Source organism: Panthera leo, chromosome A3 (genome assembly GCF_018350215.1).
Source record: "Panthera leo isolate Ple1 chromosome A3, P.leo_Ple1_pat1.1, whole genome shotgun sequence".
In the NCBI taxonomy this organism is placed as follows: domain Eukaryota; kingdom Metazoa; phylum Chordata; class Mammalia; order Carnivora; family Felidae; genus Panthera; species Panthera leo.
In genome coordinates, this window is record NC_056681.1 from 28,178,485 (window position 1) to 28,245,147 (window position 66,663).

The 66,663-nt window shown below is 45.3% G+C and overlaps 3 protein-coding genes across 12 annotated transcripts; 2 read left to right on the plus strand and 1 right to left on the minus strand.

The window, feature by feature from the left end:
- Nucleotides 1-2,396: 2,396 nt before the first annotated feature.
- On the minus strand, nt 2,397-9,961 carry TMEM74B (transmembrane protein 74B). 9 transcript variants are annotated; one of them, XM_042931375.1, is made up of 3 exons: nt 9,904-9,961; nt 8,728-8,827; nt 2,397-3,907 (listed from the first exon to the last, which is right to left on the minus strand). In XM_042931375.1, the coding sequence occupies exon 3, from the start codon at nt 3,864-3,866 to the stop codon at nt 3,168-3,170; it is 699 nt and encodes a 232-aa protein (XP_042787309.1). In that variant the 5' UTR covers nt 3,867-3,907; nt 8,728-8,827; nt 9,904-9,961; the 3' UTR covers nt 2,397-3,167. The 9 variants fall into 9 exon arrangements, with proteins under 9 accessions (XP_042787309.1, XP_042787311.1, XP_042787312.1 ...); XM_042931377.1 differs by lacking the exon at nt 9,904-9,961 and adding an exon at nt 9,796-9,871; XM_042931378.1 differs by lacking the exon at nt 9,904-9,961 and having other exon boundaries at nt 8,728-9,067.
- Nucleotides 9,962-21,354: 11,393 nt separating this feature from the next.
- CA3H20orf202 (chromosome A3 C20orf202 homolog) lies at nt 21,355-25,360 on the plus strand. Its single transcript, XM_042930150.1, has 2 exons — nt 21,355-21,483; nt 25,127-25,360. Exons 1-2 carry the CDS (start codon nt 21,418-21,420, stop codon nt 25,358-25,360), a joined length of 300 nt encoding a protein of 99 aa, XP_042786084.1. The 5' UTR covers nt 21,355-21,417.
- Nucleotides 25,361-37,143: 11,783 nt separating this feature from the next.
- On the plus strand, nt 37,144-65,217 carry RAD21L1 (RAD21 cohesin complex component like 1). Of its 2 annotated transcripts, none has more exons than XM_042930151.1 (14): nt 37,144-37,250; nt 39,454-39,628; nt 41,237-41,366; nt 43,292-43,385; nt 45,625-45,731; nt 49,412-49,582; nt 51,005-51,100; nt 52,299-52,409; nt 53,966-54,192; nt 54,434-54,533; nt 55,381-55,505; nt 57,897-57,992; nt 60,297-60,374; nt 64,119-65,217. In XM_042930151.1, the coding sequence occupies exons 2-14, from the start codon at nt 39,485-39,487 to the stop codon at nt 64,305-64,307; spliced, it is 1,668 nt and encodes a 555-aa protein (XP_042786085.1). In that variant the 5' UTR covers nt 37,144-37,250; nt 39,454-39,484; the 3' UTR covers nt 64,308-65,217. The 2 variants fall into 2 exon arrangements, with proteins under 2 accessions (XP_042786085.1, XP_042786086.1); XM_042930152.1 differs by having other exon boundaries at nt 45,625-45,698.
- Nucleotides 65,218-66,663: the final 1,446 nt, after the last annotated feature.

The window sequence follows — 66,663 nt, forward strand, 5'->3', positions numbered from 1 at the left end:
ATGTATTAAGGTGAAATGCCTTCCTGGTAGAAGGAGCAGCAAGTGCAAAGGCCCTGAGGTGGGAGTGTGCCTTTCAGGCTTGAGGAACAGCACAAGGAGGCGAGTGTGGCTGGAGTGAGCAAAGAGGCAAGGTGTGAGAAATAAGGCCAGAGAGGCACAGGGGCCAGACTGCGATAGGATTTCATGGGCCACTGTGGGGAAGGGACACACATCTGGGGAGACCTGAATCTATGCAATTTCAGGGGCCATCCTTTAAAAAAAAAATTACATATAAAACGTTGACTCTGGGCCTCGGAAGGTGCCTGGGGCAAGTGAGGGGCCTGGACAGTACACCTGACCAGAGGGAGACTTTTGGCTTTTGCCCCAGAATGAGAGGGAAGCATAGGAGAGTTCTGAGCCGACGAATGACCTGACCCAATTAAATCTGTCTGGCCGCAGTGTGGAAGATGAACTGGGGGCAGAGGGCAGACAGGAGAGAAATCGGAATACCGATGAGCAATGTGGACCAGGTAATTGCGGCCAAGGGGCGGGCACGGGCAGATTCCAAACATAGAACCAACCAGATGTGCTCATGGGTAGGATGAGAGGTGTGAGAGGCTGCAGGCAGAAGGGCAGCCCCAAGGTCTTAGGCCTAATCTACTTACCCCCAACTGAGGTGGGGAAGGAGTGATCTTAGTGACTGCACCTTCTACCTCTCCCACTTCACAGATAACACAATACTCAGAGACGTGGAGTGGCTGGCCCAAGGTCACACAGCCAGTGAATGGCAGAGCCTGGATTCAGACCCAGGTCTTCCCAACTCCAAAGTGGATAACCAACACACTAGGGAAGCAAGGTTTGGGGACCCTGGTAGCATGTCAGGTGGGAAAGGCAGTTCCTAGAAGTGAGGCACATCCCAGGGACCACGGGGTTCCCTGGGACCACTTCACAGCTACCCCCCAACAAAGCCTGCAGAGAAGGTTCTCGGCACCCTGTGCCACGTGTCTCCCCGATTCCTTCCTAAACCTGTTTCTGACCCACCGGCTGGCAGATCTGAGCCTCACTCTTGGGGAAATGTTTTTGGCTCTCCGGTTTTCTTAATTCACTGACAAGGTAATGACGGCCTCGATCCATTTATACACATTTTCTAAAGGAGTTTCTGCATTAGGATGCAAAGTAGGCTTCTCTGGCTTGGAGAAAACCTGAGATTCCCAGGATATGATCTTCCAACAGATTTCGCCCCTAAATCAATTCACTGCATTTACACTGATAGGAACTGAGGGTCCCAGATGCATCCACTCAACAGGTGAGACTCAAATGAGCCCCCCACTGTCCCAGTAATCTATACGGCTTGGACCAGTATTTTTATTATTCTCACTATGGATTTGAAAGGCCTTAACCCATCCTTTGGGATGTCCAACTTGACTGTAGTTTACATAGAGCATTCACTTCTTCCTTGGAAGGAGGCAGGGCGGCAGGGGGGGGATGGGGGGGGAGTGGAAATTGACACATCAGGGAAGCCCTGACTTGTGAATCTTTCACCAGCTAGAGGCTTTGTTCTTTTCAAACCACACCCCTTTGACACCAGGAACAGAGCCCAGCGGGCCAAGCTGAACAGCCCTTGTCCCCTCCAGTCCTCCCCCAGCCCTCTGCTCCTGGCAAAACCTGCCAGCAGGAGCAGATATTTGATCTGTGGTAGAAGCTGTGCTGTTACATTTCCCAGATGTTCGGCTCCCGGGACTGAAGGCTCAGGTTACGGCTAATCAGGGCTGCTCTAGCCTACAGACCCCATTCCCACCACACCCTCCCACCCCCAAGAGACAGCTGGGATCCAGGGCCCACGTGGCCAACTGAGATGGAGTGGGTAGGACCTGCCTGGGGTCAGGGGGCTCATGGAAATGACCCCTTTAGAGTCTTCACGTCAATGACCTAGAAGGCGTGTCCTCTCAAAGCCCTCTAGGACCGGTCACACTGGGTGATGCCTCCCCCACCCCTGGGCCTCAAGCACCTGTATCTCCCCGCCCCCTAGAGCTCACTTCCTTTCCTCGTCAGTTTAGAGTCTGGAGGGACTCTGCAAACACCCCACAAGAAAAACGGAACAAACAGTGGTCACTGCAGCTAGAGCGAGGCCACCAGAACATGCCTGATTTCTCCCCCAATACATTGGGGCTCACTTTACCGCTAAGGGGAAGAAGGGAGGTTACAAATTCAGCACTAAAAAAAATTTTTTTTTTCTGCTCCCAGGATAAGGTCCGGGACCAGAGACGTAACATTGAGAAGTGGGAGGTGACAGAAGCCCACATCCTGTCCACGGAAATACAAAGGCCTCTCACCCTTTTTTGTATGAAAGACCGCTCTTGTCCAGGGGTGCACTGGACTTTGTAAAATGTGTGCAACGATGTGGTCGCTGCAGGTAATTCGATCCCAAGACCAAAATCGGGCTGTAGCAAACTTTGGACTTCAACCCAGCCTAACCAGGGGATTCGGGACCACGCGAGAGGCTAGATGTGGGACAGCGGCGGCCACCCAAGCCGGGCCAGAAAATGGCGGAGATTGGCGAGCAGCAGCCCCACACCCTCCTTTCCTGTATCTACTGGGCTCCCATTCCGAGGGCAGAACTGGAGGGGCCCCAGGGATCATGCAGCCCAACCCTCTCAATTCACAGTCAGGGGGACTGAGGCCTGGAGAGGGGATGGTCGCCTCGGTGTTGATTTCTCCTTTCCTCGGGAAGCCAGCTCCCAACAGATGGTCAGGGCTGAAAGGGGGGGGGGGTCCCTCCAAGGTCGCCCAGCACCTGCACTTGGCTGATGAGGACAGCAGAGCTCCAGGAATTCCCCAAGGCATGAGAAACAGTATGGACAGCCTTTCAAAGGGCTCTCGATCCTTGGAAATGCCAAGAAACCTCATCCTCCCAGGGCAGCGGTTTCCAAACTTTTGTATTTTTAGCAGCAGAAGCCATCCTCCAAACAAACCTTATGCAAAACCTCAAGCTGCAAACACATCGGGGCGGGGGGGGGGGGGGGTGGGGGGCTGCTCTCACATGTGCAGCCTGGGCCCGGCCCCGGACTCCCCCCACAGCACCCAAGACTGCTTCCGCAGGACCCTCCGTGGAGCTCAGTCTGCAACCCCAGGCTCTCGGGGGCCTTGTAGCCCTGAAGCTGAAGCAGCCAGACAGGGTGAGCTCTTACTTAAGACCCCTGGAGGGTGTGGCTGGTCTCTGAGACCTGGACGACTTCGTTCTCCACCAGAGCCTGGCCCCCGTCCCCATTGAGCTGTCTCATGCGCAGGTTAATGGAGCCATAGGTCTTCCTGGAGCCCCTGCCAGGGACGAAGGTGGGCCGGCGGTACAGCTCGCCCTTGCACAGGGAGACCATCAGCAGCACTGACAAGAGGATGCCACCCACTGTGAGCAGCCCCAGGCCCGCGATGATGCACTTGTCCAGGTGGGAGCCCAGGCGGGCATAGTACATCTCGAGTCGTTCCATCTCCCGCGCTGTCACCGTGTCAGGGTTGACGCGGGCCTCACGGGGGATGGCGTATGCAGTCACCACCAAGAGGATCCCACTCACCAGAAAAACCAGAGCAGAAACAAAGCCATAATCCACCGGGCGGCTCACGGGCTCCAGGCCTGGCCCCTCTTCTGAATGCAGGGATAGATCGTCCCGCTGGGATCGGGGTCGTGAGGGGACGCCCCCAGGGGGGCTGGGGGAGCTGCCCAGTCTGGTGTCCCCAGGGTTCTGGAAATGGGTCTCACGCTCCTCTGAGGAAAAGCAGGCATTCTCCACACCCTCCCTGGGTGGGCCCACCGGGCCCAGAGGGGCTGGTCTCCTTGGGATCTGGGGGCCATTGTGCAGTGTCTTCAGTTCCAGGCTGGGGGGAGATGCCATTGGGAAGGAGGGCCCCCGCTCATCCCTTGGCCCCTTGGCAGCTGGAAGAGAAAAGAAAAAGTCAGTTGAATTTAGCAGACCTCGACCAAGAGTCTGCTGGCACCACGAGCAATGTGAGGGCGGTCCAGGCACAGTCCCTGGGGGAACCTGCCAGACAGATGGGGGTGGGGTCTTAGACAGTGACCGAGTGGTGCCATCCAATCCAGCCTGGGACCTTGTCCCCCACTGGCTGGCAGGTGGCTTTGGGCAATTTACTTACCCTCTCTGGGCCTCAGTTTCCCTAGTAAGTGATAACATACCACTACTCCCTACTCAATGGGACAGAGTAGGGCTTGAGATAATCCCTGTAAACTTCTCAAAACAGTAAGTATGAGCAGCAAGCTATCACTATCATTCAGATGGTGGCGATCAGGCTCAAATCCCAGCTTCGCCCCTTGAACTCGGGCAAGCGATGTGACCTCTTCAGACTCAATGTTCTCATCTGTTAAATGGGAATAAGCAAAACGCCTCCCTCCGAGGTCGACGTGAGGATTTCGCAAAATAATGCAAGGCCCCAGCCAGTTCAACTAAGGGACACGGTTGTCATGAAATGAGAATGGCCGGGGGCAGGGGGGAGGGGTGGAGAGGAGGAAGATGACGTACAGACAAAGAGGAGAAAGTCAGAGAAGCTTCTAAGGCTTGGTGGCATTTGAGCCAGACCTCAGAGGGTGAGTGGGAAATCCCCCGGCAGTGAGAGGGGATGAGGGCATTCTAGAGAGGGTGCCTCAGAGGCCAGCTGGGACCAGCTCTCAGACCATTTTTGGCTCATAGAGGTTTTGCTTTTTTTCTTGTTTCTGGTCTGTTCATTTGTTTTTGAAGTAGTTGCCGGTATAGAAAAAGCAAAAGAGTTTACATTTTAAACTTTGGGTTCCTGGCTTCTCTTGCAATAATGGAAGAATCTGCCCCCCCACCCCAGGCCCTCGTTCCCCGACAGACACACTCAGCCGGAGTGGATGACGCATCCTCTCGGGCAGGTCCAGAGCCTGTCCCCCTCCAGGTCCTACCTCAGCCCCCTTCCCCATGCAGCAGACAGAACTCCTGATCCCACAGTGGAACTACTCTGTTCCCTGTACACACGGACACCCAGGGCCCCAGGCACACAGACCCGGGTCTCCACGCTGTATGGAGACCCCGCGGTATAGGGTGGCTCACACACCCTGGTGCATCTACACACACGTATACACATGATTCTAGATGTTTCTCTGCATTCCCATGCCTGAGTTTATTCTCCAGTGCTCTGTGGTTCTGTGTGTGTGTGTGTGTGTGTGTGTGTGTGTGTGTGTGTGAGAGAGAGAGAGAGAGAGAGAGAGAGAGAGAGAGAATATGAGCAAATGAAGTGAATAGAGTGAATGAATGAATGAAAAAGAGCCTCAGTGCAGGAAGGCACGTTTTTCGATCTTTCTGATCTTCCTTCCATTGTGGACTTTGCAGTAGATCCCTCCTCTTGGCACACACAGGGCCTTTCATCTGAGTACAAAGCCAGTTTCCGCTTACAACCCATTCCTACCACCACGTCCCTCTCTCCTGAGTTCCAATTTAATAAACCTTTACTGAGCACCTACACGCCCCAAAGCAGGCACTTCACTCAGGAGTGTCTCCTGCAACCTTCACCAGCCCCGTGAGCAGAAATTACTGTCTCCGTTTTGCAAACCACAGCCACGATCCCCTGGCAGGCATGTGGGGGCCAGAGGTTGAACATGGCTTCCCTAAGAATTATGATCACCCACAAACCTGGGAACCCCAACTCTCCTGTCCCAGTGGCACCATTCCGCCCTGCATCCCTGGCTTTTCCAGCCCCCACTCGTAGACTCTACTCTGCCCCAGTGTTTAAGGCCACAGTGAGCAGCTTGAGGGCAGGGATATGTCTGAATCCCACCTGGGTCCCGCCCAGCTCCCTGGCTTGGAACACAGCCAGCCCTCGAGAATGGCGCGGCAACCTGCCCAGGCAGACAATCCCTCCCCCAACCCCAACCCGGGGTAGCAGGGTACCTACTCAGAGCCAGGCTCTGCCCAGACTGCTCCCACTTTCCAGTAAACGGACAGAAGAGGTGTGGCGTGCTAGCTGGCTTTTTTACTCTTGGTACCAAAACCATTTTCCTGACTGCCACCGAGAACAGGGACTGGCGGTGACCCCTCCTGCCCAGTGGGTGTCCAGATGTGTCCCTTCCCCGCCCCAACCCCCTCCCCCCCCCAGCACACACCCAGATCTTTAACACCTTACACAGAACTCAGCTCCTGGAGTGGCCCAAGAACTCCCCTCCCAGACCAGCATGCCGATGCTTCCATAGCCCAAGGAAACTCAGGGCACCCAAATTCTGGGAGCAGGGCTTTCTCTTCACCCAGCAGGAACCCAGAACTTTTTCTTAGAGGACACCAGCGTCAGGACAAGGGCAGAGGAAAAGGAGGCGTCCTGTCACCCAGGTTTGTGACGTCTCCCACACACGGATTCAGAGATACCCACCAGTTATACAAGGGCACGCCCAGTCACCCCAAACACAAGCAGAAACAAACTGGCAAAGATGAGGGGGCCCAGTGTTCACGGCTCCCCCAACGGTACCAGTTACCCTCCAATTTTCTCTGCAGTCCAACAGGATCTGCAAGACGCACCCCGGCGCCACATCCACAACCCCAGGGACCTTTTCCACGGGCAGCACCCACAGACGTGGGAAGCCACGCAGGGTGACCCACAGATCCCGCAGACCACACTGGTACTCACACCCCAGGAAGGGGTAGAGCTGGTTACGCACACACAGTTAAGTACCCCCAGGACGGCTCCCCCCAAGACCCGCCCGGGGGCCGGCACCCCACCCACCCGCGCGCACCAACGCTCGGGGAGACAGACGCACAGCGGCCGTGGGTAAAGCTTCACAAAACCCAATCGATACACACACGCACGAGTTGTACACAAAGCCTCGGGACGCGCACATACGCACACGCAGGTCCACGCCGTTATACCCAAAGTTCCACGCAGAAAGCCCCAGCACCCCGGCTGCTCGCCGCACCGCGCGCCCGCCTGCCCGAAGCTCACACCCCCTGCTCCTGCCCTTGACCACAAACGCGGCCGGGCCGGGCCAGGCCGGACCGGGCCGGGCGGCGCCGGTAGCAGGGCGGCCCGGCGGCCCGGGGAGGCCGGGCTCCGCGCCGACCGGCGTGCGCCCGGGTCCCCCTCGCCGCGTGTCCTTCGGCCGGGCCGCGAGGTCAGGCTAGCTCTCCCTGGCCGGCCCTCCGCGCCCGGGGCCCTCGGCCTCCCCCGCGCCGTCCCCGGGCCGCGTGCGTACCTGCGCCGGGGCCTCCCTCCCCGGCTCCGCACGCGGGAGGCGCGGGCACCGGCGGCCGGCGGGCCAGGGCAGGGGCGCGTCCTCCCCGCGCGCCCGCCCGCCTCCCCGCCCCGGCGCCCGCCCGCCGGTGTCTCCGCTGCGGCGCAGCCCAGGCGGGCGCGGGCCCGGTTGCCACCGCCTCGCCCTCCCCGGCTCCCGCCCCCTCCCCGGCCCGGCCCGGCCCGGAGCCGCTGCCGAGGCGCACGTACCTGCTCGCGCCGCGCGGGGCTCTACGGCGGCGGCCGCTGGAGGCTCCGGGGAGGGAGGGGCAGGGGCGGGGGCCGGGGAGCTCGGAGAGCCGCCGATCCAGCTCCGCCCGCGGCCGGCGCGGGCGCCCGGAGAGTTAGCGCGGGGAGGGACCGGGAGGCGGGTAGCAGGCTGGGTGTCGGGCCGACGGGGGATCAGGCTCCAGCCCCCCCCTCCCCGTCCCCGGAGGGCTTATCTGTTCCGCCGGCGCCCGGGCTCGGGGAATCGAAGCTTGGAGCCCGCGGGGACGGGTGCAGGGGCGGGGCGCGGGGGTGGGTGCTGGGGGAGACCCCTCCCCCGCCGCCTGCCTCTTCCCCCCGCCCCCGCCCACGCCGGGGAGCCCCTACCGCGCGGAGCCCCTTCGCTCCCTCCGTCCCCACCCCCCTCCCACACGCACAGCCCCCAGGTGGGACCCGGGTCCTCTCCTGGGTCCTCAGGTCGGGACAGTCTTCCCAGGCGCGTGCGGCTCCGTGGCTCAAGGGCGCCACCTGAAGGCTGAAAGGAAGCTTCCGACGAACCTCCCCCTCCCCTTTCCCTGTTCTTTCTCTGTGGGACAGCGGGGTGCACAGTCCAAGGTAGGTGTTCTCTTGGGGAATTACCAAGGGCCACACACACCGTCACCCTCCAAGGCCCAGCTGTAGTGCCTCCTCCCCTGGGAGGCCTACCTCGGGACCCTCCAGCTGGACTGGCGCTTTGCCTGATCTCTGAGGAGTTATTCCCTCCTGGATTGGCTCAGTCGGTTAAGCGTCCGACTTCGGCTCAGGTCATGATCTCGCGGTTTGTCAGTTCGAGCCCCGCGTCGGGCTCTGTGCTGACAGCTCCAAGCCTGGAGGCTGCTTCGGATTCTGTGTCTCCCTCTCCCTCTGCCTTTCCCCCACTTGTGCTCTGTCTCTCTCAAAAATAATATTTAAAAAAAAAAAAAAAAGAGTTATTTCCTCTCCGTGCCAGCCTCCCTCATCAGACTGGCCGTTCCTGGAGGTCGGGGCCCCTGTCTGATTCCCCGATTCCCCCAGAGCCCAGCACAGTGTGCGTGGATGAAACACGGGTGAGGCTCTCACTGTTTCTTTCCTTTACAGGGCCCAGATTAAAGGGGAATCAGGTTCAAGTGGGATCGAGTGAGGTGCCCAGAGCACAAAAGTGAAAGTGACACTCTCGGTTCCTGGAGGTTGGGGACAAGAACCGAGTTCCGTCTGAAGATCATGGGTCCCCAGGAAGACTGAGGCCAGCTCACTTGCCTGTCCTCAGCTAGGACCTCTCACCTCTGTGAGCCTCAGCGTTTACGTGTAGGTGGGATCCTAAAAATGCAGGATAAAAATGCAGGCTGTAGGAGCTTCCAGAAGATCAGCTGGGGGCCGCCACCTAGAAGGACCAGCAGATAGGTTACCCTGTCCTGGCGCCACAGCCACCTCGTGGGAGAGCCTGACCTGTCCTGCTCCAAAGGCCTGTGCGGTCCATAGCCAGCCAGGACTGCAGAGGCGGCCCTGGAAGCTGGGTGCCTGGGCCTTTGAGGCTGGTGTGGTGGAGACCTGGGTGGGACCTCAGGAATGAAGAGGGTTCAGTGTCTCCCTGACCTCACAGGCCTGGCCTCTCATTCGGGACTTTGAGGGGAAGCCAGCTGTGGTGTCAGACCTCCCCATAAAGACCTCCCTATAAAGCACCCGTGGTCCCCTCCCGCGGTCATGCACAGTCCTGCCTCAGAGCCTTTGCCTTTACCATTCCTTCTTCCCCAGGACACTGTGCTGCCTGACATCCCCAGAGCTCACTCCCCCACGTCTTTCAAGTCTTTGGTCAGATGTCACCTTCTCAGAGACACCTGCCCAGACCATCCTTTTAAAACTGGCAGTGCCGGGGAGCCTGGGTGGCTCAGTCGGTTGAGCGTCCGACTCTTGATTTCAGCTTAGGTCACGATCCCAGGGTCTGGGTCGTGGGATCGAGTCCCGCATTGGGCTCCATGCTGAGTGTGGAGGCTGCTTGGGATTCCCCCTCCCACCCCACCTCTCCCCCTCTCCCCACTCTCTCTAAAAGAAATAAATAGGGGCGCCTGGGTGGCTCAGTCGGTTAAGCATCCGACTTCGGCTCAGGTCATGACCTCACTGACTGTGAGTTCGAGCCCCGCGTCGGGCTCTGTGCTGACGGCTCGGAGCCTGGAGCCTGCTTCAAATTCTGTGTCTCCCTCTCTCTCTGCCCCTCCCCCGTTCATGTTCTGTCTCTCTCTGTCTCAAAAATAAATAAACATTAAAAAAAATTTTTTTTAAATAAAAACAAAATAAATAAGTAAATAAACATTTAAAAAACTAGCAGTGCCCCAGCTCCCTTTACTCCTTAACTCTGAATTTTTCTCCATAGCATTTATCTACTCCGGACCGTCAGCAAGCCAGGTCACTGCAGCGCCCGCTCGCTCGCTCGCTCACTCGCGGGCCAAAGCTTGTTCTCACCCTCCAAGCAGTGAGAACCACTGATCCGTGTGAGTAAAGGGTTAACAAAACCTTTTCCTCTTTTGCAGGAGAATTTGACCTTTGGTTAACTATCTAGCTCTGTTTCCTTGGAAACAGATAAACATATGTCCACTATGTTACTAGGCAACATTGCTATGATAAAAATGACCCCTGAGGAAGAGGCTGGAACGAGCCATATGGTAATTGATTAGAATTGGAGCTATCAGTAGGAACTCCTGTTTAGCTTAACTTAGATGCAGAAGATTACATGTAGAAATGCTTATAAATATGTGTATGCACCCAGGTAGGTAAACAGGTGCCTGGACAGTGATAGCGCACAGCAGTGAGCACATGTGGTCCCCAGATTTGGTCTCCAATACCGTTCACCAACATAAGGAATCAGGGAGAGACAGCTGATTCTGGGACTGGAACAGGACATACACAAGATGAGCATGGGGTGTGTTAGAGTGCCGGGAAGTAAGGAAGTCCTTCAATACAAAAAACACGCAATACATAAACACACACACACACATTGATGGGGTGTGCCAAAGGATATAGGGGGCAGCTGAAAGAGCTTTCAAAAGCTGGACAATTTTGAACAAATAAAATAAGGCAGTACTGGATCATAAACCTGAAGTATGACCAACGAAAACAAAAAGGGGGAGGGGAGAAGAGATCAATCTCCCACACAGAATTCCAAATGTATAGATAACTTCATCCCCAAGGAGGGGGAACATAACTCCCCAGTGAAGTGTAAGCTGAGCATAGTGACTTTTCAGGGAGTACGGTGGGAAGAGGGGGTAAGTTTACAGGGGAGAAGCATGACCAACTGACTACCTCAGCCGCGTGATCAAGGTCAACATCAGCCAGTTGTGTTGCTAGCATGTACCCTTGATACGATGTCATGGGAATGGCACTTTACCTCAGTGTTCCTCCTCCCCAAACCCACAACCCCAGTCTACTTATGAGATAAACATCAGACAAATCCCAGTTGAGGCACATTCTGCAGAATGCCTGACCACTTCTCAGGACTGTCAAGGTCATCCAAAACAAGGAAAGCCTGAGGAACTGTCACAGCCAAGAGGAGCCTAAAGAGGCATGTTGTGTGGTATCCTGGGCAGAAAAAGGACACTGGTGAACACTAAGGAACTCTGAGTAAGTATGGACATTAGCTACTAATAACGTATTGGTTCATTCATTGTAACCAGCGTCCTGTACTAACGTGAGACGTTAATAATAAGGAAACTGGGCGCCAGATATATGGGAACTCTCTATACTACCTTCCCAGTTTTTCTATAAATCTAAAATTGTTCTAAAAAAATAATTTAAGGGGCTCCTGGGTGGCTCAGTCGGTCGAGCGTCTGACTTCGGCTCACCCTCTGTGAGTTCGAGCCCCGCGTCGGGCTGTGTGCTGACAGCTCGGAGCCTGGAGCCTGCTTCGGATTCTGTGTCTCCCTCTCTCTCTGCCCCTCCCCCGCTCATGCTCTGTCTCTCTCTGTCTGAAAAATAAACTAAACATCAAAAAAATTGTTTAAATAATAATTTAAATAAAAACAGGAAGAGAGATTGGTAAACTACATCTGGACTGAAAGGAATGATAACTACTTGGTGGCAAATCGTACTTTGGGCTTCCTGAGGATGGTGACTCGTATCACCCAGCAGGTGCAAAGGTATTGGCTCCCATGAGACCCCCACTGACAGAAGTGCCTGGTGCTAGCATTCTTCGAGTGCCTCGCTAGCAAGCTAAGGTTCCTGTCCTGCATCCTTCAGAGTAGGTCAACGTCAAGTGTGGCTCGTGGTCATCTGTGGAATCTGAGTGTGTAGTCAGACCTGAGGAGACCCCTTCTGCACACTGCCATGAGTGGTAGGCAGGAGAGTGCTGTGATCAGATCTGCATTTTAAAAACGTTCTCTCTTCAGCTACTCCCAGGTGGGACAAGAGAGAAATAGAGACCCTTTGGGAGATTATTGTGGTCGTGTTGGCATGCCACAATCTTCGATCAGTTTCCTGTTTGTGCATCTATCTGGTGATATCTGAGTCTGAGAGAGAGAGTGTGCGCTCTTCTAGAACATTAGAGCACCACTTAATCCAGCATTTTCCAAAAGAGCAATGATGCATTTAGGTGTTCTATAGATAAATGTGTTTTAGTTATATATTGCTGCATAACAAACCATCCCAGAACTTAACAGCTTAAAAGAAAACCACCATCTATTTGCTCAGTTTTGGGCTGGGCTCAGCAGGGACAGCTCAATTCTGCTCTACCTGGTGCCAGCTGGAACAGTCCAGACAGCTGGGAGGTGGCCGGAAACACTCAGACATCACCACGTATGTGGGACTTGGTTCTCACTGTCAGGTGTCAGCTGGATTGTTCTGTTCTCTTCCACGTGGTCGCTAGATAATTAGCTTGGGCTTCCTCACACAATGGCGGTCTCAAGGTGGTCAGAGATTTGATAATGGCCCTCGACTCTCCCCCGGGTACGAAAGAAGAAGCTGTTGGAGCTTCTTAAAGCTGAGGGTTGAAACAGGCACACTGTCACTTCTGCTGTATTCTGTTGCTTTAGTGCAGGTGACAGTCTAGTCCAGAGTCGAGGGGAGGGGTCTACATAAGGGTATGAATACCAACAGGCACAGATCACCGGGGATGGTAACAGTCTCGCACCTCTAGAGTGTATCTATATCTATACACAGATATCTGTGTGTGTGTGCGTGTATTTGTGTGTGTGTGTGTGTGTGTGTGTGTGTGTGTGTGTGTATGGCGAGGTATTTATTTTAATGTGTTTTAGAAAATATATAACTAGTTCATGAAACCAGAGATATTGTGGATAATGTAGCTTAGAGTGAAACAGAAGAAAATATGAGTGTCTATAAAAGTTGGGGCAACATAGTCTGCTGGTTTCCTCTAATATTTACTCTCCCTTTCTCCCACTGGGAAAGGGCACCTGGCACAGTGCCCTTTGAATAAGGATTCCATTTCCCAGCCTCCCTTGCAGTTAGATGTGACCAAATGGACACTAAGCCATTAGACTATCAGAGGAGGTAGTGTGTGGGCAAAATGTATTGTGGGGGGTGGGCAGGGGTTGAGAGAGAGAGAGCGCGTGCACATGTGCGAGTGGGGGAGGGGCCGAGGGGGAGAGGCAGAGAGAGGGAGGGAGAGAGAGAGAGACAAAGGGAGAGAATCTTAAGCAGGCTCCACACCCAGAGCAGAGCCTGATGCCAGCCTTGATCTCACAAGCTGAGCCAAAATCAAGAGTCAGACCCTTAACCGACTGAGCCACACAGGCACTCCATGTATTAAGTGTTCTCAAAGGAAGTGGATATGCCCTCCTTCTCTTCTTTTGTTGTTCCTGCTGCCGGGATGCAGACCTGATAGCTGGAGCTTGTGCAGCCAGCTCGCACCATGAGGTGGAAGCACATTAGGATGGAGAAGCAACAAAATTGAAGGAATCTGGATCCCAGATGATCATGGAATAGTTTCCCAAACTTTTATTTGTGAGAGAAATAAACCCCTATCTTATGGAAACACTATTAGTTGGGATTTTCTGTCAGAGGAACCATTCCTCTCTAATATGGTCAGTTTAAAGACATACACTATAAGTAAATCAATGTAGAGGTAGTAGGCGAAAATTGAGAAGAAAGTACATGAGTGGGGGCGCCTGGGTGGCTCAGTCGGTTGGGCGTCTGACTACAGCTCAGGTCATGATCTCGCGGTTCGTGAGTTCAAGCCCTGCGTCGGGCTCTGTGCTGACCACTGGGAGCCTGGAGCCTGCTTCGGATTCTGTGTCTCCCTGTCTCTCTGCCCCCCTCCCCACGCCACCCCCCCCCCCCCCGCTAACACTCTGTCTCTCAAAAATGAACAAACATTAAAAAAAAATTAAAAAAAAAAAAGAAAGAAAATACATGAGTGGCCAAAGAGAAAAAAGGTTGTCCTATGGCCACACTGAGGGTTAGCAGAAGTACAACCAGAACCAAGGGCCTCTGACTTCCAGATTGATTTGGGGACCTCAGATAGACCTCAAGTTCCAGCCACATCCTACTGTGCCCTACCGCACTCACTTTCGTCCGTCTCTGGGCATCTTGCTGAGTTCTGGTGTTTGGGTTGGCTCACTCGTTTTATATTTACCTTCTGGTACCATCCTGGCTCACCTGGTTTTCCTGGAGGTCTGATGCTTTTAGGGAGTGGCTCTGATATCACGGTAATGGGACACGGTTCAGGGACCGGAAGAAATGAGGTGGTAGCCGTGTATGCATCAGGCCCTGGAGAGAGAGAGAGAGAGAGAGCGCGCGCGCACACACACACACACACACACACACACACACACACACCTACCTCTTCAGCCACCTCGGCCCTCTTTTCCTTCCTCTCCACCTGGTCAGTCTGAAGCTCCCGGCCTTGGGGAGTGAAAAACCTGGGTGCTGTGATTTCTCCCTGCCCTGGAGAGAAAAAAAGAAGGGGAATGGAGAGTCCTATCCCCAGGCTCTGCAAAAGCGAGCCCCTCCACCTGGCAGCTCCGTGAGGACAGGGACCTCGTCTTCTCTCATCCACGGGTCCTTCTCCCCAGGCCAGCACGGGCTCCGGGCGCTGGAGGCACTGGGTTAGCTGCATTTAAAGCACCCCTCGGGAGAAGGTGGGCCCAGGAAAAAAAGAGGGGGGGCTTTGATGGAGCACCTCCTGCGTGCCACCAGTCCCCGTGCTGGGTCATCTTCCCTGGTCCCAGGACAGCTTAGAGCTGGAGCTTATTCACCAGGAGAGGGAACCGGGGCTCGGAAGAACCAGGCAACTTGCATCCGAGTCGCCCCCAAGGCCAGCTGGGGTCAAGGGGGCCTTCTTCCCTCTGTCTCATTCTGCTTCACTCGAGTCTCCACCACCTCGTTGGGGGCAGGGGCCACACTCCCCTGACCTAGGAGGTAGGGATGTAGGACTGTGATGCCTGGATATGGGACAGGTGTGTGTAAGGCACACGTATACGGGGCACTTGTGTACCAGGGGCTAGTATACCACGCATAGGACACTCAAGGGCAGCACAGGTGTGCTCAGAAAGAGATGCACGGGACCCATGTGGACAGGGCACCCGAGGATAGGACGTATTGTGGCCTCAGTTCCCTGAGAAGCAGACCTGAGACAAAACTTTGAGGGCAAGGGGCTTATTTGGGAGGTGGTCCCAGGGGGCGCAGCGGATGGAATGGGAAAGTGAGAGAGAAGGGAAGGCTTCTAACACACTGCAGGTGCATCGACGAGCCTGTGATCGCTGTGGGCAGCTGAGGCTCAGTCCAGCTGGATTCCCGAGCGCCGAGGGAAGGGAGGTCTCTACCCACTGACTGCGGCTTGTCTTTGCGGAGGGCTGTTCCCGTGCTCCGGTCCGTACAGGTCCTCCGCACAGGTCAAGCACGTTTCCGAAGCAGAGGGTCAGGCGTGCTTTGCGGTAGGAGGCCTGGACACATACGGAGAAGGTGGGTGTTGAGAGGATATGGACACGGCTCGGGGAGCATTTGCTACAGGACGCGCGGTGCTGGGCCCGGGCTCGGGGACCTACGAATGCAGAGATACAGGGCGCAGGCAGCAGACAAGTGATGGATTACCGGTCTTGTTTGTCTGGGCCCAAGTGGGGGCCTGCTGGAAGGGGACACGCAGCCACAGAAGGAGAGGGGGTGTCGGGCCCCCCAAGCCAGCTGTACTCCATTCTTGTGCTCCCTGTGGTTGGCATGTTCCCACGTGCTTGCGAACTTCACAGAGGAGCAGATCAGGTCATGGCCAAGAAAACGTGTGTGAGAAAATAAAACACATAGGCGGGAGGAGATTGCGGAAAGGACGTGACGGAGGGGAAATCAAGGGCCCGGCTTCTGCTGCTGTTTTTTTTTTTTCTCAACGTTTTTTTTTTTTTTTTATTTTTTTTTTTTTATTTTTGGGACAGAGAGAGACAGAGCATGAACGGGGGAGGGGCAGAGAGAGAGGGAGACACAGAATCGGAAACAGGCTCCAGGCTCCGAGCCATCAGCCCAGAGCCCGACGCGGGGCTCGAACTCACGGACCGCGAGATCGTGACCTGGCTGAAGTCGGACGCTTAACCGACTGCGCCACCCAGGCGCCCCTGCTGCTGTTTTTATAGGACACTGGCTTAACTCCTGTAATAAAAAGACCCGGAACAATCATGACCTGATTTCTCTCTCATGTTAAAGTGCACTTGGCAGTTAAGGCTGGCTGGTGGCTTCACCGATCACAAGAGACCCAGGTTCCTTCTATCTTGTTGCTCTGCCATCTTCTACCTTGTGGTCCAAGCCTCTGCTCCACCTCCAGCCCTTCCGACCACTCACTACGTCCAATCCGCAGGAGGACAAGGGGAGGGGGCAGGAACCTTCCTCCGCCTTCTTCTTAAGGGCACAGCCCAGAGATTGCACCTACCAGTTCCATTCCCGTCCCATCCGCCAGGATTGAGTCATGTGGCCACATTTACACCTGCAAGGGAGTCTGGGAATGTAGTCTTTTGCCATGTGTGAACGGAAGAAGGGATATTGAGGGACACCCTGCTTTACCATAGTTGCTGACTTGCATGGGCAATTCACATTTCCGGTGGAGCAGTTTCTTCATCTGCAAATTCATTCATTCATTCAATGTCTATTTACATCTATATCATCTATATCTATATCTATATCTATATCTATATCTATATCTATCTATATCTATATCCTCTATATCTATATACCTAATCTATATCTATATCTGTATCTATATCCTCTATATGTATATACCTAATCTATATCTATATCTATATCTATATCTATATCTATATCCTCTATATCTATATACCTAATCTATATCTATATCTATATCATCTATATCTATATCTATATCTATATCCTCTATATCTATATACCTAATTTATATCTATATCTATATCTATATCTATGTCTATGTCTATATCTATATCTATATCTATATCTATATCTATATCTATATCTATGTCTATATCCTCTATATCTATATCCCTAATTTATATCTATATCTATATCTATATCTATATCTATATCTATATCCTCTACATCTATATACCTAATTTATATCTATATCTATATCTATATCTATATCTATATCCTCTATATCTATATACCTAATTTATATCTATATCTATATCTATATCTATATATCTATGTCTATATCCTCTATATCCTCTATATCTATATACCTAATTTATATCTATATCTATATCTATATCTATATCTATATCTATATCTATATCTATATCTATATCCTCTATATCTATATACCTAATTTATATCTATATCTATATCTACATCTATATCTATGCCATTCTTGTAGTATAAAGAACAATTTTCCAACCCTCTGATTGCTAATGGACCTTATAAGCCCCAGAGGTCACATGCGTGGTCTTTCTTGCTCACCAGTATATACCCACGGCACCCAGTGGAGGGTTTGGCACATGGAAGCCATGTTATTAGCTGCCCATGGATGATGAATGGATGGCCATTCTGGCTTTTTTATTTGGTGAGGACCTCTCCCCCCCCCCCTCAGGGATTTAAGCTTCTCCCTTTCCGGGCCTCCCGGCTCCACCAGACTTATCCCTGTGTGCCAAGCCTTGCTGCGTCTGTGAAGTGAAATGTGCTATGAGCCAGCATCTTGAGAGTGGGATTAAAAATCAATGAAAATGCATCAAAACGAGTTAACCACGAGAAATGGCTTTCCAGGGTGATGAGGCATCAGTGCTAAAGGCCAAGGACAGAGCGTCAGATTCTAAGTGCCAAGAGCTCCTATCAACACCACTACTGTGTCGGGCAGAGAAGCCACCGGGCCTGCCCAGGGGGACAGAACATGGCCTGGCTTGAGCCCCTGCACGACTCCCCCCCCCCCCCACTACTTTGTAACATCAAGCAAGATCCTCCCATGCAGGCCAGGGAGGACAGGTTCTCATTCCAGCCCTGTTGTTCACCTGCTTGGTTGATCCTAGAAAAATCCATGCCACTTTGAGCCTCAGTTTCCTCATCGGTAAAAGAGGTTGATAATAGGATCTATCTATGACCAACTATGAAGTGCAGAGAACAATGGTACTGACCTTACAGGCAGAAGTTCACAGCACCCTTAGCATCTCAGTAATTTTTTAAAAAATTTTTAATGTTTGTTTATTCTTGAGAGAGAGAGAGAGAGAGAGAACGTGAGCAGGGGAGGGGCAGACAGAGGGAGACACAGAATCCGAAGCGGGCTCCAGGCCCCGAGCTGGCGTCCCAGAGCCCGATGCGGGGTTCGAACTCACGAACTGCGAGATCGTGACCAGAGCCGAAGTCAGACGCTTAACCGACTGAGCCACCCAGGCGCCCCCAAAGCTCAGTATTTTCTTCACAGTGTGCCAGGCTCAAAGAAACACCTAAGGGCTGTTTGTTAAACATCTGGTTCAAACACCTTAATAGCTTGTCCAGTAGCCACTAGAGGTTTTTGTATCTCCCTCAAAATTTAAAAATATTTCGCAGTGCCCCCGTGAGTATTCTGCAGTCCCTTGGGGTGCCTTGGCACATGGTTTGGGAACTGCGGCCATAAGCTTTTGAGGATGAAACGGAGTTCTGTATGTCAAGGGCTTAGCGTGATGCCTGGTCTAGAGCAGAAGGTCAATAAATGTTGGTGGTCCTAGATTATCCTTCAACCGTCATTCCGAAACCACCATCTCTCTGGTTCTTTCCGTGCCTCCTGCCACTGCCACGGCAATTCTTTCTGCCTCCAGCTCCTGCCACTTCCTGGTTTCTGCTTGCCGCCTTCCCTCTGGGCCCCCCCAGGTCCAGGGCCCCCCCTCCTGAACTAACTTCCTTCCTGGTCTAGAATTGGCGCTCCCTCTTCTCCACTCCTCCCTAACTCCACATGCTCACCAGGATCTCTTTGTAGGTGGAGTGCACATCCCTGCCTCTTAACCTTGAGCTTGGCCAGGTGATTCCCTTTGTCCAGTGGCACGTGGCAAAGAAAACAGTGGCAGTCCCGAGTCTAGGCTTTAAGAGGCTTTGTATGGTTCCACTTGCCCTCTTACCCTTTGCCACTGCCAAGAGGAAAACATCGCCCAGTAACCCAGTGATTCCACAAAGCGGGCTCGGGGCTGCAGATCCGCAGACCATCCCAGTCGACCCACAAACTCAAGAGCGAAAATAAATGACTGCTGTTTGAAGGGATGGAGTTTTGGAGAGCTTTGTTACAGAATCCAGGTTTGGATTGTCCATCTTTGCAAATTCACCTTCTCAGAGAGAAGATCTGATTGGGTCATTTGGTCACCACCCCGGACTTAGCTCCTTTCACACCGTGACCCACAAACCACCCCGTCCTGTCCCATCTGTAGATGGCTGCCTCCAGCTGGGGGCACTACAGGGTCATGTGACACACAACCTGGAAGAAATTGTTTCTGGCCAACGTGGCAGACAAGAGTTTCTTGGACCCTCTCTGGTTCTAAAGAGTGACCACGGAACCAGGAGAAATTGCACCCAAAATCTGTTCTGCATGTGACAGAATGCATCTCAGGCTGTAAACCCCAGGGCACAAGAAATGTGACATTTCTTACAACTCAATTTAGTAACTACTTTGAATCTCATTATACCTAAGATGGAAAGGATGAGGTCCAAGTTCACACACAAAGTTTGGTAGAGCTGGGGTTACAACCCAGGTGTCCTGGCTTCCTGAATGGCCACCCTTTCCTGTCTGGTCCATCTCATGCTTGGAAGGAGCCCCAGGTCCCGCCTCCAAGCCAGTGGAGCTCCTCCCCTTCCCTCAGCATCCAGACTGCCCCGGGCACTCCACTGAATGCCAGCTTGGCAGAATTCTGTGCAGAAGTTTCCTCCCACGGAGTCCCAGGCTGCCTCCCTAGGTCCTGTACTCACTACCCTCGCTCTGTCTTCTGGGACTACTCCAAAGGTACACTCTTTTTTTCTTTCATTTATACACGTTTGCCTTCATTTTTGCTTCTATAAATTCTATTTAGTTCTTTTTTGAATCTGCCTTTTAAAAAAAATTTTTATTTATTTTTCATGTTTATTCATTTGGCTCATGACCTGAGCCAAAATCAAGAGTCGGACACTTAACCAACTGAGCCACCCAGGTGCCCCGAGTCTGCCTTTTTAACGGTGCTTTTTCCTTATCTTTTTATTCTTTCTTGTACGAATTTAATTCTTTGCAAAATACTTTGTTGTTGTCTTCCTTTGAAGTTGCTCGGAAAAGAGGGGCCTAACCCTGCCGTCGATGGCGTCTGCTGACTCTCCCTTATGGTTGATGGTTTCCTTGTGCGTCTCGTAATTCTGAATTCTGAAGTCCTCTGGAGGGAAGCTTTGTGGACAGATTGTGCAGCCTGGCTTGAGGGCAAATCCCCCTGAAATGAGTTTTGCTGGTCCCCTCTGCTCTTTATCTGGGACCGCCATGTTAATTCTTAGTTTGGGGTACCTCGTTCATGTGGACAGAATAAGTTATTTTAAACTCTATGTAGGCATAGATCCTGTGTATTTTCATCATAATATCAATGTGATCACTGTTTTCTCTATCCACTATGATGTCCTCCAGGACATTTGATTCGGGGACATATCCCCAAAGCCGAGAGCAGAACTTGGCATGTAGTAATGTCAATACGTGTTTGTTGAAAGAAACAACTAAAGTATACCCACTTCACAGTATGTTGTGAAGAATAAATGGTGTATCTGTTGGCCTGTGTTTGCCCAATTAAAAAGGAGGTTTTATCGTCTCACATAATAGGCAGATGCTGTTGGTGATTCTGTGGCTCAGTGGTTTCTAATGTCTCCACGATTTTTTTGGTCTCTGTCTTAGGTTGCAAAACGATTCCCGTAGCTCCAGGCATCACATCCACATTCCAGGCTGAAGGAAGGAGAAGACAGTAAGAGTACAAGGGGGAGCTTCATTGACATTTTTCCTTTTATCAGGAAGATAAGTTTTCTTAGAAGTCTAACAGCAGATTTCCGCTTTGATCTCCTTTTCTAGAAATGGGAGCAAGCACACCCCAGGAGCAAGGGGACCTGGAAAGTGAAGATGTCCCTTTATCGAGACTCTGTGGAGAGGTGAGGACGGAGGGAGGGGAATAGGGACATGGCTGCAGTATCTGCCCCAAATGGGATCAGATACATATAAAGCACTCAGAGCAAACCCAGCCTTCAGAAAGAGCCACCTAGTCTCATAATTATTAATTAATCATTAATAATATAGTAATAATTGTCATTATTTAAAGCTTTACAGTCACTATGATCCTCTTGGCGTCAGACCTTGGATTCCGGAACCACTGGGCACTGAGGTGCCCATACCCCAGTGGTCTCTTTCCTTCCCTCCCTATACTGTTAAGAGCACTGAAGCCCTTTAAAAAAAAAAAAAAAAGCCACATTTTCCAACGTAAGCCACTTCCTGTTCTCATTAACTCCATCCTCAGTGACTGAGGCAGACTCTGCTCCCTGCTTGAAGCAGGTAGGAGACTGTACAAATCAAAGGCCCCTCAGGCCCATCACTGGGTCAGTATCAAGGTCTCCTCCAAGGACACTGAGATGGAAACAGCAGAAGAGCCAACCCCAAGTCTTGGGCAGACCCTGGAGTGGCTGAGAAAGGAGCTGGTAAGACCTCGCATTTCTTTTTACCTGACAACTCCACCCATATCTTCCTGGGTTCCCTGGGCCCCCCTCCTAGGGCCCCTTGTCGGGGGGCAGAGCCTGGAACCAGGGGATAGGCCCCGCAGGTTCCCCTCTGATACCAGCCATGAAGCACACAATCGCCGTCTCAGGTGCTGGGATAAGTAGGTCGTGGCCTACATAGGAGGAGGCTCTGGGTGCAGTGCTGGCCAGACTGGCCTTAGAATTACACCGAGTCCTGGGATCGCGCCCAGCTCTGCTGCTGTGTGGCCTCCAGCAAGTGACTTGACCCCTGTAAACCTCAATTTCCTTACCATACAAATGGGATGGCAATAGAACCGACATTGCTGGGGTTACTGTCATAGTTTGATAAGGAGGCAGGTGTAATTCCCTTAGTGTCTTCTTGGCTATCACAAGCCTCGCCCCGGGGGTGGGGGGTAGGGGGAGGTTGGGCACACCCACTGTCCTAGCCCGGGCCCTCTAGAGAGAAGAAACCTGCACAAGGATTGGGATACGAACGATACATTTGGAGGCGCAGCCTAGAGAGAGGTGAGAACGAGGGAAAGAGGGGGTGGTGGCAAAGGGCGATGCCATGTGAGGCAATGCACTGTGTCACCAAGCAGGCCACCACTTCGGAAGGAACCTCAAGAGGCCCAGTGCTCTCTCCGCAGCTGGTTTTCCTGGCTGCAATGTTCTCTGCAGGATGCAGGGGTTAAAGGGGAATCTGCACCCTGGGGGAAGGGGACAGAGGAGAAACTGTACTTGCCCAGCTCACTCCTGTCTCCTGTTTCCTGTGGGTAAAGGTCCACCCCCTGGGCATTACCCCTCCTGAATTCATGGATTATGTTACTTGGTTCCTTGCTGGCTGCTCCGGAAGCCAGGCCTTATGCCTCTCTTCGTGCTGTTTTCTCCAAGTCCAAAAACAGAGGGATGCCCCAGAGCTCATGAGGACACCGGCCAAGAGAGAGAAAGAAGTGGTTCAGGGAATCTCAGAAGGCACCCAAGGTTTGGATCCCAATAGCTCAGCTTTTTAGTCAGGGGAGGGACAGGTGGGATTGTCCAAAAATGACCTTCTCGGTTGCCAGGTAACAGGCCAGCTGGGACCCAACCCTGTCCTCACCCCAGTGGGAGGGGCTGACCCAGTAGGGCTTCTTGTGGCGCGGGGGAGGGGGGGGGGGCCACTCCATCAGTCGGAGCTGCAGCTTCTCACAGTCCCCAGGGATCCAGAGGCTGGGCAGGGGCCTTCCCTACGCTCCCCTGAACCCTGGGCACCCACGCTGAGTCCGCTTGGTGCCTGAACCCAAAGTCCGATTTCCACCTGCTAAGGTACCTCTCTCTCACCACATAAAGAGGAAAAACAAGGCAGGGCTGGGGGAAGCCTCCCAGGCCCAAGCACCTCACTCCACATGATGCCAAGAGACGGGAGCCTTGAGTCTCCACCTGCCGATCCCGGTCTTGTAAATTGCCCCGTCAAGCCGATTTTGCCTTCTATCACAGGGAGTCGCATAACTCCATAACGACACCCCTGGAGCCCAGCCAAGAGGCTTCACTTGACCAGCAGGGAAGGATCAGCCCTGGACAGTGACTTGGCGTGGCAGAGGGAGCAGAGTGGTAACACTCGCTACCATAGACGAAAAGTCCAGGGCCCTCCCGCCTCCCGTGGCCCTTACGTGATGGGCATCACGGAAGCCCCAAACACCTGGTGGGACCTGAAAGAGGGGAGAGAACTGTGCCAAAGCAAACCAGTCTGATGACTAAGGGCCATTCATTTCAGAGGCAGGAAAGAGCTTTCAGTGCAGAGCTCCAGCCCCCAGGACCCCTCGCCCGGTGAGTGGGACCCCCGCCTCCTGTTGAAGCCGGTTTGCTCAGGGTTTCCGGCCAAGTCCAAAGGCACTGAGTCTCCCACCTCCCCTAACACTGCGGCCACGCCGTGTGCCTGACTGCGTTCTCAGGAGCCCGTGCTTGAAGCTGGTGCCAAAGATTGGATGACAACATGTATCAGGAAAACCCTACAATTAAAAAAAACAACAACACAGACTTCAGGTTTTCCCCAACATCAAGGAAGAGGTGGCCCTGGGGAGCCCCCGTGTTCTCAGAAGGTGGTTTTCTCTCTACTCTGTTGGGACCACTGCTGCTCGCCTGTGGTGGCTTTCCATTCACATTGGTGACATAATTTGTCATGACAAGAAAATACTCCCCTAATGGAGAAGTAATGTTAATAATTACCTCTTGGAGGGACAGACAGACGGACAGACAGACAGTAGGGACGCCATTCCCCGGGGTACCTTTTGGGGGAGCAGACTGAAATGCAGCATGGGGTGGGAGGACGTGGGGGAAACTTTACACCACATGCCCCTTTGTGGCTTTGCAATTTTGTATCGTGTGTAAGAATTACCCAGTCAGAAAAGTGAAGTTTTAACATCTTATCATGTGAGTTACGCTGACCAGTGTTGACAGAATGAGAAGCCCAAACTGAGAAATGCCAAGTGTTTACTTAATGCATTAAACACACACACACACACACACACACACACACACACACACACAAATGATCGTAGGGGCGCCTGGGTGTATCGGTTGGTTGGGCGACCGACTTCAGCTCAGGTCAGGATCTCAGGGTTCGTGAGTTTGAACCCCCCCCTCGGGCTCCACGCTGGGAGTGCGGAGCCTGCTTGGGATCCTCTGTCTCTCTGCCTCTCTCCCACTCATGCTCTCTCTCTCTCTCTCTCAAACTAAATAAAACTTAAAAAACCCAAACAATAGTATGCTCATTACAATAGAAATTTGCTGGATTCTCTTACCGCTTATGCATGCCATCAAATGCCATATCATGTGTCATGTACCTTCTGGAAAACTCCACTCTATGTTCATAAGAAGATGAAAGGGAAAGGGCAAATCATGTCTTAGGATTGTAGTGAAAGTAGTTTTGACCTCCCTGACCCCTGAAAGGGTTTTTGGGGACCCAAGCTTTCCCTGGACCTGGACCTTATGTTGAGAATCGCTGTTTCAAAGGGCTCCTCCCGCCTGCTTGCAAGGTATACTCTACTTTGTTTTAACACGAAGTCGCTTTCACTTTAATGCCTATAAAGTGCTTTGTTTGTTGCAGTGAGGATTAAGGCATAGAGTGGGGCTGTGAATAAGAATAACATTTGGGGCGCCTGGGTGGCTCAGTCGGTTGAGCGTCCGACTTCAGCTCAGGTCATGATCTCACAGCTGGTGAGTTCGAGCCCCGCGTCGGGCTCTGTGCTGACAGCTCAGAGCCTGGAGCCTGCTTTTGATTCTGTGCCTCCCTCTCTGTCTCTCTGCTCCTCCCCCACTGATGCTCTCTCTCTCTCTCTCAAAAATAAATAAACATTAAATTTTTTTTTTTTTTTTAACCATGATGATGATGAAGGTTCTCACAGAGCTTGGTAGTTGAGCATGTTGTATTTTAGAGCACGGGCAAACGCATTCAGTCCTCCTGAGAGCCTTGAAAGGGAAGCAAGTGCCTTCCACTTTGCAGATGAAGAAACTGAGGCTTTGGTGGACAGGGCTCCTGTGAGGTTGTGGGTTTGTGTCCAGGGAGCCAGCGACAGGAACAGGCTTTCTGGGGACTGCCCAGCCCCCTCACCCTCATTCTCTCTCCTAGGCTGAGATGCAGGTTCAGGACCAGAGACTGCTGCTCACACTGAGGCATCTTCACAGGGTCCTGGAGGAACTGCGTGCCAAGAGTGCTCACTGGGACGATGCCACGTCCAGCAGAGGGACGTCCCCCATCAGAGCTCGAGCGGGCTCTGAAAGCCGGGGCTGCCCCTCCATCTCCTCCAAGGCGTTGGCCCAGCTCCTCCGAGGGGCAGACAGCCGGCGAAGCTCCCTCCCTTGACTGGCCAGGCCCGAGGCCGGGCTTGAACTCTCCCCCTGCTTGTCCAAGCTTTTGACTGTGATGCTGCTGGAAGAGAGCACTGGAATGGGAGTCGGGGAGCCAGGGCTCTGGGTTCCTCTCTGCCCTCATCTGCTATGCGTCCTTGAACCCATCACTCAACTTCTCCGTGGCATTGGTTCCTTTTCAGTGGCTCATCAGGGTTTTTGGTGAGGCACAAATAAGATATCGGGTGTGAACACCAGTGGATTCGTGGCCTCTGGCAAGCAGTAATCCTACCCTTGGGCATTTCTCACAAGGCGATTGTCAAGACAAAGGAAGAGCTCCACGCAGAGGATGTTTGGTGTTGCCCTGGGGAAAATTAACGCCCCCTCCCCCACCCCACAGTGACTCCATAGTTGTTTTCTGTCTTCCCAGAGGGCCTTCACATTCCTCCCTCTGAAAGCAACAGGCCCAGTCACCACTCCAGCCACAGGGATGGGCCTATGGCCAGGCCTGGCCAATAATGATTCATAACCACCCTAATAACATGATTGGCCCAACGGGAGGGCATGTGACTCAACAGAGCCAATCACAGTCCTTCTCTGGGATCGCTATCTGGATGTTCTTTCCACTGCGGTTGCAAGGCGGGGGAGTGCTGCAAATGGCCATGTGCTCTCCCTACCAGGTGAAGAAAACTTGACCTCAGTAGGAAAAAAAAAAGGGGGGTGTAGAGGAAGGGCCACAGGACAGATGGACAGAGAGGAAGGGCGCTGGCTCTTTTTAGTCCCTGATTGTGTGAGTTACTCCTCCATTCTTTCCAGTGACACAAACCAGGAAATTCCACCACCACATCCTCCACCACGCACACCCGATTTGTTTCTGCTTAAGCTGACTTGAGTAGGGCTGCCCTCATGTGCAACTGAAATGATCCTGAAGAATACAACCCAGATGTTCAAAGAAGCAAAGAGAAACACTAAAGAAAAGGGCATTTTGCGCACTCGGCATTGGCAGCAACAGTCCTGTAACCTCAGACAATGAGGTTTGGGCTGTGACAGAACGCTCTGTCGTATGCAGTGCTGGAGTCATAACTTTGACAAGTTCTATCTGCCTATAAGAAAGACTTTAAAAATAAGGCAGGTGAAAATGTGAAAGGCCTTGTGTTACGGTGGTCCAATGATTGGTAAGCCTTTTTATTTTTGAGAATCAACTTGCATGTTGTTAGAATATTGTTTTTCTGGCTTTGGAAAAGTAAAGCTGTTGTATACAGAGGCAAAGGGGGGGGGAATGTGTTGTATGTACAATGCTTACAGTCAGACTAACCTGGGATTTTAATACAATACAGTGTTTGATAATATATAAAAAAAGACAGTGTTTGATAATATAAAAAAAAAGACTTCTCTGTCCCACAGCTGAGAGGATAAACAAAATGTGGTATGTACATAAAATGGAATATCCATCAGCCTTGAAAAGGAAGGAGATTCTGGCACGTCCTACCACATGGGTGAACCTTGAAGACATGATGCTAAGTGAAATGAGCCAGTCACAGAAGGACACTGTACGATCCCATTTGTATGAGGCACCTTGCATAGTCAATCCATAGAGGCAGGGAGTAGAAGATTGGCTGCCAGGAGCTTAGGGAAGGGACAGAGGGGAGTTATTGTTTAAAGGGTCCACGGTTTCAGTTTTGCAAGATGAGAAAAGTTCTATGGTTGGATGGTGGTGGTGGTGGGGCCATAACACTGTGAATATACTTGATATCACTGAGCCGCATGCTGAAAAATGGTTAAAATGGCAACTTTTATGTTATATTTTACCACAACTGAAAATAAATACTTAAAAAAATTTTTTTTAAGTGTATTTATTTACTTTGAGAGAGATAGAGTGTGAGCGGGGTAGGGGCAGAGAGAGAGGGGGGAGAGAGAGAGAGAATCCCAAGCAGGCTCCATGCTCCATGTGGGGCTCAAACCCATGACCCGTAAGATCATGAGCTGAGCCGAAATCAAGAGTCAGATGCTTAAATCCCCCAGGCGCCCCTAAAAAGAAATACTTAAAAAAAACAAACCTGTTCTGTGATGCTGGGGGTGGGGCCCCGAAAACCACATCTCTGCGTTACCAGCCGCTCCGGGTTGGACTTTGTTAGACTTTACCGGCAAGCAGGGTGAGCCTGGAGAGACTTACTTTTTCATCTCTGTTCTCTGTAGCTGCCTGCGGTCCCCAGCTCCAGGGAGCACTACCCAGCCAGAAGTGCTTATTTATCTCACTGCACAGATTCCCTTTTCAAGGCTCTAGAGCCCGGCCCTGGGGGGGTGGGGGGGGGGCCTGTCCCCAGAGCCAGAGACACCAGCTCCGGATGGCCCGGAGCCTCCTTCCCTAAAGCTGAGTTCCTGCCTCATCTGAACCTTCTGTGCCAGACATGAGCCCCAGCTGAGCAGAGCTCCCTTCTCAAATATCTGAAGTTTACTCCCCAGGGCTCCTCCTCTGTTTCTATATTTTAATAATTTCAGTCTCTTCTCTTTTTACCCTCAGCCCTGGGGGCGGCAAACGCTTCCTGCAAGCGCTACCTTCATTATATCTTAGAGTTCTTTTTATAACCCTTTAGTCACCCAGTTAACAACTTTATACCTAGTTAGCAATTCTCTATATTAAAATCTCTCCCTTAAAATAACTGGAGTGGCTTCTGTCTCCTGCCTGGCTCTGGCTGTCGCAGTTCCGGCTATCCCCATCAGTGCTGCTGGGATCACTGGTGTTCATGTCCCTCGGTCCACGGGAACGAGAGTTTCTCCAGGGCGTGTAATGGAGGGTTGAATTGGAGGTTCGGTATGAGACATGTGTTTTCCACCGTGGGGGCCACTCACACTCCCACAGCAGTGTCTGAGAGTCCCTGTTGCTCCACATTGTCACCGACACTTGGTATTGTCAACTTTCTTCATCGCTGTCAGTAGAATGGGTGCAAAGTGGTATGGCATTGGGATCTTAACTTGCATGCTCCTGGTTCCATATGTGGGTGTTAACCCGGGTTCTCATTCCAGCTCCGCCATTGACTTACTTTTTTCAGTTAGTTACTCAACCTCTCATGAGCCTCATCTGAAAGAAAGAAGGGACGATAATAATATCTACCTCATAGGATGGTTGTCAGACTAAATGAGATAATGCACAGAAATCGCTGGACCCAGCATTGAGAAGGCTAGTACACGGCAGCTTGTCATTACTGTTGTGTGATTGTGTCCTGATTTGTGAAACTCTGACTATCACAGAGAGACAAGCCTGTTAGCAAGCATCATCGAACGAGATACCTGCCTGGCTGTGTGTCTTTCTAAAGTAGAAAGACTCTGGTCTGCCATGCCCAGGGCCAACCACCAGCGTCCTCTGCCTCTCCTGGCTTCCCACAGCTGGGCCCCCAGACCAAAACCCCCTGGCAACCGCCCCTCCACCAGTCGAGGAAGACAGACCTGGAGCCCCTGAGCCTCCCCCTCTGCTGGGGTATTGGTTGCTCTCCAAGATCCCGCATCTGGAACCGACGTTCAGTTCCTGATCCCCGGTCAGAGCAAAGTCTGACTGAGCCCAGTGGCTGGGGCATCAGGGCTTGGACTGGAAGTGGCGTCTTTGGCGTGGACTCCTAGAGGGCTGGGCTGGAAATCACATATTCCAAAACAGACGGTAGGCACCAGAGGAGGCATGTGGATCCTGGTCTCAGAAAGGAAAATCCAGGGTTTTCTCAGCTAACGCAGCCAACACAGGAGTATACACCCAAGCCTCGCATCCAAGGGGGAGGAGAGGAGGTAATGTGAAAAAGGATGATGAGGTTGGAAGCCAAAAAATGAGGAGCGGGGAGAAGAGCCATTGAAGATGTGACAGCCAGAGTGGCTTAGGGCAGGCAGCCCGGGACTTACACTGTGACGAATGAGAAATGGCCAGAGGCTCACCTTTACGTGACGCCAGAGCTTCCAGTCCTGGGCCAGGGGTGACACCTTGCAGAGCCCGGGTGTGGTGGCTACATACTGGTGTGTACCAAACTGCCCCCCAGTGTAAAACAACAACAATCATTTTCTCATTGCAACAACCCGTCATGATCACGGTAGGTCGCATTTCCCGTGTTCCTGGGGATTGCCTGGGCTCAGCTGGCGACTCTTGCTGTCGGTCCCTCAAGTGGTTGCTGTCGCATGGTGGCTGTGACCCCATTCACCTCAAAGGCATGGGTCTGGCAGCAGATGCTGGCTGTTGCCTGGGACCTTCACGGGGGCTATCAGCTGAGATACCTACGCGGGACCTCTCCCTACGGCCTCCCAGCATGGTAGCTGGTTTCAGGAACAAGCATCCAAACGGAGCCAAGAGGGAAGCTCTCTAGCCTTTCTGCTGTAGCTCTGGAAGTCACACGGTGTCACATGCACTGCATTCTGTGCGGTAGGACCCAGACACTAAGACCAGCTCCTACTCAAGAGGAAGAGAATTACACTCCACCTCTTGGTGGGAGGGTGTCAACGAGTCCGGAGACATGTCTTAAAGCCACCACGCCAAGAAGGCTGGGGGTCTTCTGGCTGGGCACACTGGCTGCCAGGCAGAGGCACTAACTCAGGTGGGGCTTATAGTAAAGACAGGTGGCATGATAGGAGAGGTCGGATGTCATCACCGGCCAAGGGCAGGAACGCTCGGAGGTGAAGGACAGGTCTGGATGTGCAAGAGTTCATTCTGTGGCTCCAGCACGGCGGTGTCACAGTGTGGTACTGACGGGTGGGCTCAGCTCCGCGGCTGTGACAGGCAAACCTTGAGATCTCGGGGCCTCAACCCAACCGAGGTTCACTTCTTGCTCACCCCACCCGTCTCATGTGTAGGGTGGTCAGGGGACCTAGCCGACTGGAAGGTCACCCGATGCCACGGCAGGGAAGATACATTTGGAGAGCCGCACACTGGCTCTTTGATACTTTAGCCAAGACGTGATTGATGTATGTCTCTTCTGCCCACAGCCCATTGGCCAGAATTAGTCATGCGGTCTGCCCCAGCAAAAGGCTGGGAAATGTGGGAAGCATAGGGGAGGGAGTACCACCCCATCAAACACCAGTTCATTCTCCTTCCACAGACCTGCTACTCGCCTTGTCAGAGTGGGTCCCGTCAGTCCCTCGTGGGAAGCTCCCCAGGCACCCATTAGAAATGCTGACATCTGGGTCCCACCCAGCCTGCTGAATCAGACCTTCTGGGTGGGGGCCTCGGGATTGTTCTGACCTACCTTGTGGCTTCAGCTTCCCATAACTATGCCTGGGCTTTACTTTCTGGTCTTTGCATCTTTTCGGTCTCCACTCCAACGGCAAAAGATTTCGCCCTCTGCTATTTCTCTACGGCAGAGTCTGCACAGAGGGAATCGGATTGGTTCGCTCAGATTTTGACCCCTGGACACATTGGAGGTTGTTAGCGTCAAGGAGCTTTCTTTTCTCCTCCTCCTCCTCCTCCTCTGCCTCCTCCTACCACGTCTCTTTCTCATTCATCATCCCCATCGATACATAGGGGTAATATAGTGATTAGGAGTGAGGGCTTTGACACCAGGCTGCCTGGGTTTGAATCCCAGGCCTGCTACTTACTAACTCTGTGACTTTAGGCAAATAACTCTTCTTGCTTTGTTTGCTCCTCTATCAAGTGGGGATCGTAACAGAAATGATCTCGTAGGGCTATTGAGCGAATGAAATGAGTCAACATGATCGTGCGAAGTGGGGTGGGCACAATCGAGCCCTTCACCTGTGGGATCTCCCGGTATATAGGGTCAAACTTAGTTAAACTGTAGGCCACCCAGCTGGTGTCATGGAGAATTGCTTGGAGTGGGGGGTGGGGGGTGGGAGGAAACCACACATTTGGTAACCGGAAGTGCCAGAAGTGTTCTATATCTAAATAAAGGAGAAACACACAGGAGGTGTGGACAACTGGGTGCTTCCCTACCCAGGAGGAAAAGACTTTTTCTAGTCATGTCCAAAGAGCAATGGCCAAGGAAGCAAAAGAAGGACAGTTGAGAACAAATTAAACGGGCTGTTCAAAGTTTGACTTTTGACAAACGTTTTGCGTTCCTTCTCAAGGACCATCAGCCTGGGGTAACCACTCTATACATGGGCGCCACCTGGTGTCCATGCCGAGTAATTCCTCCGGAACCTGCCCGCTCTGGGTTATAGGACAGGCTCCTTCATCGTCCGTTTTCCTGTTGTGGGACATCTTATTGGGAGGGCCTCAGAGGATGGCCCTCTGGGCCTTGAAGTCTGGGTTTGAATTTCAGTTCTGCCACTGATGGAGTGACCTGGGGCAAGTCCCTTCTCCTCCTCTGATCCTCCCTTTAACCTTAACTCTGAAATGACAAATTACACCTCTCTGAGCTATGGAGAGGATCTTGAGAAAGTGCTTTGTAAGCTGGGAATAATTGGAGGCAATGGAAAGAAGCATTATCTGCAGTCGAATAGGCCTGGATTCGTTTTTAAAAATATGAATTGTGCACCTGCTCTAAGCCAGGCAGTATTCTGGATGTGGGAATGTAGCAATGACTCAAACAGACAAAATGTATATTTTCATGGACTTAACATTCTAGCATTCCAGTTTCTGAGTCATTCATCCATCTACAAATATTTTTCTGGTATTACTATGTGCCAGGCACTTTCTTAAGCAGTGAGCACAGAGGGAATCCAATGTGGCTAGAATATAGGAAGCAAGGGGAACAGGGTTGATCAGGGATAGGACCAGGTTTTGTGGGGCCTGAAGCTTTTATAAAAGATCTCGGATACTTTTTTTCTTAAAGAAACAGAATACAAGTCATAAATACAGAACTAGGTTAGAGAGGGAATTTTTAAGAGAATGACAGAAGAAATAACAAATTACAGAGTTTATAAAGCTGACCAATAGCATCATACATTTTAGAGACATTGAATAAAATTTTTTATTAATTAGCTGCATGATATAGTTCTATAATAATTTTTCTCTACATTTTTTGCTGTGTATTCTTTGATCACCCCGTCATAAAGCAGCGGTTTTTTTTTTTTTTTGTCTTTCTGTAAAGACATGGAAGATAATTCAGTCTTTACAGGATTAATTAACTTTTGGGGGGGACAATTTAAACAATTTTCTTTAAGTTGTAGAGCTTAATGCCATGTAAAAATTTCAGATTATTATCATATTTGTCATACATAAATTTCTCTTATGTATGAGCTGGGAGTCTTCTGATGTACAGTCGTGGCTAATTTTTTTTTAATGTTCATTTGTGTATTTTTGAGAGAGAGAGAGACATCGAGCATGCCCTTGACTGCATGCACGAGCAGGGTAGGGGCAGAGAGAGAGAGGAACACAAAGATTCCCAAGCTGGTTCCACATTGTCAGTGCAGGGCCCGATGTGCAATCTCACAAACTGTGAGATCATGACCTGAGCGGAAATCAAGAGTCAGAGCCATGCAGGGGCCCCAGTTAGTGCCTAATTTTAAATACTCTGAGTTGAAAGCACCCTAACCAGTTTGTCAATATCACCCTCCCCCCCGCCCCGCCACAAAAAGAAATCTTTATCCTTGTCAGTATTTCACGTCAAATAAGGGAGACATTTTAATCTTTTTCCAGTGAATTTTGTAATTCACTCCTTTCAATTAACTAGATTATTAAACAATCCAAGTCTATTCAGTACTTTGATTTCAAATGTACCTAATTCTTCTTCTTTTTTTTTTTAATGTATTTATTTAAATTCAAGCGAGGTAACATTTGGTGTATGGTTGTACCTATTCCTCTCAACGAATTACTACTTTTATTATGATCTGCAGGCCATTTCATCGATAAGCTCCAGACATCGCTAGGGCAGAAATGCTAAGGACGACAGGACCCAATACAGCGAGGTCATGAAACATCCAATTTCCCACAAGGATGTGCTAGCTATTTATAATACTGCTACGTGTTTGACACACGACCTATAAACCCAGGACTCTGCTATTTCTAGTTTCTGCCATTCTTACTAGAAGGGAAGGGAAACCACTCCGTGCACGTTTAATCGCATAGGCTTCTCTGCCCAATATATTTCTGACAGTATAAAGAACTTCTGCTTTAACGAGACTCAGCTGAGAACCAGATCTTTTGCTTATAGTTTAGTATGTTTGATGATTGGGAGAGTTTTTTGTAGACTAGCTTCTGGCTCTGTTATGTTTCAAATCCCGTGTCCCACCCACTATGTACATACTCTTGATGCTGGGCCCTAAGATGTCGGAAGGCTGGCACCTCGTGTCACAGTGTAGGATGAGTCCGCAGTGGCCAGGAGGAGTTTTCCTGACCTTGCTGTAGACGAAGGCAACTGTGAACCACATAAACAGATCCCTCTTGTCTTAGTCTTTTCGGGCTGCTGTAACAAACTAACCACAGGCCGGGTGGCTTAAAAAGCAAACATTTGTTTCTTACAGTTCTGGAGGCTGGGAAGTCCAAGATTAAGGTGCTAATACATTCTGTGTCTGGCAAGACCCTGCTTCCTGGTTCAGAGACACCTCTCCTCGCTGTGTCCTCACGTGGCCGCAGGGGTGAGGGAGCTCTGCAGGATCTCTTTTGTAAGGGCACTAATCTCATTCATGAGAGTTCCATCGTCACGGCCTAATCACCTCCCAGAGCCCCACCTCTTCATACCATCACATTGGGGGTGAGGATTTCAACATATGAATTTGGGATGGGGGAGACACAAACATTCAGTCCAAAATATCTCTGAACCAAAATTGAATGTACGCCTGACACAACTCTGCCTTAGCTGTGTGAAAATTAATAACGGGAAACCTCGCTAAAATGGAGTTGAGAGGTTTGGGCAAGGGGAGCTCTCATGCCCTACTACTTGTAGTCAATTGCAGACCCCGCAGGAAGAGCCATGGACTTGACCTTGGACATGGATACTACTCTACTATTCCAGCTGGATGAAGAGACCCTTTCCTTATCCCCCAGCAACAGCTCAGCCCATAAAAAGCCACCGTACTTCAAACTCCCAGTTTACTCCAGTGGACTTTTAGTTCATACCCACCTTCCCCTTTCTTACCCCCTTTCTCCTTAAAAAAGTGTGCCGTGGGGCACCCGAGTGGCTCAGTTGGATAAGCGTCTGACTCTTGATTTTGGCTCAGGTCATGATCTCAGTGTTGTCAGGCTCCGCACTGAGCATGGAGCCTGCAAGGGATTCTCTCTCTCTCTCTCTCTCTCTCTCTCTCTGCCCCTCTCCCCTGCTGTCTCTCTCTCTCAAAAAACAAAACCAACCAACCAACCAACCAACAAAAAACTGCGTGCCTCTCACTTGTTCCCCAGGCATGCCTACAGTTCGGCTACAGCTTATTTGTCCCAGGTTGCGATTCTCTTTTATTCCCAAATAAACCAGTCTTTTGCTGGTGGAATAACTGGCAGTTTTTATTTTTAAGGTTAACAGCTACATCCTTCAGGTACTCCACTGCCACTGGATGGAGAGCCGGAGTGGAAAGAGACATCAATCTTAAAGGATTACAGTTAAATATCTTACTTCTACAACATTTACAAGAACGTACACCCAGGTGCTATGTCTCCTCCAGGGCCCCTGCAAGCAAGGGTCCCGAACCTGAGGCTTCACTATTGTCGAGATAAATCTACCCTATGAAATGAAGCTAGAAAATAAGTAAGGGGGACACTAGGCAGGCCCCTGCAGTTGTTAGGAGGGAGTTAGGACTCGATTCTAAGAGCAACAGGAAAACTTAAAGGGCTTTAATGGACGAGGACGGGGGTTACATGATTTGATTTATATTTCTCAAAGACTGCTCCGGTTTCGGCATGGATGCTGGGCTTCGGGGAGGCAGGTGACATCTCTGAGGACATTGCTAAGGCGGCTGGTGGGCCTTCCCCAGGAGAGAGATGGCTTAGACTAGGGTGGGATGGGTAGAGGTAGTGGTTTGAAGGTTATTTTGGGGGCTGACTCAAATTCAGTAGAGGTGAGGTGGGCATCAAGAGGGTCTCCCAGGGGCGTGTGGGTGGCTCAGTCGGTTAAGCATCTGACTCTTGGTTTCAGCTCAGGTCGTGATCTCATGGCCCATGAGTTCAAAGCCAGCATCCAGCTCTGTGCCGATAACACAGATCCTTCTTGAGATTCTTCCTCTCTCTCTGCTCCTCCCCCTCTTGCTCTCTCTCTGTCTCTCAAAATCAATAAATAAAAACTAAAAAAAAAAAAAAAAAGCGTCTCCTAGGTATCTCCTTGAATGGTTGCTGCGACCCCACCCCCTGAGGTGGGAAAATGGGAGCTGGATGGACCTGTCTGTTCGACCTGTTGGAATCCTGTCTCTACCATTGCCAGCTACGTTACCCAGGACAGGTCACTTCTCTCTGGGCCATTTCCTCATTGCAGAAGGAGGAAAACTAACATCTACCTTGTGAGGTTGCTTGAAGAGACCCTTTCCATAGGCCTAAAATGACGTCGCTGAGGCCAAGTCCCCAAACCAGGGCTTCATGCGTAAGCTATTTGAAGTTGCAACCTCCCCCAGAAATGTAGTCGTAACTGGTCAGTCAGGAATTTTCTGACGGGTGCCACTGAGTGTGCCGCAGGGGCCCTCTCCACCCCCTGCCCCCAAAAAGATGAGGGCACATTAAGACCGCTCGCTCTTGCCCCTAAAGGAAAGCGAGCTTGCCTGAAACAATACTTTTCTTTTGCTAACTTTCTTGCCACACTGCTCTTCCAAAACCTGTTTGGTACTTTTCCTTCTACTTGCTAGATGGAGTGCAGCCTGACTCACGAATCATTTAATAAAGCCAGTTAGATCTTTAAAATGTACTTGGGGGGCGCCTAGGTGGCTCAGTCGGTTAAGTGTCTGACTTCAGCTCAGGTCACGATCTCGAGGTCCGTGAGTTCGAGCCCCGCGTCAGGCTCTGGGCTGATGGCTCAGAGCCTGGAGCCTGCTTCCGATTCTGTGTCTCCCTCTCTCTCTGCCCCTCCCCCGTTCATGCTGTGTCTCTCTCTGTCTCAAAAATAAATAAACGTTAAAAAAAATTTAAAAAAAATGTACTTGGTTGAATTTGTGTTATTTAACAAGAGTAAATGTGACAACCTATCAGGAGAAGCCTGGGATCTTATAAATAACCTATATGTTGAATGCCATTTTTGTTCCAAGATTTATTAGTATTTACTATGAACCTCAAGGGAGGAAAGCAGCCTTGGATCCTTATTCTGTGGTATGATTTTTATTAGGTTCTAGCAATTGGCTCTGGCTATTGAAAGCAGTGATGTCCCCAGGCAAGAAAATAATTGCTGTCCCCAAAGGGCGGGTCAATGTGATTGATCTTTTTAATAACAACAGTGATAATAGCTAATATTTCCTGAGCATTTATTATTATCAGGTTCTTTACATGCTTTGTCTCATTTATCTCTTACAATATCTATGGCACAGGTACCTTTATTATCATCATTTCCATTTTACAGATAAGAAAACCTGAGGTTCAAGTGATTAAATAACTTCTCCAGGGACCCCTTAGGTAGTAAGCGAAAGAGAGGAGAGTCCATCCTTGGGAGACCTGGCAGAGGGGTCAGATCACCTTTCAGAATTGTTCTGTAAGGCCCGGCCCCGCCCCTGTCATCCTCCCCCTCCCGCCCCCCACCGGTGCTGTCCCAGGTTAGAACTCTTGACTGGAGGCACCAAGCCAGAGACTGCCAGTCAGGCCTGTGTCGTCCCGGCCCGTCTCTGCCCCTCTCCCCGCCCCATCCCCTCGCCCCACCCCATCTCTGCCAACTGCCCCGCCTATCGCCCCTTACCGCCCCGCCCATCGCCCCGCCCATCACCCCGCCCCGTCCTTTGCCACCCCGCCCATCGCTCCGCCGCGCCCTCCCTGAAGCCCGGCAGCTCCCGCAGCGTGGCGTCTGCGACTCGACGCGCGGACCCCGGCGACTCGTCCTCTAGCCCCAGCGTGGGCGCACCTCTCCTCAGAACCGGCGCCGAAAGTAGGGCGCAGTCTGAGGGGCCGGGAGGGAGCCGCGGGCTGAAGGCGGGCTGAGTGACGGGGGCCACGGCCACCAGCACCCCGACACGCGCGCCCCCCGCCGGCTCCTCAGCCGCGCGAGCCCCGCGGACCGCGCCTGAGAAACGCCGTCGCCTGCAGCCCTTTCGGGCTGGAGGCGTGACCTGGAGGCGTGACCTGGCGCTTCTTCCCCTCGCGGGGAGGACCGGGCGCCTGGGGTCACCTCTCTGGCCTCAGTTGCTCTCTCTGACTAGCCGGCCTTGAAGTCTGGGGAGACGTTTGTGGAGGAAGCCTTTGGCGTCCCTCGCCCTGGCGCTCGCCGTCCTTCCCTCACAGCCGTGGACGGCCTCACCTTGCCTCCAGCGCCTTCCCCTTCCTTGCCACGCACCCCGTTTGTCCCCAGGAAGGAGCTCGCCCTCTGGCCCTCCCCACGCCCTGTCCCAGAGCGTCCCCTCCGCTTGCGCCCCTCACCCCCTCCTGCGGGCGGCCGCCCTCCCCCTTCCCCTCTCCTCCTTCCCCCTCCTCCTCCCTCCTCCCCTCCTTCCCCCCTCCTCCCCTCCACTTCCCCCTCCTCCCCTCCTCCCCCCTCCCCCTCCTTGCCCCCTTCCTCCCCTCCTTCCCCCTCCCCCCTCATCCCCTCCACTCCTTTCCCCCTCCTCCCCCTCCCCTCTGTCCCCCTCCCCCTTCCTCCCCCTCTCCCCACCCTCCTCCCCCTCTCCCCACCCTCCTCCCCCTCTCCCCACCCTCCTCCCCTCTCTCCTTACCCTCCCCCTCCCCTCCCCCCTCCTCCTCCCCACCCTCCATCCCCCTCAGTGCTCAGGGCCCTCTCTCAGCAGCGGCCTGTCCCTGGCTCCCAGTTCCTGGTTCTCTGGTTCTCGCCGGCTCTGCCTTGCTCCAAGCTAGTCCAATCCAGAAATAAACCTTCGAGAGAGAGAGTAGGGGTGGCAGGAAGGTTGGGGGGAGGGGGTCGTTGGGGAGGGCAGAATATGTACTCGGGAAAAATCAATATCTCAGATTGAAAAACAGATTTGTTTTTCCTTAAAATACATCAATAACCATATACCTGGGAGCAATTTTATAAGATAAACTGGAATGTATTCCAAGATACCAAACAGTAAAAAGAATAAAGTGAAACCAAGGCAGGCACAGGCCATAAACATTAAAATCTCCAGCTCTACCATTGGGGAATGTGGTTTGGTAGATCGCCTAACTTTTCATTTTGGGCCCAGTGATTTGATTTTTGGGGTGGAAATGTGCATTGATCAAAATTCACCTAAATCTTGAATTCTGTGGCTGATTTTGTTTTTGTGTTCATTTTGTCTCAATTTTCTGTTTTAGTCAGAAATTCAAGTAGAAAACAAGCAAAAAGGCTTTTATAGTGGAAGCTTAAGATTTCTTATATGAGCAATAATCTGATTCTTCACTAGAAGTCAAAGTATTATAATATCCCTTTGCTTAGAGGAGCCTTATGATATTCTCAAAGATACTACAATTTGTAGAAATGTGCATAAATTGTTTTAGTTCTAGGTGAAGTTTTTTTTTCACCATTCTTGTTTGAAAACGTTTAAATTTGATTCTTGTTTTCTTTCTTGCCTTTTGATTCTTTTCCTTTAGTTTCTGTTTCCTTCATTTTTCCACTTTATAGTCCTTTGGAATTCCATTATTTTAACTTCAGAAGTTAATAAATTGCTGACTAAACCAGAGTATCTTGAAGAAAACAAAGAAATTCAACACCTGGTTATAAATCAATAGTCCAACATTTCTCAAATTCCTAAGTTTTAGAAAAGAGGTGACATGTGTTCACTTTTCTTAGTTTTTGTGTGCCTTTTCCTGTTCTGTTGTTTTTTCCCTATTTCCATCCTATTTTTCCCAGGCCTCCGCCTCTATTTATTTGACATTATTAATAAGAGAACTTAAATTCTTTGTAGGAAAAAGTAAGTAGAATGTAGGAAACCATCAGTGATCAGAACACATGTAAATCGGGTGTGGTTCACAATCTAATAGGGTTCTCATTAGTTTATAATTTTGTATTTTACATAATGGCTTCTTTACAAGAAACTGAATTGAATAATAGCTTCAACTGGAAGATAATCTGTTACAGAAATGATAAAAAGTGCTTTTGCTAAGAAATAGCACTGAAATGTTTTTGTAATCAAAATTTAAATATTTTTTAATGTTCTCTCTAGTTGTTAAATACCCCTAAGGAATACAGGCAACATGTTCTACACACATGTGCTTATGAGTAAGCGAGGGCCGTTGGCCAAAATCTGGCTTGCAGCTCACTGGGAGAAGAAACTCACAAAGGCTCATGTATTTGAATGCAATCTAGAGATAACCATTGAAAGAATCATTTCACCTAAGGTATGTTATTGATTCAGATTATAATATGTATTTGGCATGATTTATGGAGAGGAAAGGAACTAAAATATGTTCTATCAGAAAATGCATCTCCAAGGAAGTTTTACTTTTTTTTTTTTTTGGAAGTTTTACTTTTGAAATGGTCTTCTTTAATTCCTATAACATTTATTACCTGAGCACAAACATATGTCAATTTCTGTGGGTAATTAACTGTTTTCATATGTTTATCATAAATAGATTAGACCCTGAAGGAGGAAGGTCATATTTTGTACATGTTTTGTAATCCTTTCTTATTCCCTTAGCAAAATACTGTAGACACAGTAGGTACCAAATAAGTATTTCTTAAAAAAATAGTGAGTGAATGAATATGGAGAATAGAAAAAAAGAATGAGTATAAATCAACATATATATGAAAACACTTCATACAGTACTATGTTCATAATAAAATACTGTAAGATATTAGAATTTGCATTAAAATATTATTTTAATATTTTTAGAAGGTAAGTATTGTTTCTGCTTGCAAGAAGGATGAATAATAATTGAAAACTTTCCATGTGTCAGGCACTGGGCTAGACTTTACACTCATTAGATCATTTAATCTTCACATCAACCCTGTGAGATGGGCTTCTTTGAGCCTCAGTGAAGTGTGGTAGTTAAGAGCATGAACTTTTGAGTTAGGCAAACTTAATTCCTGCTCCATTTCTTGGTAGTTTTCTTACTTTGGGCATGCTACTTATCATATCTGAATCTCAGGCTTTTTTCTTCTGTAAACAGAGGTTCATATCAAAATTAAGTAATACATGAAGAGCTCTTAGGACAACTCCTGGCACAAAATAAGTATATAATAAGTTGTAACCATTATTAATAAATTGAAGTTCAAGAAGATTGAACTTCAATTCTCAGCAACTAGGCCAAAACTTGAACCCAAGTCTGCCTGACTATAGAGTTTATATTCTTCCCTGAAACTAATAATCACATATTTCACTTAGATGGCACATTAGATTATCTTCATTGAGTAAGAACAAAGGTTAATCATTTTACAAGATGAGGTAGAAGTTAAGTGATTCACTTTTTTTTTTTTTTTTTTTTTGATGTTTATTTTTGAGAGAGAGAGACAGAGTGCAGGTCGGGGAAGAGGGGCAGAAAGAAGGAGACACAGAATCCGAAGCAGGCTCCAGGCTCTGAGCTGTCAGCACAGAGCCTGACGTGCGGCTCCAGCTCACGGACCATGAGATCATGACCTGAGCTGAAGTGGGACGCTTAACCAACTGAGCCACACAGGCATTCCAAATGATTCACTCTAAATAAGAATACAAGGGGCCCCTGAGTGTCTCAGTCGGTTGAGCAACCGGCTTCAGCTCACGGTCTGTGCTGACAGCTCAGAGCCTGGAGCCTGCTTCGGATTCTGTGTCTCCCTCTCTCTCTGCCCCTTACCTGCTCATGCTCTGTCTCTCTCTGTCTCAGAAATAAATAAACATTAAAAAAATAAATAAATAAAAGAATACAAAATGTCTTCTTTTTAAAGACAGGGAATTCTGTGATTTTATAATTTTCAAACAGGGTTTATGAATCTAATTCTCAATATTCTAATGCTTTAAAAATTCTTGAAAGGTGAAAATTGCACTTCGAACTTCAGGACACCTTCTTTTGGGAGTTGTGCGAATCTATAATAGGAAGGCAAAATATCTTTTGGCAGATTGCAACGAAGCATTGCTTAAAATGAAGATGACATTTCGCCCAGGTATACTTGCAACATTGATTTGTCTCACTCACCTTGTTTCTCTTTTGCATTTTTATTTTGGGTGGGCTCTTTTAATTGGTGGCACTCCGTAATTCCAGCGTGTATATGTGAATATAAACTTCCTTTTCACTGATTCTAAGTTTCCGTGGTTAAGGACAAATTATATTCTTTCCCTTGCTCTTTACCTGTGTTTGCAAGAAAAGCTTGTGCTTTCAAACACTTGTAAAGTTCCCGCATATTTACATAAGAAGTCTACTTATGTAAGAAATTCTGATATTCAGTTTTAATGGATTGCTTAATTTACCACATTTATTTTTGCCTGTATGAGATAAATTAGAAATAGTGTAATTGACAAAGCCTAGATATCATAATTGTCATTGTTTTCAGAATTCTCAAGACTCTAAGTAGCTTAGGTTGTTCTTACTATTTATGAAACATAAAAAAAGATTTGACGTTTATTTATTTTTGACAGAGAGACAGAATGTGAATGGAGGAGGGTCATAAAGAGAGAGAGAGAGACACAGAATCTGAAGCAGGCTCTAGGCTCTGAGCTGTCAGCACAGAGCCTGACCTGGGGCTCAGACTCTCCAGCCTTGAGATCATGACCTGAGGTGAAGTCAGACGTTTAACCTACTGAGACACCCAGGCGCCCCAAAATATTGTAGAAAATCTCTAGACCTTCCAGAGTGCTAGAGATTTACATGTGTCATAAATATGATGGCTTCAAATTTTTTTTTCAACTTTTTTTTATTTTTTTTATTTTTGGGACAGAGAGAGACAGAGCATGAATGGGGGAGGGGCAGAGAGAGAGGGAGACACAGAATCAGAAACAGGCTCCGAGCCATCAGCCCAGAGCCTGACGCAGGGCTCGAACTCACGGACCGCGAGATCGTGACCTGGCTGAAGTCGGACGCTTAACCGACTGGGCCACCCAGGCGCCCCTCAAATTTTAACTTAATGTTAAGACATTCATCATTTCCACCTTGTGTTATGGTTATTTAGGTACAGGCCTTGTCTCTCACACTAGTTTGTAAGTTCCTTGAAGGCAATATCTTTGTTGTGGTATTTTCTAAATCTCTTACAGTACTTGTCTCAGTGTCTTGAACATACTGTTCCCTCAATTAATATTTGTTGAATCAGGGTTGACAGGTTGTTTTTCTTTATTTAAAATATTTGTAAATTCTCTACGTAGATTTATACTCATATCAAATATGGTTCATTTGTCAATTATTTCATTTATGTGATCCACAAATATTTATTGATGCCATACTTTGTGCCAAACACTATTTTAAGGCTCTGGGATACAAGGACAAAGAAGGCAAATAAGGTCCCTTTCAGTTTGGAGAGGATATCAGATAATAAAAAAGTTTTTTAAAATTATTATAATAATTGTAGATAATGATTGTGCTATGCAGGAGTCTAAACAGAGTATTACAACAAAAAATAGCAGAAAACTTTACTTGCATTAGGCTAATTAGAAAAAGCCTTTCAGAAAGGGTAGAATTTAAGCTCAAACTTGAAGAATGAGAAGTACCCAGCCATGTAAAAAGTCCCTGAGGGAATAGCATTCCGGGCAGAGGGGAACTGTCAGAGCAAAGGTCTTGAGGGGGAAAAGTGCTCAACTTGTTCAGGTAACAAAAAGGCCAGTATGGCTAGAGTCTAGTGAGTGAGGGAAAGATCCTTCGATGATGCTGACAGGTTTGTACAGCTGCAGAGGTTCTGATTAGAAATTTGAATTTTATTTAATACACTGGGGAAGTCACTGAATCACTTTAAGCATGGGAATGAGCTGAGCTGATTGCTCTTTAAATATTTTTAAATACCACTCTGGCTGTTTGTAGAGAATGGGACCGAAGAGGGGCAAGAATTGGGAGTTTCTTATATAGCATTATTGCTCATTGGATGTGGTTTTTTATTCTTTTCAGGACTGGTTGACCTTCCAAAAGAGAATTTTGAAGCTGCTTACAATGCTATCACATTGCCAGAAGAGTTTCATGATTTTGACACCCACAATGTGAAGTAAATTATTTTTTTATTTTCCTTCAATTTAATTTTCTTTTAAAAAAAGTTTATTTATTGATTTTGAGAGAGAGAGGGAGAGAGGGAATGCAAGTGAGGCAGGGGCAGAGAGAGAGGGAGAGAGAGAATGCCAAGCAGGGGCTCAAGCCCACTAACTGAGATCATGACCTGAGCTAAAATCAAGAGTTGGAAGCATAACCGACTGAGCCATGCTGGCGACCCTCAATTTGATTTTCTTGCTTTCATCTTCAGATTTCATGAATACAAGTGGACTCTAGTTAAGAACTGAAATACACATGTAGTTGAGAAGACTTAAGTTTAGTGTGAAATTTTGAAATATAACACCAAAAATGTATCATCATATTTGCTGAATATAATTTGCGATATTAACAGTATGTTCTTCCATTCATTCGGTAAATATGTATTGGGTGCCTTCCATACGCCAGGCACTGCTCTAGACACTGAGGACATTGAGCAACAGCTTCTGTGTGCATGAATCTTACATTTTAGACAGACAATAAGCAAAGAAATATACACTTTGCCAGTAAATGATCAGCAATATGAAAAGAAACAGAAAATAAAGAAAAAAATGATAAGATTCTCAAGAAAGGGTTTTCTAATAAGGTCAGAACTGAAACCTGAGGGAGGTATAGGAACAAATCATTCAGTAATGTGGGGAAGAATGTTCCATGTAGAGCAAGTGAGAAGGCCCTAAGGCAGAACATATTGGACCTTTTCTGGGAACAGCAAGGAGGCAAGTGAGACTGTGTTGTAAATGACGGTCTGAGTGGTATGAAATGAAGTCAGAGAGGTAGTTGGGGGTGCAAATGATGTTGAGTGTTGCAGGCCACAGTAAGGACTTTAATTTTATTCAGATAGGGAGCACAGGAGGGTTTTGAATAAGAGAGTGACAGATCTGACTTGATTTCAACATGCTTCTTCAGGTTACTTAGTATAAAGGGGAAAGGGAGGAAGCAGAGAGCCTATGAGAAAATTGTTTCAGTAAGAAGTCCAGATGACCCTCCCACCCAACACCTACTCAGGGCTGCAAGGGAAACTCCACCCCACCTCTTACCAGGAGCTGCTGCAGGCAGAGCCCAGCACTGAAAGGGTCTCCCCCCTCACACCAGGCCGTATCACCCAGCCCCATTGATCTGGAAGTGAAGGCCCAGGGTACATGGGGGGAGAAGGGCAGTGAAAACAGTTAGTGCCTTGAGTGGGGGATGCCAGGATTCATGGCTGGGAGGGACAAGAAGGGGACATGACAGCCCTGCCCTATCTGTGGGAGCCCGAGGGCCCAACTAGGGGCACGCGCCTTTCCCACCAGCAGCTCACAGACGTGGGATCAGGATGCCAGCCCTCTGTGCCCTCGAAGGGACCCTCCTGTGGTCTTTGTCTTGATCTTCCTTAATAAATGGTGCTATCCCTGCCAAAAAAAAAAGAAGTCCAGGTGAGAAATGACAGTGTCTGTAATCACTTCTCAGTCTTCATGTTATCAAGGTGGTAACAGTCAAATTATGAATATATTTTGAAGACAGAGCCAACAGAATTTGCTGAAGAATTGGATATGGCTTTAAGGAAAAGAGAAAGGAAGGATGACTACAGTCATCCTATAGTCACAGATAAATTAGGCTTTAGACATAAGTTTTGAGATGATTGTTACACATCCAAGGGGAGTAGGCAAGTAGTTGAATATCTGGGTCTGAAATTCAGGAAGGAGGTCTGGATGGGATAGATAAATTTAGGAGTTGTGAGTATATAGATGGAATTTCAACCCCCAGAGAGTGAGTGTAATTATTTTAAAAGAGAGAGATCTGAGAACAGTGTTGGGTCATTCCTAATAGCTAGTAGTCTGGGAGATGAGAAAGGACTAATGAAAGAAAAGGAGCAGCCAATGAGGTAAGGAAAAACTCAAGAGAAAGTAGTATCCTGGAGGTGAAGAGAAGAATACATTCCATGAGGGAGTGAACATCTGTTTCAGATGCAGTTGGTTAGAATAAGTAAGACAAGGACTGAGAATTGACCCCTGGGTTCAGCAACCCAGAGACCATTTGTTATGTATACATGTGTAATCAACTAGTGTGTATAAATAATACTATTGAGGAAATAAAAGTGTTTATTTTTTATAATAAAAGCTGTTTTTTGTTTTAGAGTTTTGGGCTTTTTTTCAGTATACTGCAATCCTTGTGTTCTGTTGGCATATTTTTCTCAATCTTCTCAATCTTATGTTTCTCCATAGTGCTATTGATGTTTCAGAACATGTTACTCAGAACCAAAGCAGACCAGAAGAAATCACACTTAGAGAATATTACGGTAATGATCTACTGTTCCAAGCTGGGAGCTTTGGTGAGAATCTTTGAGAAATTAAAATCACAAGCTATAATCAATTATAAAATATAATTCATTTTTGCAATTATAAAATAATTGCAAAATTATTTATAAAATAGAAGCATAATTGCAAAATAACTTATAAAATAAATATGCATTTTTGTATTGAAACCATGTCAATAGAAATAGCTATCTTTAGAATGGATCTCTTGATGTCTAAATGCAACTCTCAGTAAGTTTATCTTTTACCTTGTTCTAAATAGGTGTTAATACCAAGATTCAGTCTTAGGCTATAAACTTCCCTTCTTAGTCTGCAGTCCTTTATTGAATACTTACTATATGTCATGTTCTATCATAGGCATAGGCAGTACAAAGTTTGCAGAAGCACTTCCTGCCCACAAGGAGCTTCAGGCTGGGAGAGAGATATGCAAATAAACATATATATATATATATATATATACACACACACACACACACATATAGTAATATATGTGTATAAATACATATATATTACATAATACACATATATTACATATAACCCTAACACTATATATATATATGTGTGTATATATGTGTGTGTGTGTGTGTGTGTGTGTGTGTGTGTATAGTGTTTTACGTGTGTGCTGTATATCGTGCCTTCAAAGTATGAAAATTTCTCCAATATGTGATGATATCAATTGTAAAATGAAAAAGTTTAGCATGGCTTGGGACTGAGGAGGAAATAACACATGCTAAATATATACTCATTGATTATAAAACAAACTGTTGAGTATATTTTATAATTAAGCTGTTCTTTTTATGGCATTTACCTCTGTCTTGAACCATTATATTATGTACGTCCTGTATTGATCTGAAAACTCCATGAGGATAAAATCTGTGTCGTATTCATGTTTGGTTCTCTTATAGTGCCCGAAGCAGTGAGTGTAGAAGAAGGGTGGCTTAACTCTGTGTTCCGTGGGGGAGGGTGGTCAAGCCAGTAATGCTTGAACTACATCTCCAACCTCCATTTTTCATCCTTACTCTTCTTCTGTAACTCTTCTGATCTACAGCTGTGTTCTTAAATGATCTGTGGTGTGGGACAAATTTTAGAATTTTTGTTAATTTCCAGTCTGTCATGGAATGATGCTTTTGTAAAATCCAGAAAAATTGAAAGTTTAAAAATCAAAATATATGCTTCAATTTTTCTTATTAAATTCAACATATATAAAATTACGCTGTGAAATTGCTATCAAATTTTTTAAACATTTACCTCTAGTCTGTGTATTTACTCTATCATGGACAAGCACCAACCCACAGACCATATTTTGAGTAGCCTGGATCTCTCACTCTCTGTAATCCCAGGCCTTAAAATGTAATACATTGGCAAAGGGTTAATCATATTTCCTACTGCCAAGACACTCTTTACACATTTCCCTATAAACACTACTGCTGTTCTTTAGGCCTAAAACTTTAGGATCACTTTTTTTTTTTTTTTTTTTTTTTTTTGAGAGAAAGAGACAGAGCATGAGCGGGGGAAGGGCAGAGAGAGAGAGAGACACAGAATCTGAAGCAGGCTCCAGGCTCCAAGCTGTCAGCACAGAGCCCGATGCAGGGCTCGAACTCACAAACTGTGAGATCATGACCTGAGCCAAAGTCGGACACTTAACCGACTGAGCCACCTAGGTGCCCCTAGGATCACTTTTAACTACACTTTCTGTAAGCTTTATACCACTGCTGATTAACAACAACAACAACAACAAAATTGGACATGTCTCTTAGGTCTTCTATTTCTCTAGCCACCAGTATAGTTAACCAGTACTAAAGACCTGCAGTAATACCCTCCTACACATCTCACAGTCTCTTCCCACATTTTATGTAGCTCTGCAAGAGCAATTGTCCTTAAATTCCCTTTTTTTTTTTTTTTTTTTTTTTTTTTTTTTGGTATCACATTCCTCTACTTAAATACCTTGGGTCCTTATGACTTATTTTAGACACGCTGCCTATCCTCAAGGGCCTCTATCAATTTATCACCTTCTGTATTTTATCGACTTTATTTGTTTTACTCTTGATACAGACTTTTTGCTCTAGTTAAGAAAATATATTACCAACCAATAATTTAGTTGTTCTCAGTCTGTGTCTCCTACAATTCAAAAAGGGGGAAGAACATTTTCTCAGTGTATGAACAGATCTGAGTTTGCATCAGCTTTTTCTATTGCCTTGCTGTGTGATACTGGGCAAATCACCTAGCTTCTCTGAGACTTACTACCCTATTTGTAAAATTGAGATACTACTAGCAGCATCACAGAGTTATTTCCTTCATTCCCTCCTTCAGTTCTTTTCACCAATAAGTGATTTTTCTCTCTTTCAAAAACTAGCTCAAACCTAATGTCTTCTAAGAAATGTTTACTATTAATCCATCCTATTCTGAATTACAATGTAAGATTGAAAGCAATGATCATTTCTTTAATTTATTTGAATAATCTCAGGTTCTTGTGATGCTCAGTGCTCAGAATATAGTGTCTGTTCAAAAATGTTATTATCTTATTGACCAAGGCTAGTTTTTCTTTTGAGAGCTTTCAAGCTGCTCCTGGAAGATATGAACATATTTTTAGTTTACTTTTGTTTTTATTTTTTAGTCTTTTCTGTTGAGCAAATCTTTAATCCAGTACAATGAAGCTTGCCTTTTTCAACTCTTCCTTTCTACAAGATAAAAGCCTATAGAAGAATTTTAATATAAGTGATACTGCATGATTTTGTTTACTAACTAGCACTAACATGGGTTGTGAGAAAGGGAGGAGAACGACAACCTCTGTCTGATCTCTGGGGTTTCAGACTCCTGGACCTAGAGATTCAAACCCAAGGAAGGCAAAGAATATTAAGAATATACATGTGCTGACAACCAATCTGGAAACAAGTCAATTTGAAGCAGGGAGTTCATTCTACCTGCTACTGTCAGTGTCTTAAGAGTTTGCTCTCATAAGTCTCCATTTTGCAAAATATTTTACCAGTGTAAGTTTTAACTATCACTGTCTCCGCTGGGTTCAGATCCTGGCTTTGTCATTTATTAGGGTATGACTGTGTGCAAATTATAAAACCTTTCTATGGACATGTTCCCTTGTGTAAATTTAGGATTATAATAGTATCTTCTATTATATAATATAATGCATATAATAAGTACTCGGTTAATGTTAGCTGATTGGGTTTTGTCTTTTTTATCACTGTATCTCTAATACCTAGCAGATTGCCTAATACCCATTCATTAAATACTTATTGAATGAATGTTGTAAACCCATTATTTAATATTTTATCTACCTTTCCATTCCCAAGAAGGCAGATATGCTCCTTATTTTCCAAATCCCCACTGTGGATAAACAGTGCAAGCAATTGTACCTGAAATAATATGAAATAATACTTGATCAAGCAGGACATGACTATCTAAAGTAGAAGAAATCATTTTGGGAAATTATTAAACTGAACCACAACTAAAGACTCTATCCTAATGTTTTTTCCCTATTGTTTTGGGAAAAGGGTTAGACTAGAAATCCAGCCTCTACTGATTAACTGAATGACTTCAGTTGACTATGCAAATAAGTTTAGCTCTCATTTTTCTTATCTGTAAAATGGGATGGTCTGTACAAGAAGATATCTGAATTTCCATCTAACCCTAAAACTCTATGTTTCTATGGCTAACTCAGTATTAATGATATATATTTATTTAGGGGAGGAATCTGAAATTCTCAGAAGACATAGCTTTTTTGATGACAACATATTGCTGAATTCCAGTGGTCCTTTAGTTGAACATAGTTCTGAAAGCCTCATTGGAGAAAAATCTCTGTTCTATGACAGTGGAGATGGATTTGGAGATGAAGGGGCTGCAGGAGAGATGATTGGTATGTTGTCTGGTTATATAGAAATTGAATATTAAAAAAAGAAATTGGATATTTATTTCAGTCATGCTAAGAATGTATTAATAGGCTTATTATATTAAACTAAAATGTCAGGTATGCCCCGTGTCATATAAATCAATGCATTTTTTAAAAGTTTATTTATTTAGGGGCACTTGGGTGGTTCAGTTGGATAAGCATCAGACTTCGGCTCAGGTCATGATCTCGCGGTTTGTGGGTTCAAGCTCCGCGTCAGGCTCTGTGCTGACAGCTCAGAGCCTGGATCCTGCTTCGGATTCTGTGTCTCCCTTTCTCTCTCACTCTGCCCTTCTCCTCCTCATACTCTGTCTCTGTCTCTCAAAAATAAATAAACATTTAAAAAAATAAAGTTTATTTATTTTGAGAGAGAGAGAGCACATGCGTGCACGTGCAAGAGGGTCACGGGCAGAGAGAAAGAGAGAGAGAGAATCCCAAATAGGCTCCACATTGCCAGCACAGAGCCTGATGTGGGGCTCTATTCCGTGAACCGTGAGATCATGACCCAAGCTGAAATCAACCAACTGAGCCACCCAAGGGCCCCTAAATAAATACTTTTTTTTTTTTTTTTTAGTCAATACATTTTTTACATACATTTTCAAAGTCTGTGGTGTATTTAAACATTTAGGCTAGATCTAAGTAAATAGGCATCTATTTAAACACATTTTCCCTAAAGGTCATAAAATACTACTTGTTTTTATTTTTACAAATTCTTAATTTTTAGAGGGGAAGGAATGAAGTTAGTATATTTCCTCACAAGATATATTAGATCATATATTGGAATCATTGTTTCCCTTAAGAGAAATTGTGAAACAGCTATTCTAAGAATCTGTCCAACATTTTATATTGTAATTTTATATTTATATCATGATGTTACTATAAAAGAATCATAGAAATGGAGTAGACAAAAACTGGGAAATCTGAATACACATACCTGTATTTTAAAGATAGTGATGGTTATATAACAAGTCTTTTTTAGATTCTCTAGTTTACTTTAAAGGACTGGTTGTGGCAAACTTTTTGAAATTTCAAAATTATGAAAAAATAGTGGTTCTACCTTAGGTATCTACCAAAGAAGTTTGAAAGCTTTCACTTCTTGATTTGGAGTTTAAACATGGCTTTGTAACAAGATTACTATCACAGTATTAGTTTAGTAAATATCTCCTGAAATTAAACATCTATTTAATAAGGGAAAGGAAATAAAATATATAAAATTCTATATTATCCTGCATGAAATATGATAGTCTATGTAGCCAATCAAATCTACTTAAGTAAGGTTGATTCATTTTTGTATCTATTTATAATCCTTATATACAATAATGTCAATTAAACGGTTAGTGAAAAAATGACAGATTCAATTCTGTGACAGAAGTATTTATTGTGTTTTTCAAGACAATCTATTGCAAGATGACCAAAATATCCTGTTAGAAGACATGCATTTGAACAGAGAAATTTCCCTGCCTCCTGAGCCTCCTGATACTATAGTGGGTATGATGAAATTATCTTTTGTGTAGAAAGTGAACAGATACTGGTGTTCAAATTAAACCTTACAACTTGCTCGGTTTAAGTAGCAATATAATATAGTGAAAAATAATAAAGAATGTTGTCCCTCAAACTCTTTTGAGTCTGACTGTAGACAATATGGAATAGGAAACTCGGTTCCGAGAAAGGTACAACAGTGGTATTTAACCAGGATTGGGTTTATTTGATATGAGAGCACATCTAAATACTCTGGCAAAATACTATGCCTTTGAGTCATTAAAATAATATGTGTTACATGTTAGAAACATCATTAATATTTGACATTGCTATGATTATTAATTATTAATATTAATACCATATTGACATTAATATAACTGGACAATCTGTATACAATTTGAGAGAAATTACAAATGTGGGGATATTTTCTACTTGAAATTCATGTGAAGGTACCTCAGATCATTTGAAGTATTTTTGTATGATTTTTCTTAAGAATTGAAAGTACAAATAGCCCCATTTTGATTCCTCATTCTTTTTTATGTTACATTTCCTTCCTAACACATAGTAGAAATTTAAAATGTGAAAAAGAGAGATGATATAAATTTATTTATGGTCCTTTATGGGTCAACTAATAATTAAGTATTAACAGAATACAAATTAAAAAAAAAAAATTTTTTAACATTTATTTACTTTTGAGAGAGACAGAGCATGAGAGGGGGAGGGGCAGAGAGAGAGAGACAGAGACAGAATATGAAGCAGGTTCCAGGCTCTGAGCTGCCAGCACAGAGCCTGATGCAGGGCTTGAACCCACAGACTGCAAGATCATGACCTGAGCCGAAATCAGTTGCTTAACCGACTGAGCTACCCAGGCACCCCCAGAATACAAGTTTTTTTTAGCAGACATAATCAAATTTATGTCAGTCATTTACTGTGGTTGCTACCACTGTTTCTACTAAGTCCAGCCTTAGATGTCACATGTGCAGAAGAAGGTGACGATGCATGACTCACCTAGACACTGGGCCCCAGACCATATAATCTCTGTGTCTCTTCAACTCTCTTAAGTACATGATTCTAAAAATAAGTTTTGGCTCCAGTTAGCAATATAAATCTTCAATTAGTTTATCTTTTGCTTTCATTCTTATATAAACATCTAGATTAAACATAACTGTTATTTTTCTAATAATTCTTTTTATGGTGATGTTATTAGTAGAACCAGATAATTCAGAGTGTATATGTCTACCTGAAAATGAAAAAATGGATGAAATCACATTATCAAATGAAGAACATGGATTTACCCTTGACCCAATTGATGTTTCAGGTCAGCGTCATTCATGGTTTTTTTATTTTTGTTACGCTACTATCTTATTTACTGTGAGGTAATCTGTGAAATATTATAGGAAGTAGCCAACCTAGTAATAACATTTGCAATACAATAGGGAAAGGGTAGGGAAAGAGTGTGGAGGAAATTTGAGGTGATTCTTTCATTATAGTCAGTCCTGGTCAAACCATACACCCAGTTTGGGAAATTGGAAAATATAAAATTCCGTTCAATGCCAGTAGTTATTGAACCATTACTCTCTGTTGGGCGCAGGAGTTAAGAAGACATAGTACCTGCTTTTTTTGTTTTTTTTTTTAATGTTTATTTATTTATTTTGAGAGAGAGAGAGAGAGTGTGCGTGCAAGCCAGGAAGGGGCACAGAGAGAGGGAGAGAGAATCCCAAGCAGGCACCACAGTGTCAGCGTAAAGCCCAATGAGGGGCTTGAATTCACAAACCATGAGATCATGACCTGAACTGAAATCAAAGCATCGGATGCTCAACGACTGAGCCACCCAGGAACCAACAATAGTACCTGCTTTTAAGAAGCTTGTAGTCTGATTGGAAAGATAAATAAACATGCACATGCATATAAAATAAGGCAGAATAAAAGGATCAGAAGAGAGGTCTGTGCCCTCTAACATTTAACCTCAAGCATATTTTTAGGAATAAAAAATAAATATGAATATAATATATAACTTGACCTTGTAAGAACATCCTGGTTTCAAGTAGTATAATTGATATGAATTTCAGTTATAAACTCAGGCATGCAAGGAATAAAGCATTCAAGTTTTTTTATTTACCACATTCAACTCTGAGCCTCTATCCCACTGGGTTGGCAAAAGTTTCAATCTGTATAGCTCCCCTATCTATCCTAAGCCATGTGGTATCAAAATTTGGGAGAGGAGTGTGGCAGATGGAAGGGAAACTTTGGTCATCAACCACAACAGTTTGTGGTATCTACTGTCCCAGCCCATATAGCCTCTGGGGTCATCACACACCCAGCCCTTCTGGGATCTTGTCATGTTCCCAGGATTTTACTAAGGCACGTTAGCAAGCAGGTTACTGTTCCTTCTGGCTCCATCTGATCTCAGATCTTCATCCATTCTGGGAAATCTAACCCTCCCTTTTTGCATACTTGGAATTTGTGTATGAATTTCAATGGAAGAGGGAAAAATATACTTGACAAATACAAATTAATGTTTCAGAATATCCTGTTGTATAGATATCTTAGGGAACTTCAAAATTGAGCAACTTCCCTCCCATTATGTTCTGTGCTCCACATTTCCTGAGTTAATCTACCTGGTAGGTCAACAGCGTCCCTCCTAAGCACTTTGAAGGAACACGTTATAAACTGCATCAACTATTGGCTGCTCAGATACTCTAGCTGCGCAAAAGTCTCGTGAAGCATAATTTTCAGTAGAGAGAAAGGGATATTCTTCCCATGGCAACTCTGTAGGTTGCATTGTGGTAGACATTTCTTAGGTATGCAGTGTCTAGAATATCATTTTACAAAGCTGTACAACCAATCCCATTTGTGTCTATTTCTTATATTTAGACCTTGCTGAGAAAAGAAAAGGCAAAAAGAGGAAATTGCTCATAGATCCAGTCAAGGAGATCAGTAGCAAAATTATGCATAAACAGCTTACTTCCTTTACGGACACACTCATGGTTTTGGAACTTGCACCTCCTACCCGAAGATTGATGATGTGGAAGAAGAAGGGAGGAGTGGACATACTTCTGTCAAGTCCTGCCCAGGATATGACTCATGCGGAACTGAAAATGGTAATAGTTTGCATCTTTTTACATAGTTGCAGTGCTTGGTTATAAATAAATAAATGCATATTTACGTTCATGTATACTATAACAGAATATAAACTGGTGAAAAATACTCCCTTACTTTTGAATTAATTTGCTTGATGTGTGTGCCTGAATTATAGTTTTCACTCTTTAGCATATGTGCTTGTATTTTATTGAATTGCTTTGCTTGTACAAAAGCAAGTAATAGAAGTGTATATTTTTACAGTTGTTTACAAAGTGCTTTCTGTCCTCTGGCTTTAAACTTGGAAGGAAATTGATACAGAAGGAATCAGTAAGGGAAGAAGTGGGAAATGAAAACATAATAGGTGAGACATCCTAACTGTTGGTGTTGAGGGGATTGTTATAGAAACAAAAATGTCATTTTATATTTCAAAATGAAGATGGGATCCAATTCCATATTCCCAAGTATAAATGCTATCTCTAGAAGAATATTTCCGCTTAAGAGAAATTGTTACATCAGCATTGCCTTTTTTCTTTGCAGATTAATTTTTGTTCAACAAGTACACTAAAAAGATGAAGTATATATACTATGTGGATTCCTCCTAGTCTCACTCCTTCCTACCTCCCTCATCCCTACAGGCAGTACTCACAAAACTTCAACAGATAAAATTATTTTATCTTGTAGGATAGTGTTTCACTTTAAGACAACTAAAAGGAAAAGTCACCTAGTGATAAGAATAGCATTTCAACAGTACAATGAATCTGAGATGTAGAAATTTCCATCCACCCAGAAGCTACTTGGAGTATTGATAATTGCTGATTATTATTGTGACTATTATAAAGGAATAATAAAACCAGCTTATGTAACGAGTGAATCTCTGCTTCGTGATCACCTGTCCTGAAGGCATTAAAATCTGCCACATGATACACCAAGATGGGCTTGAACTATCCATGTTATCTTGTGAGTGCCTGTTTGGGAGTGAGTGTGGAGGAGATAGTAGGTGGACCATGGGGAGGGAGGTGATAAGAAGCAGACAAGGGACAAGGGAAGATAAATATGGGAGACTTGGGAAACGATAAGAAAGTTTGTGTACACTTTGCTTAAATTCTTAGATTCCAAGTTTTCTGTCAGAAGTTTTCTTTTGTAACAACCATATCCCAATTTAAGTTTGAAAGATAGTTTGGTCAAATCTTCTCTACTTACTAATTCAGAGACCTCCGTGATGGAAGAGCCAAATTCCCGGCAAGACTTAAGTCAACCCAAAACTTGGAAGGATGTGATCAATGGACCGAAGTGTAGCTCTCATGAGGATACCAATAAAAATATTAATTCTGAGGTAAGTTAACCAAAGAGAATCATAAAAGTATTATTTTTCTGACACAGATACAGTGAAGGAAACTTGAGACTCTGACATGTCTTCTTACATTTATAGTTTATATTTAGTCTTATGTTAGTCCATAATTTGGTAAGGGGCAGTGGTATGTAAAGCATGATTTTCATCTGTAGAACAGTATTTTCTAGAAGTTTAAGAGAGTAAATAAGAAGATAGTAGTTTCATGCTGTAATAATTTGCATGGTAATCAAATAGGTGATTGTACTGGAATCCAGTTATATCCTGAAAATCCTCTTAGGCCCCACATTCAGTATATCATGGAATGTTTTTAGGACTCTAGACAATACACCCATGTTTTGTTTCTGATCAGAAAGTCACTCTTCCCACCTCTAAGAATATGTTTTAGACCTATAATTACCTTAGCCTTGAATCCAAGAGACTATCTGAAGATCCATGACCAAAGAGAAATTTTTTAAAAATTTTATTTGAAGACATAATTTTTATTCAAAAAACGTTACTTAAAAACATAGTTGGAAACAGTGTGCTTTAAAATATTTTTCCTGGGGCGCCTGGGTGGCTCAGTCGGTTAAGCGGCCGACTTTGGCTCAGGTCATGATCTCGCGGTCCGTGAGTTTGAGCCCCACGTCGGGCTCTGTGCTGACAGCTCAGAGCCTGGAGCCTGTTTCGGATTCTGTGTTTCCCTCTCTCTGACCCTCCCCCGTTCATGCTCTGTCTCTCTGTGTCAAAAATAAATAAACGTTAAAAAAAATTTTTTTTTAATATATTTTTCCTATTGTCACTTTAGTGATTGTACAAATATAGCCACACCAGATAAAAAGAAACCAGTGCTCTTCTGGTTTGCTCCATCATCACTGCATTTTGATAACCACTCAGGGAATTCAAAGTCAGTCCACATTGAATCTGAATGCTCTTGGAAGGAAAGACAATTTCACAACGCACTAACACAAAATGTATTTTACTAAATATTTGATAGTATACTAGATATTGAATTATTAGGTTGCCAATATCTTCCTTATTTGGGCTCAGGCATTTCTTAGAGTGCACCTACTGAAAATTATGATCAGGCAAGCTTGTTTAGTTCATGATTTTTTAACATATTAACAAAACAGATTTTCCCTCATGCTTGAGGAGATTGATGTATGAGTTCTCTTGAACCATTTAGCTCCTCTGCCCTAACTTATGCTTTAGCCTTCAATTCCATTCTTATTCTGCTTCCAAACATGGTGAACAGATGTGAAATACAGTCAGGAATGAGAGCACATTGACAGGACAGAAAAGTATTGATTCTGATTAGTCATTTTCAAATCTTTATAAAGCATTTTTTATGTAAAGTAACTGCAAAATTGAGAGTATCTAAAATGTAGAATATTCATAGAGATTAAAAGGGAAAAGACATAAGTCTCCACAAACATGCACGTTAAAGAATAAAATGCAACTCCTGATACTCACTAAACATTCTGAAAGCTGAAATGAAAAATCAAGGAAGCTTTGTTGAAGGAAGCTCCTACCTGAAGACTGGTTAAAGATGAAAACGGGGCCCAACAGCTTCTATAGCAATGAAAAAAGGAGATGATAAGGAATGGAGAATTTCTGGCTCTCTCTTTTTCCTTCTTCTCTGTGCCTTTGCTCCTCTTTCAGAGGACATAGTTTTTCTTCCCTTTTGCCAGCGACAGCTCCAGCAGTGGTGGCAAGAATCGTGTCATGGCCCTAGGTGGAGATATTAATATCGCTTCCCCCATTTTCACCCCCTCTGCTTACAGAGCTTCTTCCTCTGCCACCTGGTACTGGCATGAGGATAGAGGCAGGGGCTGGGGCTGGACAAAATGCCTCAAAGGAAAGTGGTCTCAGCCACTCAGCCAAAAATATGTTTGATGTGGGGTCTGCAGTGGTGGAGAAAACAGGACTAGAAAAGATAGGCAACAAAGAGGGCAGGAATGTGCCAGTTCTTCATCTGTGGGAGGCTTATGGAGAACAGGGGCTGCCTACCTGGGATATTTCAGGAATAATATTTTGCGAATGCAGGTGGTATTTTAAATTAGTTTCAGAGGGGTGCCTGGGTGGTGCAGCTGGTTAAACGTCCAACTCTTGATCTCCGCTCAGGTCATCATCTCACATTTCGTAAGTTTGAGCCCCGCGTTTGGCTGTGCACTGATGGCACAGAGCCTGCTTGGGATTCTGTCTCTCCTTCTCTCTGCCCCTCTGCTGCTTGTGCTCTACCTCTCTCAAAATAAATAAATAAAATTTAAAATAAATAAATAAATCAGTTTTAGAAATGAGCATTCATGTGACGAAAGCATTTAGCAAAATAAAATTGTTCCTATGAAAACTACTACTACTGTGATGACCTACCTGTATTTCCCTAATTTGCTTTAGGAGGATATTGTTGAAGTGGTATCTTCAGCTACTGAGGAATCTTCCTTAACGAATGCCGTCTTAGCACAAGAAATTGAAAATAGTCCAGTTGAGTTGGTAAATATATTCATAGTCTTGAAAATTTTCTTAAAAACTTTGTTCTTAAATAGTTAACACTTTATTTACCTAAAACTTGGTTTTAGAGCGATCATGTTGCTTTCTAGAATTATTATTTAGTGATCTCAACAAAGAGATGTGTCAGTAGTTTGATAAAACATACTCAGAATTGCTTTGACCTTTTTTCTTTCTTTAATTTATTTTGAAACTTCAAATAATTTTAAGTAAAACTATGGGATTTTTATATTATCAAAGGTAGTCATAGGTTAGAAATATTGAGAATCACTGTTGAGTTATTCTTGTAACAGCTTTAAAGAAACAGAGCTATATTAGAGGTACATCCTATGGCATTTGAAATTTTACTTCATTTATGAATAAAAAAACAAAAAACACAACAATTTTTATCCAAAACATTATATGGCTCAAGGCCTATACTGTCCGAGATTTTTAGAGATCAGAAAGAGAAAATGGTCTGCTCAAAGGGTCACAATTAAATAGCAAAGCGAGAAGTAACATGGACTTACCTGACTTCATGTGTATTACTGTCTTCTTTCTCTAGTCCTTGTACCACAGTGCTGAAGGCATTTTTAAGCTTGTAATGAATTCCTATTAAATAATATCAAAATAGCTATTAATGTCATAAATAAGTTGTTCTTAAATAAATAATCTTTATAATGAGTTCCGAGACTATTAGATTGTTTTTTCATATGTGGAGAACACTGCATTCTCTGGATAATCTAAGACGGGAAAGATACCTGAATTTTCTACCTGAAATATCCAAACAACTAAGCCAGAAGAGGGTTGGTTAATTTTCGCCTTTCTCTTTGCTTCTGTAGACACAGGTTATTTTCATACATGGTCAAGCAAACCACAACACAGCACAAGTTCAGCTGTTTTTAATAATCCACTGGGCTTTCCACACAATGGATTCAGCTGTAGGGTGTCCAGATAGATCAAGTAGACAGGCTTCAGCAAAGTGCATAGACTATTTTTTCTGAGCCTTTTCCTGGTTAGTTTAGTCGTGCGATATAGGTGAAGCTGCAATCTCATGGATCTTTACCAAAGAGATGGGCCACTGCTTTTTATATATGAAAAACAGCATTTGTGTATTTAACAATATAATAAACATTAGCAATTGGGTGAATTCATTTATCCCAGGGCAGACCAGAAAGAAATAAAAATAAATTGTACCTGGAGGGATTCGGAAAACTCTTCAGAATGAAGTGACCATATTTTCAGATCACTCCTTTTGGAGCATAAGAAAGGATGCTATGTAATCAGGACCGGGAAGCCGGCATAGCTAGTAGGAATGAGGACTCGGCAGTCCCCTTAGCTTTAAGCGATTTAAAATACTATCCAGAATATTCTGGAACTTTCTGAAATCATCTTGGAGTCTGTGAAATTGAAAACACTGTGGGAAGTGTCTTGGCTTCAAAGGTACACATGAAGGCTTGACAAACATTGCACCTCTGATAAGGATGACACAGAGGTATTGGGTTGCATGGTCAGACCTAGCCTGGGAAAAATTATAAAGTAGTTCAGATCTGTGCCACCTTCGTCCCTGCCACCCCCCGCCCCTGCACTTTGTAGCCTTGCTCTTTTGTCAGATTCATCAGCACCTTTCCTATGCCCAATTCTGTTCCTAGCTCATAAAGTGTTAGGTGATAAGAGCTTAGAGTGAGTTCCTGTGAAGGGATTTCAACTTGACTGTTTTTAAATATTGAGGTGTTTCTGAAGGTGGCTAAGCTTTAAAGACTGAAAAGAACTAATCTATTCAGATAATATGACAGGAAATGGGTTGATCTCTTTTGGACAGGTTACCCTTGAAATCCAAAAGGTTCTAACCCAATTGTACACAAATTGCTAAACATCATTTATTAATTAGAGCTTCTGTATCACCAGGGAAGCTCAGATAAAGGCCTTTACAATGCAGTTTTTCTATAGCTTTATATTTACCCTGTCAACTCAGTTCAAATTGACCAGAGCTGGGATAGTCCTAACCAAAAGTCATGGCTGACTTAACTTTTGGAAGTAAGATCACAGTGCCCTGGTATGCATTACCAGTAAAGACTGCAGAATCTCCTACTCCGGAGCCCCTCAGCACCTAGGGAGCATAGATATCATCCTACAAAGACTGATCTAAAGTTGTATGTTTCCTATTCTGTTGTCAGACTATAAGCTCCTTTATTTAGCAGGACCCAGTGTTATGGTTGGGTTTCTTGTAGCAGCTAACACTGTGCTTAGCAAATAGTAGCATTCAGTAAAATTTGTTTCATTGAGGTATTTTATTATTCATTCAAACAGGAGTCATTGGGGAATCAACAAAATTTTGAGGCAGAGAGGTGGAATGGAAGAATTCTTAAGATGTTAAATAGCTTGCGGGTAAGATGATAGGGTTTGTCAATCCTATTTTTTTTTTCAAAATAAATAAAATGTTGACTTCAATCTTCTAGACATTAATAAAAATGAAATCATTTTTGAAGTGCCTGGGTGGCTCAGTCAGTTAAGTGTCCGACTCTGGGTTTTGGCTCAGGTCATGATCTCACAGTTCATGAATTCAAGCCCCTCCGTCAGGCATGCAGGCATGCTGCCAGTGTGGAGCCTGCTTGGGATTCTCTCTCTCCCTCTCACTCTCTGCCCCTCCCTGAATTGCATGTGCTATCTCTGTCTCTCTCTCTCTCTCTCTCTCTCAATAAATAAACTTAAAAAAACCCATTTTCATTATTTTTTTGTTGAGACCAAATTCCACTAGAATGAAATGATTTTGAGCAGTATACCCAGGGCTAACTATGAGAGTTTGCTTTTGGTGCCTGCATATTCTAAACAACTTCTTACCTATACTCAGACCTCTAGACATCTAGTGTATTTCCCATTCTTGGGTTTAGGAGGCTATCAACCAATTCTCTATATGGAACCAAGTTTATAATAGCTTAAGAGTGGGGCACCTGGATAAGTCAGTAGATTGAGTGTCTGACTCTTGATTTCGGCTTTGCTCATAATCCCAGGGTTGTGATCCCACAGTCGTGGAATTGAGCCCTGTATCAGGCTCCACGAGGAGCATGGAGCCTGCTTAAGATTCTCTCTTTCTGCCCCCCTCTGCTCCTCTTCCCCACTCGGGTGCGTTCTCTCTCTCTCTTAAAAAAAAATAGTATAAGAGTAAAACAGATAATTTTAAATTTAACTTATATTTTTATCAAAATAATACATGTATATAAAAGTTACATAGTTCTATGCTATAAGAATGAAAAGGAAACACAGAAGATTTTTGTCCTACTCCTCCTTATCTCTAAGTCCTGCTCACCAGAGGCAACTATGTTGAGCTGTTTCTTTTAGCATTTATAGCTATATTTCTAATCATATGTTCTTACTGTTCTTTCTTGATATTTCAGCTTTAAATTTTACCTGTTAACTTCTTTCAACATAAAATGAATATTTCGCTGAGTTATATCTCCCCTAACCCCAGTCTGTTTTTAGCACAATATTCAGTGTTTACAATAATTGTAACAGTTATGATGCAGGTTTGATTTCGACTAAGAGCCAAAATACCAGTGGTTTAAAAAGATAAAGTATAACCTGGTATGGCTGCTCTGCTCACAAAATATCAGAGACCTAGGTTACCTTTATCTCATTTCCTTTATTCCCAGGATCAAAAATGGCTAAGTACCCATCATGTCTACATTCTGTTCAGCAGCAAAAATTTCTTTAGGTGTACAACAGAGATTGTGTGTATCACTTCCCACATTTCATTGCCTAGGACTTAGTCACCTTGCCACATCTAGCTGGGAAATGTAGTCCTTTGTCTGGTAGCTTTGGGCTCAGCGAGTAATTCTATTCCTATGGAAGACAAGAATGGATAGTAAGAGACAATCAGCAGTTACTGTTACTATGGAGGGGCACCTGAGTGTCTCAGTCAGTTAAGCGTCCAACTTCTGCTCAGGTCATGATCTCATGGTTTATGGATTCAAGCCCTGTGTCAGGCTCTGTGCTGACAGCTCAGAGCCTGGAGCCTACTCCAGGTTCTGTGTCTCCCTCTCTCTCTGCCCCTCCTCCACTCACGTCGTGTCTCTCTCTGTTTCTCAAAAATGAATAAATGTTAAAAAAATTTTTTAATAAAAGAACCCCAAAGACTATGTAAAAATTATTGTCATTGCATTTCTTTTCTTGTCAATTTTATGGCGCTTTTTTTTTTAGTTAATCATTGCCTCATTTCCCCCATTTGCTTAGTGTCTATATACTCATCCTTAATTCTTTTTAAAAATTCTCTGACATATAATGAAACCCCGTTTAGTATGGGCAAATATATCAATTGATTCATCAGTTCCATTTTTTTTTTCTTGAAGATACTCTTTCCAGAGCTCATCATCCTTTTATTCTAATTGGACTAGCTGCTCTCTAGGTCTTTTCTATAGTTTTTGTCTTGGGACATTGCTTTATCGTAACATGGGAATTCCTTTGTCTCTTTCCTATGTTAGTTTCTCTGGTTCTCGATGCTTTGGTCTTCCTTTACTTTGAACTTTTTGGTGGTTAACATCCTCTCATAATTTCTGAGAGAAAGAGTGCATAGGAGATATACACCCTATATACAAGTCTGAAAATTTCTTTATTTTACCTTTAACTTGATTGTATGTCTCTGAACCTAGTTTGAAAATAGTATCTTTCAGATGTTGAAGGCTTTGTAACATGTCTAGGCTTCTTGTGCTGTTACTGAAAAGCTAGATGCTGCTTGGTTGCCAATCCTTTATTTTCTCTCTGGAAACTTTTAGATCTTTTCTTTACTCCTAGTGGTCTGAAATTTCAGGATGATGTGTTTTGATATGGGTCTTTTTTCATTTATTGTGCTGACCGTGTAGTGGTTTCTTTATTCTGAAAGTTCATGTCCTTGAATTCTAGGAAATTTTATTGTATTTCTTGAATTGCCTCCTTGTTAATCTGTTCTTTCTGAATTGCCTATGGATCAGATGTTTGATCCCCTGAATTGCACCTTTAAATTTTAAAGAATCTTTTATCCTTTATATCAATTCCCTTTGTTTTGCTTTTTTTCCTATCCTCTAGAAAATTTCTTCAACTTTATCTTCTAGTCTTTATTGAATTTTATTTCTGCTTTCACGTTTTTTGTTTTCCAGGAATTTTTCTTAGTTATTAATTATTGTTTTGTTTTGTAGCATCCTTATATTTCATTTATTTATTTACTTTTTTAAACAGCTTTATTGAGGTATTATTAACATACAATAAATCATACCTATTTAAAATACAGTAGAACAATTTTGACATATGTATATACCTGTGAAACCATCACCAGAATCAAGATAGTGAACGTATGTATCCATAACCCCAAAAAGTTTCCTTGTGCCTCTTGATAATTCTTCGTCCCATCTCTCCCACTGGTCCTCCTCCCACACCTCTAAGCAACCCACTAATGTGGGTTTTTTTTTTCAATTATCATCCTCATCTGTGCTTCTATTCTAGAAATCTGATTCCAAGTACTAGTCTTCCTAAAAGGCGTTATCTTCATCCATAATTAAATGCTTTATTGTAGCTCAACTTTTTCTGGTAGGTTCATAGGTGCCCTATGGTGACTCTGATATCTTTTTGATCTGTGTCAAGAAACTGGGAGGTGTTTATAAAGCCATATTCCTCTGCCACTAAGATATATAAATATAATTTTACATTTATCACTATAGTTGTTTATAGTCACCCCCACCCCCCCGGTACCTTTAAGGGAAAGAAGCCCGATGAGGCTGATAATTTTCATTGTATTTGAAGCCTCCCAAAGTCCTGTGGGTTGTTTTCTGCCTACAAGTCTAAACTAACTGCACCTTCCACGAGAGCCATTTATTTATGTTAACATCAAATTTTTAAAAGACCTAACATTTGTATAACACGTTAGAAATTTGCATAACACTTTAAAAGTTCTTTTGCATGCATTTTCTCAATGAGCCAAGCTTGTATTCAGTGACCTATGATTTTTTTTAAGTTTACTAATGAGTCATTTGCATTTCTCTATTTAAGGATTTCACACTCACTTATCAAAAATATCAATATTTTATTCATCCTGCATCCACAGCCTGCTGGACTTTTAATGATGTTGTTTCTCTTTCCTTTCTTCTTTTCTAATTATTTTTCCAGGAATCCAACAAGATGGGAATGCAGTACTTTAGTCTGATGAAGCTCTGCAGACACAGTGACCGAAAACAAGCTGCTGCCAAATTTTATAGCTTTCTTGTCCTAAAAAAACAGCGGGCTATTGAGCTGAGCCAGAGTGCTCCCTATGCAGATATTATAGCTACAGTGGGACCAATGTTCCATAAAATGTGAAGGAAATCCAGAACATGCAGATTTATGTCACATTTGGAATTTCTGTGTAGATGGTTCACTTTAATGCAGAAGCTGTCTGGAAGCAGCTGAAGGTCTGATCCATTTCATATATTAGCCAACTGCCTATTTTATGTTTGTAAAGTCAGAATAACCATAGCCAGAATTGGAAACCTGTTTGCTCACAGAAATACTGAATTGTAGCTAAGTAACATTTTTAACTTAGCTAACTTGAATGTATAGTATTTACCATTTCCCTGACTTGAATATTGCATTTAGAATATATTTTTAAAATACTATGTGCCTTCAAGAAATATTTAAGGATATTTTTAAAAGCTATTTTATATTGGATTATTTACTTAAGTTTTATGGGAGTAATTAATATTTTGTTTCCCCACAGGCGGTAATTTATTTGATTCTAATGCAAATCATCCTTGATTTGACCTAATGCCATATTTTTTAATCTATATCTTAATTTAAAAGTTCTAAAATTAATCTTTGTCTTAAATTATCTGAATGACTTTTAGTCTATTTATGGGTTATTTAACATTTTATTTACCATTTAATGATTATTATAACTACCATTCGTGTGTCAGCAAAACTAAATCTCTTCTTACGTTGAAAAAATTAGCAGACACTTATTCAGCACGTTGTCTGCAGCTACAATTCAAGTAAAGGTCGTTAAAATAAATGTTCTTTTACTTGGTGTTTACTGAGCATTTTTTACATTAAAACCATTGTTTTTCTTTTTTCTTAGTTTAAGTTTGAGTTAGGGAATTTTCATATAACGCTCTGTGAGCTCCATAGTGTTCTGTGAAGTGAAGCTGATAGTACTCTCTTAAATCTCCTTGTATCTAGACTTATCTTCCTGCAGATGAAATCCTAAATGGCCTCTTTGAATGTATTAATTATAATATTGAAATGTCAAAATTTTAAATCTTTAAAAATTTAAAATATTTAAAAAATATCTTTTATTCTTCTAAAGATACATGATTTAAAATCCAAAAAAAAAAAAAAGTCTTTTATTTTTTAAATTAACATATAGAAAAACTGACTTTTTCATTTTGGCACATAGTTCTGTGAATTTTAACACATGTCCAGATTCCTGTAACCACCACTACAATCAGGATACCAACAGTAACATTACCCAAAAAATTCCCTTGTGTTATCCCTTTGTAATCACTGCCTTCCTGCATCCTAACTCCTGCAACCACTCTTTTACGTGACTATAGTTTTGGTTTTTTTTTAAATGTTATATAAATGGAATCCTATAATATGTAACCTTTTTGAAACTTTCGTTCAATATAATGCCTTTGCGATTTCTCCAAGCGGTTGCATGTATCAGTGGTTTGGTACTGTTTGTTGCTGGGTAGTATTCTGGTGTCTGGATATAGCAGTTTATTTATCCATTTACCCCCTGGAAGACATTGAAGTTGTTTTCAGTTTTGGGCAATTATGAATGGAGCTGCTTAATATACTCTTGTACAGTTTTTGTGTGAACATAAGTGTATTTCTCTGGATAAATATCTAGCAGTGAGATTGCTGGGTCATATGGTAAGCGCATGTTTAACTTGATAAGAAATTATCAAGTTGTTTTCCAGAGTGGATGTACCTTTTTGGACTCATACTAGCAGTATGAGATTTACAATTGACCCTTTGCTACCTTTTATTTTGACATAATTGTGGTTGTAAAAAATAATACAGAAAATCTTGTATAACCTTTACCCAGTTCCCCCAATTTTTGCATAATTTTAGTACACTATCATAGGAAACTGACACTGATACAGTCCATTCACCTTATTCATACTTCACCAGTTTTACATGCACTCTTTGTGTGTATTTAGTTCTATGTACTTTATTTATTTTTTTAACGTTTTATTTATTTTTGAGACAGAGAGAGACAGAGCATGGATGGGGGAGGGGCAGAGAGAGAGGGAGACACAGAATCAGAAGCAGGCTGCAGGCTCTGAGCCATCATCCCAGAGCCCGACGCGGGGCTCAAACTCACGGACTGCGAGATCGTGACCTGAGCTGAAGTCGGACGCCTAATCGACTGAGCCACCCAGGCGCCCCTAGTTCTATGTGCTTTAATACATATGTAGCTTCATGTGACCACCACCACAGTCAAGAAACAGAATAATTCCATCACAAGGATCACTTGTTCGTACCCTTTTGAAGCCACAGCCACCTGCTTCCCTACCTTCCACCCTCGTTTCTGACAACTACTAATCTGTTCTCTATCTCCATAATTTTGTCATTCATGTGACTTTGCTAAACTTAAAAAATTAGTTTTAGGAGTTGGTCTTTTATAGATTCCTTGGGATTTTCTACATGGACAATCATGCTGTATACAAATAAG

Bases quoted from the DNA above. Each gene is read 5' to 3' on its own strand.
- TMEM74B (XM_042931375.1), bottom strand. From the start codon at position 3,866: ATGGCATCTCCCCCCAGCCTGGAACTGAAGACACTGCACAATGGCCCC.
- CA3H20orf202 (XM_042930150.1), top strand. From the start codon at position 21,418: ATGGAAACAGCAGAAGAGCCAACCCCAAGTCTTGGGCAGACCCTGGAG. The intron at 21,484-25,126 runs GTAAGACCTCGC...TCTCTCTCCTAG, and splicing joins AGTGGCTGAGAAAGGAGCTG to GCTGAGATGCAGGTTCAGGA.
- RAD21L1 (XM_042930151.1), top strand. From the start codon at position 39,485: ATGTTCTACACACATGTGCTTATGAGTAAGCGAGGGCCGTTGGCCAAA. The intron at 49,583-51,004 runs GTATGTTGTCTG...GTGTTTTTCAAG, and splicing joins GGCTGCAGGAGAGATGATTG to ACAATCTATTGCAAGATGAC. The intron at 52,410-53,965 runs GTCAGCGTCATT...TCTTATATTTAG, and splicing joins TGACCCAATTGATGTTTCAG to ACCTTGCTGAGAAAAGAAAA.